Consider the following 60,948-nt stretch of genomic DNA (forward strand, 5'->3'; position numbering starts at 1 on the left):
ACCCATTAAATTTGGTAGCTCAGCTGTATTGGTCTTGAAGTCTATGTTTTCTGAGCTGCTCTCAAGCATGAAGGGGCTGCAATAAGCCTGCCATGCTGGAGCAAAGCCATCCGCCCACCCCAGAAGCTGGTTGGACATAGTTGGGGGTGGGGGACCACTGGTTAGGGGCCAGATGGCAGATGAGGCAGAGATTCAGCGGTCTGCAGCCAGGAACGACGAGAGGTGGCCAAGACAGCAAAGGGGAGAACTGACCACAGCCTCCACTTCGACCTTCCATTACGCCCATATACTGTTGTGAAAAGAAGCCTGTTCTATATGACCTTGGACAGCCCCCTTAACACTTTGGGCATCCATCTCCTTGTCTGTAAAATGAAGAGGTAGGTGGAATAACCTCCAAAGCTCCCTCCAGTCATGAAATTCTATGATTCTGCCATTAGAATTAATGTCAAACCTTTTCTCAATACATACAATTTGTAATATTAAAGTCACGGGTAAACCTGATATCTCAAGGGTTGCAACAGAGTTATGTGGCCTCATGTTTAATGAATTCCAGACATACCACCTCTAACGAAAATTCCCTCTGTTGTTATATTCAAGTAAAAGATTAAATGGAAGTAACAAAATTCTACTGTATGAATTTCAAGGTCAGATAGTAAAACTCTATGTTCCTTACTAGTCAGCAATAAAACGGAACAAACTGTTGATACATGCAAAAACATAGATGAATCTCTAAATAATTTATGCTGAGTGAAGAAAGCCAGACTCAAAGAGTATGTAGTTTGTGATTCCAATTGTTTTAATTTTTCTGTCTATAATGACAGAAGGCAAATTAGTAGTTTCTTGGGAGAGGGGTAAACAGAAAGGATTACTAAAGGGGGCATGAGGAAACTTTTGGGGTGATGGATATGCTCACTATCTTGGTTATTGGTAATAGTTTCACAAGTGTATACATATGTCAAAACTTAGGGAATCATATGCTTTAAATATGTGCAGTTTATTATATGCCATTTATACTTCAATAAATCTTTTTTTAAAAAAAATAAAGATTACATTTTGAAAAGTAAAAAAAAACTATGCATTCCTTCATTTGTCAACTTTAGTAGGAAATACATACTGAAGTAAAAATGTTGACTCTTACCTATTATGAGAAAAAACAAAACAGTAAAAAAGAGTGTGTATATACAAGTGAGGCCTCGCCCCTTAACGGTAACAACGCTGAAATCCGATTGGCTAGACTTGACTAGAACGTGGTCATCCCACAAAGTATTAAAATGTCAAATCATAAGATGCCATACATTTCTAAAGTACACATGGTTCAAGGCAAGTAAAGTTCAAGGATTTCAGTAATAATATCGTCATTTGTTTAGGTTTCGGTCAATCAGCTCTTGATACACTGTTTGCTTCCTTTTGGATGATTTGTCTGCAACTAAAGAATGCTGTCGCCAGAGAGCAGTTATGTCTCAGCTACAGTCATCAGGTATAAACAGTGGGTCTTCCACCTGAGGTGTGGTTAACTGAGAGAAAGCAGCAGAAATGAAAAAGACTAAACGAAAACTTAAAAAAAAAAATGGTATTTACCAATATTGGTTATGTTCATTTGTTTTAATTTTAAAAACAATTTTAGAAATTAATATGGAAATATAATTCGATTCTTTTCTCATGAATTCCAAATTGTTATGCCTTCTGGGTCTCTTTTTTGGAAAGCTTTTAAGAAGCAAGCAATATGACCCAGAGAGAGCTTGAGAAAAGTGTGTCAGATTAGCTAAAACAAAAGTCCCTTGTTCCAGAGAAATCTGTGGATTTGAAAAAATTAGCAGAAGACCAGCTCGATTCATGTAGAATCGAGTAAAAATTCAAAATGCTTTCTAGTTTCGGAGTACTAAACTGATGTGCAACAAGATTAAGGCCATATCCATTAGAATTTGCTTGTCTAAAGTCTAAAGTTGACTTTAGATTTGAATGTTGACTTTTCTTCTTTTATAGGCAATGAGATTTTCAAGGTTGAAGTTCAGGGCATATGGTGATTCAACTTTGTGGGGATGGGCTAACAATTCCAGTTGTTTCTCAAATTCATTGAAGGACCCCCTTCATTCCGGAGTGGTCAAAAACTTCAACTTGTCAGGTCAGCGACTCTCCATGTTCCACCATCCTGTCATTATATGAATAGCAATGGAGAAGGAGGCCAGAATACCAGCAATGGAGAATAGTCTGCTGGAATAGGGATGATGTAGAGAAAACATATGAAAACATTCTATTTGGGATGATGAAGGGGAAACTCCTGGGTTGGGGGGCAGCAGGACAAAGTGACTGCGGTGGACATTTCCTCCCCTGGTAATAGCCCCCAGGTGTTATTTCAAGGGGAGCGCCTCTCCCCCCATCATTGGTACTGTGGTTTGGGTGGGATTAATTTCAGCTCCAATTCTAGGATGGGATGAAATTGGCTTAAGCCACCCCAGGCCCCTTGGTTACCATGTTCTTTCCAAAATAGGCACATAATGCAATTGAAGACAACTAGATGCAAGGACATATTGGGACATCTAGGTGAGAGGTAACGTGACCTTCCCTTCAGTGGGATTATCATAAGAGACTCTTCCCCTGATAGGTGGTTATAAAGACTAGAGGCCTGACTTGCCCGGAATCCACTTTGTGGAGGATCAAGCCAGTATAGCAGAGCGCAAAAAAAAATTATGGAGAGAAACAAGTCCTTAGTTGAAGTCACTTGAGGCATTGGATCAAAACATACCTGAAGTCAGATACCACTGTACTTTCGGTTAAACCAATGAACTTCCTTTATTGCTTAAATGAATTTTCTATGACTGGAAACGTCAGGAGTCATAACTAATCCCTGACCATTTTACGAGGGTTGTGAGCAGTCTTAAAAAATGCCCAAGATTAAAATGGTTAAAATGGTAAAATGAATATTATGTGTATCTTATCATAATTTTTTTAAATGCAGCAACATCTGGAAAAAAAAGACACCCAAAATTATGAGTCTGGAACTTCCGAGTATCCTTCAGGTCCCTGGAGAGGTCACCCAATTGTTCAAAATCCATCTTTGCCATAGTCCTCTACAGAGGCCTTTTTTCTGCAGGTCTATATAGGCAGCCACCCTTGACAGCAGCTTTTTATTCTATTACTTCTGGACTAGGTAAAAGAATGAGAGCTAAGTCTCACCTGGGTGTTTATTCTCTACTGGCACTGTGCTGAGTAATTTATGTGAATTAGTAGCTACTACTGTTATCAGTGTGCCTATTTTCTAGATGGAAAAACTGAGGGTTAGAGCAGTTAGGAAACTTGCCCATGCTCACACAGGTAGCAAGTGACAGGGCTAGGACTTGAGCTATTTCAGGGCCATGTTGAAGGGCAAAGGCTCCCCTTAATAGTGTTAGTTATCAGTGGAAGAAGCCAAAGCGGCTGGTCCAAAGTCTCTGAGGCATAGAGAAGTTATAGCCAACATTTCCTCCTCTCCAGGCAACAAAAGCAGAAAAACAAACATTGGTTAGCAGTGCACGTACTTCCACATTAATTATATGAAACCCTAGGATCATTTATTTCTAATTAGATATTTCCCAACAAGCTCTATTTTGGGGAGGAAAAGAACTGAAATTTCTTCTGCTTTTGTTACTTTTGGGATGTCAGTGTATGTGCTAGATTGTGGTCAGTTAAGTAGAAGGGGGTGGGACAGGACAGGAGCTGGAAAGATATACTGAAGAGAAACTTGAAGAGTCCTAAATGACTTGCAGGTTCTAAGCAAGATAATGACTTGGATTATTGCCCTAAGGACAAAGGTGAGTCTGAGATATGGTATGAGTTGGGCTCCAAAAAGATAGACTGGGAATGCCTCAAATTGTAAAATGGGCAGATTCTAGAGCAGAGAATGGACAGAGATTGGTGTTCAAGTCTGGTAGAAATGCTATTAAAATGCCTAGGCTGGGACTGATGTCCAAAATGTCTAGATCAGGAAAAAGGGCAGGGGGAACTGTTGGAATTGTGGCTAAATCTAGGCACAAGGGAATGTTAACAGCACCTATCGTTTGAGTGATCATTTGGTGTCTGACTCCATGCAAACTTTACTTACATTGTCTCATTTAATCCTCATCCATGAGGTAGGTATAGGTGAGTGGTGCCGTGCTAACCTACCATTTCTAATTCCCCCCCCCTCACTTCTCTCCCCCCCCACACCCCGTCATCTCCCTAAAATACACACACCTGGTCCTTGATATAATCTCCTTAGGTAGAGCTGAGATGAGATCTCAGGACTGGAATGAGCATCTCAGCTCTTGGTCTAGGGTTAGAAGCTTGAGAATCTGCTCTGATTTTCAGCTGATCAGTTAAGTCAGACTTGGGAGGTCCTGAAAATTGCAAAAGCGGAATTGATTCTCTGAGTGACCATAACTTTCACAATTTGTTCAGAAAAAAATTGCTGAGCCATATCATAGCCAATTATCAGAAATGATAATGGATTTGGAATTTTCTATCTCTTGCATCATATGTAGACAAATTGATTAATTCGACAAACATTTACTAATGCCCTACTATGTGCTGTACACTGTTTTTGTTCAGCACAAAATTTGTCATAAATTTTTCATTTAAATTTTCTGTTTAAAAATATTTTCCATCCATTGCATCATATGTTGACAAATTGACTAAGCTGACAAACATTTACTGATGTCCTACTATGTGCTGGGCACTGACCTAATTCAGAACAGCTAAAATACTTTCAAGAACCGGAAAAAGACTTTTATTCTGATTATAAGTACAACATAATATAGAACATTTGTGAAATACATATATAGTCATGTAAGATGATACCATGGAGTAAACTGAGTGAAGGGTACATGTGACCTCTCTGTACTATTTTTGTACTTCCTATGACTCTAAAATTATTTCAAAAAAAAATTAATGTGATAGAAGCCTATCTATCTAGGTTGGTACTGCTAATTACAAAGATGTTCAATATGCCATTGCAAATGGAATTCTGCTTATACTTAATTAAAAAACAAAAATTCTAATAAAAAAGATTAAGTCTAAAATATATCTGAAATATTCCACTTCACCAGTTTGGAGTATGATGTAGGTCACATCTCATAATAGTCAAACATAAAAGACTTGGACTTCTAGGAAGACCCATCTCCTGAGGTTCACCCTCGCAGATGTCCACTCTCCGTGATGCCTGTGGGGCCTACTGCATGTTGTCACCCTGGAAATTCCTGGGCAGTTCTGGGAAATGCTGATTCACTGCTGCCATCACCACTTTCCTCAGTAATTACTTAGCTTGGTCAGGAAAGGTTCTGGAATCCACCAATTGTTTCAGCCTGATGTATTTGCTTCAAGCAAGTATACAGTTGTCACTCTTAAATTCTTCCAGATCAAAGGTAGACCACACCATGGAGATAAAGCAATCATGATAGCATAGTCCCAGTACTTCCCCCTACTCTCTGAACAGTCTAATCAGATCACTAAAATTGTAGAAAGCAATTTCTCTTCCTTTTTCTAAGTTACAGGCTGGCTAAATGCAAGCTCAATTTGCGTTACTAATCAGAACACAAAATCTCAGTCTGTAGCATCAGCATGCAGATTCAAGGTGAGCTGCATAGCTTTCTTGGAGATCAGTGGGTGAATATTTGCCTTACATATAAATAAAGGAAGAGCCCATTGTGGTAAAATTCCCCAAACCAAGGAGTCAACTCCAAAGGCAACCCCAAAACTAAAACAAATGACAGTTCCCTTGGATTAGTATCTTCACACACAATATGCACGCACACACCTACATACATTTACATATTTTATTGCTAGATTTTTTTCTTACTTTTTATATTACTTTTTGAATTCTTTTTTTCTGGTACTCCATAAGACAATAAAATAGATCATCTATAAAGACAAAATCACAAATAAAAATTAAATTTTAAGAGTATATAGTTCCACTATCCTTTTGACACATCTAAATACACACACATGCATACACATATTTCGCTCTAATGCAACCACTAAATAAGATATGTGAAAATCATGTACTAGATTACATACATAAAATGCCCCCATCTGTCAGAGTGAGGAAGGAGTACTGACAAAGAAAGGCTGATGGAAATAAGTCATAGAATGTTAGCATTAGAAGGTATGGTAGCTGGCCTCAGAAGATGGCCCCAATGAACAATTCCTCCTAGTAGCCACACCCTTCTGTAGTCCCCTCCCACAATGAGTGTGGGCTGACCCTGCTACTTGCTTTAACCAATGGAATGCAGCAGAAGTGATGTGGAGCCAGTTATGAGCCTAAGCCTTGAAAGTGTCTGCCAGTTTCTGCATTGCACATTGAGGAGCCTTGAAACACTATGAAAAGAAGTCTGGCTGTTCTGCTGGAGAGGCCACATGGTAGGGAAGAAACCCTGAGACTACCCGGAGGCAGAAACAGGACAATCCCTCCCAGCATTTCCACTGAGCTCAACCTTCCAGCCATCCTCATTAGGATGCCAGACATGGGAGTGAGCCATCTTGGACATTCTGGCTGGGTAGAGCCCCCAGATGACCGCAGTCCCAGCTGACATCACAGGAGCAGAGGAATTACCCAGCTGAGCCTGGTCAACCCACAAAATTGGGAGGGATTAAAATTTTTTGTTGTTGTTCTAAGCCATTAAATTTTGTGATTGTTTGTCATATAACAATAGCCAAAAGAGATGGTATCATAAAAATGATCTAATCAGAAAGATCATCCAACCAAGCCTTCTCATTTGACTTCTTCAAAGGCACTAATTACTCTCTGACTGGGCCAGAAACAGAATTCTGGTCTCAAGTTTTAGATGAATATTCTTTCTACTAAATCCTGAAGTATGAAGAATGGCCATTAACTGAGTTTTTAAAATTGATCAAGGTTAGTTTGCTCGCAAAGGACTATTCACAGTTACTTGGGCTTTAAATTAATATTCAATTTATTAAAATATATTAAAAACATTTTTTCTTAGGTTTTTAAGTTTAATTTATAAATCTTAATTTATTTATAAATCTAGTAATGCTCTTTGATATTTAATTTCTTAAAGTTTGACAGATTAAATTCTCCCAAATAACCAGTCTTGAATTTACAAATATACTAATTAAATCCAATTTAATATTTTAAACTGAATTTGCATAATATCCCCACCTCCCAAGCACTTCAAATAATTTACAGAAAGGACTTATAAACCTTATTTGAAAAATCTTTTTAAGTACTTCAGCAATTCCTATAAATGTAATAAATCAAACTCATTAATGCAATAAATCGGCTTCTCTTATCAAGTGTCTAATTCTGTTAAAAATCAGCTTACACCCTTCAACTTAAAATTTCAAGTCTAAAATAAAGTATGAATAAGTAATTTGTAATATCTGACTCTCTAACATGCCAGATTCCCTTAAACGGTAAGCACTGCATCAGTCAGGGTACCCTGTAGGTCCTGTTGCAGTAACAAACAATCCAACATCTCAGCAACTTAAAACAATTTGTTTCTCATTCATACTCCATGTTCACTGGGTGTTAGTGGAGGGGTCTGCTCCAGGCCTGGCTCACTCTGCTGGTGAAGGAAAAAAAAGAAAGTGGCAAATTTTATATTAGTTCTTAAAGTTCTCATACCAAAGCGATCCATGTTATTTCAAATCATTTTTTTTTTTTTTAGCTAAACAGGTAACTTGGCCACTCTTAATTCCAAAAAGGCAGGAAAGTATAATCTTAACCATACTTCTCTGCTCATAAGTGAAGAGCTAGAAATACTTCCTAAGAACAGCACTAACGACCATCACATACACTCTAAGTAGGAAATATGCATATGATCCTGATGATTAAAAACAATGCTAAGCTGATTGTTATTGGTTTACTCATTTTACCCATTGGTGTATTGGAGAAGCCAGCTTCTACCAACTTGCTAGAGTTGATTGTTAAATTTTTAGGAAATTTGCAAGCCAGTGGTTAAACAGTCATTATTAAATATTAAATTATATAAACTAAATAAATTTAATGAATTTAACAAATTAAATAGATTTTTTAAAAGGTAATAAGTACTCAAAACTCATTACATTCTAATTATTTTACTACTTTCCACTATTATCTATGTTCTTGAGGACATTTACATCTGTTGTATCCATAATGGTAGAAATAATTTTTAATGGCGTTCTACGGTGCATCTCTTCCCAACGCTGAATTCAGTGACATCTCATTGTTTGCTTATAATTGGCCATGGTGAGAGTGCTCACATGGTAGAAATCAGCAAACACAACACATTGGGGTTTGATTTGTGGTTTTTTTGATTGTCTAGATTTAAGAAAGTGATGGAGAAAATGTTAATAATACAGTTTAAACTTAAAAGAGTGTGGTGTTGGTAACCATTTCATGTGAGTAGCGTAAACAATTGAAGAAATAGTCCTTCAGTATTTAAAAATTATCTCATTCGGTAAAGAAGTCAATAGCATCATCAATAAACAAGTGAAGTTCCAACAGACATCTTCATATTTTCACTTTCATCTTACCGGTTAACGACAAGGAAACTATTAACCAACATTCACCAAACTATTAACCAACTTGTTGTTTGTTAGTTGTGACCATTGGTTGGCTGTGGATGTTAAGATTTAGGTAAAAATCAACAAAAGCATTTTGTGACAATCAATTGCTACATAGAATTTATAATAGAAAGCATTAGATAACTTATTTGTATTTTGTGTGTTACTCACCTTTTGTAGCAATAACGTAAAAGAAACACACATGTATAACATTTATACACATATATTCATGCATGCACATACTTTTCCCTCAGAGAGACAGTGGTTGAACAATCATCTCGGGCTTACCTCATCTCAGGAGTTGTAATCTTCTGGAGAAAATCAAGTCCTCAGTCCTTTTACTCTGAAATTGGAAGTTACTAAAATCTGCCAGGGTGGACTTGGGTGACCCTTGGGTGCTTGTGATAGGAAAAAAATCACTGTGATAAAACTCCCCACGAGGAAAGAAAGAACGTGGACTAGTGGGTTTGCTTCTGTGTCATGCAAAGGAAAATGAAAGTTCCTGATCTATGAAAAGGCCCTGGTTCAATCTCCTTGAGGGCAGCTTTCGAGAGAATGACAGTTTTGAGGATGCTGAGTTTGCCTGGCTTAGGGGCCTGAGGGCGATCTTGCTTAGAGCAAGATTACGTGGGGTAAAGACCACAGCTCCAGTCCTCAGCCTGACCATCCAGAGTCTCAGCAGGTAGTGAGACGGAGCCCCAGGAGACAGTGTTGAACAGAAACTTCTCTTCACACAGTATAGTTTTCAGCGGCCCGAGCAGGCAGCATCTAGGAACAGATGCAACAAACTTCAGATGCAAGCAGTTCAGTTTGACAAGCTATGGTAAAGTTTTAGTGTCAGATGAGAATCGTTTTCTAGAAAAGTAGCAGAAGCTTAATTTTAGAAAAGAAGAGGAGAAGAGGGGAGAGAAAGAGAAAGAAAAGGACAGTTTCCCTGGTCTTTAAAGACCAGTGTTAAGTTGGGTAGAAATCTAGTATCATGGCAATAGCCATGGCATTCATCCTTAAAACAGAAGTGGAAGGGGCGTGAGGGTTCTCACATAGACAAAACTAGCTATGTCCCAGCATACAGGAGAGCATGCTGCCGAAGCCAGAGGTAGGGCGATAAAGGTAGAGAATATTTCCTAAAGAAAGAAGATACTTAAAACTGTACAGTCTTTTTAAATAACTGTTTTCTTGCTCTCTAAATTTTAGGCCCAACACCAGACAAAGCCTCAGTTACTTTGACCTAAATTGTAGCTCTAGCTCTTAGCTAAACATTCTGAGTCTCTGTTCTTTCCTGTTGGTTAGATAACACCCAACTCACTGGATTGTTGTGTACATTAAATGAGAGCACAGGTGAGGTGCTTGGCACTTGGTAAAAGGTGAACGAATGGTAGCCATAATCATTTCTACTTAGTCCTTTCAATCAGAATTAGACTAGCAGTGTTTCATACTAGATTTCTTTTTAAGCCTAAGTAAGTAAGTACTCAACTTTACTTAGAGTTTATTTCTTTATTTTTTTTCTCAAAAAATAGTAATTGCTTCATTAATGATTTCTACAGAAAAGTTATTAGAACTCAACAACAACAAAAAACCAAACAATCTGATTAAAAAATGGGCAGAAGATCTAAACAGATCTTTTCCAAAGAGGAAATACAGATGCCCAATAGACGTATGAAAAGATGCTCAAGGTCACTAATTATCAGAGAAATGCAAACTAAAACCACAATGAGCTATCACCTGACACCTGTCAGAATGGCTATCATCAATAAATCAAAGAACAACAAGTGTTGGCAAGGATGCAGAAAAAAGGAACCCTCATACACTGTTGGTGGGATTGCAAATTGGTACAGCCTCTATAGAAAACAGTCCGGAGATTTCTCAAAATATTTAAAATGGATATATCTTTTGACCCAGCAATTGCACTTCTGGGTATTTATCTAAAGAAAGCCAAAACAATAATTTGTAAAGATCTATACACCCCAATATTCATGGCAGCACAATTTACAATAGCCAAGATATGGAAGCCATCTAAATGCCCATCAGCAGATGATTTTCTAGATAAAGAAGTTAAGGTTCATATATACAATGGAATATTACTCAGCCATTAAAAAAATGAAATCCTACCATTTGCAACGACATAGATGGACCTAGAGGTTATTATGCTGAGTGAAATAAGTCAGACAGAGAAAGATAAATACCATATGATTTCACGTATATGTGGAATCTAAGGAACAAGAAGAACAAACTAATCAAAAACAGACTCACAAATATAGAAGACAATTTGGTGACAGACAGAGGGGATGGGGGTTGGGGGGCTGGGAGAACGGGGTGAAGGGTTAAAGAAGTATACATCAGTAGTTGATAGATGGTCACAGGAATAGGGAGCACGGCATAGGGAATGCAGTTAGCATTAAGATATTGGCTGGGTGGAAAACCAGAGGAGAGAAGGAGCGATTAGGGGGATCATTTTATAAACTATATAAATTTCTAACCAATGTACTGTATACTTGAAACTAATAAAAAAAATTTTTTTTAAGTTATTAAGAATGTTTGATTAGGGTAGGTTACCTGGGACTTGGAAAAAACAATCCAGTTTAATATATAGTCATATATAGGTATCATCACTGATCCTTTTTATGTTACCTAGATTTCAGGCATAGTATGTAGAAAGAAACAGCCTCTAAAGGACTGTGCAGAGCAAACTTTTAAAGATATGTGTGTATTTGGGGGTGGGAGGTGGGGAAGTGCCCCTTGGTGATTCTGCTGTGTTGTCATAAATATTTATTTGAATGAATGGATTTCCAATCCCCTAAACCCCACAGTGGAGAACCTCTGGGAGCATGTTCAAATCCTGTTGCCAAGCTGTGCTCACTTGCCCTAATTTCCAGTTAACTTTAGCATGCCCAGAGGGTACATGGCACAACACTTTTAGAACTTCTAAAGACCTACCAGACAGATATGTTATGTCCTGACAGGTCCCTGATTCTGTAAGGGCTTGCCCTGCTCTCGCTCTGAGCCAGGTACACACAGGCTTTTACAGGTGGCCACACTCTGTTCCCACAGCCAATTAAAGGGAAGGACCCAAAACCATTCCAGTCTCATCTTGAGAAGTATTAGAAATGGGATTAGTTTAACTCTTTTCTTGAGGACTAATAGGCTACCTTTGGGTCATTAGCCTCTTCTGAAGACCTTGCACCCCTTTATCGTTGGTGCCAGAGGGGGTGTTCCACCTGCAGTCTCCAGAGAGTTGGCTGGGCTCTAACTAAAAATGCCACTCCTTTTTCTACTGTAGTTCCTGCATTCTGCTCAGACTGAACTTCCAGCTTTATTCTGACTCACACACTAGTGTTTCTGCCTGAAAGGATACACGTGACTTCTCCCTCTACTAGCAGGCTAGCAGCGAACGATGGCCAGGGGTGATTCATGGACATGTGTATTTTTCCCTGGGAACTTTGCAAATAGGAGAGAGGTAAATCTGAACCCATATCATCTTCAAATCTTACGTGAATACCCCAAATTTCAGTTCTCCAGCCCTTCCCAAATATTTTCAGGAAAAATGCCGGAAACGATTTGAATTCTTGCTAGTCGATTAGGTAAGGTCTTGAAGCATCAAGATTAGGAGTATTGGTGTATGGGAGGTATTGTGAGTTCATTTATATCATCCAGCTTGTGAAGTCTGAGACCTAAGAGTTATTGGCAGCTCTCCATCATTTTGTTCTGATCAAGGTGACTATGCCTGGTAGTACTTAGTTGTTTTAGGCACTATCACTACTTTTTAGTGGAACCAGGTGCCTGATTATATCACTGCTGAGACTTCACAATCCAAGCCCTAATAGTTCCACTAGAACACAGTCTTATGCCAGCCTTTAATTCCACTTGGACTTGGTATAAATATCTTTCAATTCACAAGGTAGCACTGCTCTGTGCTAGACCCCATGATAAAGATTACTGGACTCAGTGGCATCTTCTCTGGGACTAAACTGACATCATTTAAATTAAGACCAGACCCTCACACCACCTGAAGCTGAATGTACTCAGGCCCCTGGTTTTAAGCTGATACCACCTAGAGTGAATGGAACCAGACCTTCCATCCATCAGCCCAGAACCTGACATCCTCCAGGAGATTGTAGGGACTAATTCACTCTGCACTCTCATCCCTGTTTTCATGGCCACACCAGTCACTGGTCTTTCATTACACCCATGGTCTAAAAGTGTGGTCCTCAGCTCAAAGCATCCACAGCACGTGGGAACTTGTAATGCAAATTCTCAGACCCCACCCAAGATCTACTCAATCAGAAACTGTGGGAGTAGAGCCTAGCCATCTGTTTTAACAAGCCCTCCCCATAACTCTGATGCACATTAAAGTTTGAGAACATCATCTCCATAATACTCTATATTCCCTTGTTCCTAAATCAGTTCCCCACTGTTCTAATGCATCCCACCCCCACCCCCTGCTCTCCAATGTACCCTCTGGAGCAGCTTTTCTGTGATCAACAGATTTCTCCTTTATCCTCCACATCTTCCAAGAATGTTCTCCATACCTTCTTGCATTAACTGAAATCTGCTCTTTTCTATGGCAGCCCTCTATGGTGGTGAATCTGTACTCACATCTATTTACTATTTACTTACATCTGTTTAATATTTATTCCTTGTTCTCTTTTCTCTCCATCAGTATTTCTAGACCATTACTACTTCTCCACCCACTTGTAAAATCTCCTGCTCCTTTGAGGCTCACACCCTGTGGTTATACCAAACTTCCCCCTTCTCATCATTCAAATCTTTTGTACTAAGCTCATCCTGAGCTACTTCAAAGTCCATAGTGATGGCTAACACCTGAGTCTCTCAATTTCTTGACCATTTTATCTCCAACGATCTTCTCTTTTGTTTTCTACCATTGATTCCCACAGTTACATACAAAACCTGTGCCCCTTGAAACTGCTTTACCTCCAAAATCATAAATACAAGCATCCCATTCCCAGCCACAGATTCCCACAGATTCCCACAGATTCTTGCATTATAGTTTGTTTGACTAGCTGTTCTCTATTATGATCATTCTCCAACCTCTAGTTCTAAAAATTACCCTTTAACTCTCTTCATGGAGTTGTCTCCTTGGTCCCTTACCCAGCTTTGATTGGATGGTCTGTCATTTCAATCAGTCTTGCAAATATCTTCACTACTTTGTCCTTCTGACCTGTTATTACTACTCTGGCAAAACTCAATCATGGTTGACGTCGAACCGTCAATAAACATCACTTTGTGACAAATGCTTTTACGGGCACTGAAGATACAAAATGGACAAGTCAGATCATGACCTTGGCTTTGTAGAGTTTATATACTACTGCCTGGGGATGGGCGGGGTGGCAGAAAATAGGTGCATAGTTATTTAATATACGTCAGGTCATAGTAAGTGCTTTGAGGAAAAATAAGTGCCAGAAAGGGGGACCGAAAGTAATAGGGGTGGGAGGGCAGGGAGAGGAGGGCGGTGCTATTTTAGACGCAATGATCAAGGAAGGCATCACTGAGGAATTGACTTTTAAGCAGAGACCTGAATGATGTGAGAACCAAGGCATGTGAGGACACTCCAGAGAAGAGCAGGTGCAAAGATCCCGGGGTGGGTGTGTGCTTTGCCTGTCAGAGGAAGAGCAAGGTGACAGCATGACTGGAATGTAGAAAGTGGTAGAAGATGAGATTGGAAAGATATCCAGGGACCACATATGAAGGCCTTATAGACCCAAATGAGGACTTGAGACTTTGCTTCTTCCAAAGAAGCCACTGAAGAGTTTTAAGAAATTGGTTGAAATGGTCTACTTTTCTTAAAAACAAAACAACACTCTGGGTACTGTACCACTCTGGGTACTGTGTAGAAATTATACTGTGGGCAAGGCATAATGGATAGAGCTGGGAAATGGTGAGGGGAATTCTACTGTGGTCCAACTGGGAGATAGAGGTGTTCCACTAGGGAGTTAACTATACACTTTCTCTGCTTTTCTCTACAAGTGCGGTGCCTGAACCAGCGTCATCCACATCATGGAAATTCCTAATGCAAATCCCCAGGCACCAGCCCACTGATCTACATACATTTACTAAACTTCCGATCCCTTACAGCTCCCCTTATTCTCAGCAAATAACCCTCACCTCCTACTTCAGGTAAAAAAGCTCCACCATGTAAGAATTCCTTCAATTTCTGGCTGGCATGTCTATAAAATTATTTTCTTCCAGTCTATTCACACTAAAGAAGTATCCTTCCTGTGGCCTCTCCCTCTGTGATTGCCTTTCATGCATGGTCAAGCCTCTGCCAGCATGTTCAGAATAAATGATCTCCCCCACCTCTACCTCTGGCCATCATTCTGTCCCAAAGCCACACATCCTGGAAAAGCTGTCTACATCCACTCTCTCTCTATTTTCCAATCACCTTATTCTTTCCAACATACTTGAACCTGGCTTCGGCAGCCACTCTTGCACTTAAAGATCTCTCACCAGGGTCCCCAATCATCTCTTGCTGCTAAAACCATAGAATATACTGAGTAATGTCAGACAAGTATGTCTGTAATTCATGTTAAATTATTGGAATACTTTTGTACTAGTTTTATAAAGAGCTGCCCCCTCAACTCACCCAATACTTCTTCCCTTCTCACTCTTGGACCCTCCCCCTTGGCTCCCCATCATCTAGTAACTAAGGGCTTAATGCCAGGCATAATAGCGAGGTTCTCCTTACCCAACTCCCATACCAGACTCATATCCATTGTGATGGGTTTGTGCCCAACGCATATCAGTTGTTAACTATGCTTAGTATAACTCATCTCAGCTAAAATCTACGGATTTTCTAGACTCCATCTTGACTGTTTAGAATCATTTAACACAGTCAACTATTTGAAACAATCTCTTCCCTTGATTTCTGTGATGGCACACTCCCCTGGTTTTCTTCCTTCGTTTCTCAGTTTCCTGTACTGACTTTCCCAACTGACACTACCTTTAAACGCTGGTATTGTCCTGGGTCAACTTCTCTTTAATATCTCAGTAGATCTTGTTCTTACCTTGTAGCTTCAATTACTATGTATATGGGAATGAATCCCACATTAAATGCTTAACCAAGACCTCTCCTCTGAACTCCAGACCTGACTCAAGTAACTGCTTAGCAAATCATCTGGATGTCTCACAAAACATACAAATGTAACATTTATAAAATTGAATTTTCCATCTCCTAGCTCCCCATCTGGTTCTTCTGCAGAAGACGGTTCTACCATTCACTCAGAGGCACAAGTCAGAAACTCAGGAGTCATTTGTGATTCCTCCTCTTCCCTCACCACCCCCTCATATCCCATCAATTACCACATGCTATTTATTCTCCCTCTGATATATATGGAACATATATTAAGCCCATTCAATATCCCTCCATATCCCTTGCCAGCCTCTGGTTCAAGCCACCACTACAGAGAACAGTGGCCTCTTGTATTCCTGCATCCATAGTTGCCTCCCTCCAATCTATTTTCTATAAAGCAGCCAAAACGATCTTCTAAAAATGCAAATCTGATTAAACCAACATATCCTGTTTCACTCCCGCGGGGTTCAAAATGAGGTCACATTCCTCTTAATGTTCAAATCAGATGATGTGGAGCCTCTACTTGTCGCCCTTCTATGATAACTTCAGATTCCAGAGGCTCAGATTGTCTTAATGGAACTGGAAAAGCTGCTTATATTCTTTTTGATTGCTGTGGCCATCAGCAAAACACCAGACTCTACTGGTCCTCTGTCCTTGGGCATTCCTTATCTATCGCTGTATAGTTTGCAGTGACCAGGCACAACTGTCTGCCAAATAGCCCATGGAAATCCTTATTCAAAAGAAAATGTTTTCGTGATCGAGGCTCAGCTATGTTTCAGTTCGGGAAGTACGGAAAAACAACAACAACGAACTTTCCTTCCAAGGGTTATATTCAGCTCTGATGGCTCAGTGCCATGGTAGGCCTAGGACCCAAAAGTTAAAGCTCTGCCCTCGCGCAGCTCTTTCAGTTCATACACATGGATAAGGAGAGCTGGTAGGGGACAGAATCTGCTTATACTTCCCAAGCCAAAGCCTTCATGCCCTTTGGAATTAGTGCATGCAGACTGATTTTTCCCTGCCCAAGTCTACCCCGGCAGCACATAAGGCCCAAATGTAAAGGATGTCTCCAGAGGCCAGGAGCCTAAACCCCAACATGAATCAGGATATACTTAAAACCTAAGGAGTTAGGGTATAGTCTACTTTCTGAGAAAGATGTTCATTTTTAACCAAAATATCCCAGACACTGTTCCTGTCTTTGTTAGGTGGTCTGACCACTAACTCAGTTTAGAAACACAGGAGAATCCCAGAAGCTACCTTCTGCCTCAACCCTCACATCTAGTCTGCCAGCAATCCTTAGAAGTCAGCTCTGACACTTAGTTAAACCTTTATCTGTTCTTTTACCATTTTAATCAGTTCCTACAGGTCATCCTGGCTCAACTTCCAATCCATCCCCATATTGCATTCACTGATCTAAAATATAAATCTGCTCCTGCTTCTATTCTGTTTTAAGCTCTTTTAATCCCCATTGGCTATTGTAAAAATAGAATTCTTTTTCTGAGATGTATAAAGCAGGAGTCAATGGATGGGCATCAGAGAAATTGTGAATTATATGCAGAATTTTACATGTGCGTGTTTCTAATGAGATAGCCCACAATTTTAATCAGAACTTCAGGGGAATACATTTCCATAGAAAGGCTAAAACCTATAGTTCAAGCGCAAGCTGTTTAGCTGGGGTGAAAGAGATTTGCACGACCTGGTCACTGCTTACCTGGCCAGTCTTATCATCTGCATCCTCCTTCCTGCAAAGTAATATACCAACAATATAGAACTGCTTATGTTTCTTAAAACGTACCATACGTTTTATGTCTCTGTGTGCTTTTGAGCATGCTGCTCCATCTGCCTGCAAGGCCTTTCTTCTTACCTTCATCTAGTTTTGTCTGCTTGTAAAAATTATCTTTCAAAACCTAGTTCTGGTGACATCTCCAGAGAGCCTTCCCTGATTCCCTCCCATAAAGAGTTAATCATTCCCACTTATGAACCACCTCTTTTTCTTGTACAGGTTTTGGGTTTTGCCCATAAAAAACTGAAATATTTTAAAGAGACATTTTTGATGAAGTAGAAGCCTACAGAAGTGTGCAAACTATAAGCATGCAGCAGCTCAATGATCTATATAAAGTATAAATATGCTATGTAACTACTAGTCTGATCAAGAAATAGATCATTGCCAGGACCCCCAAAGTCTCTCTGGTGTTTCATCCCAGTCATTATCGAACCTCAAATGTGACTGACCATTGTTCTGATTTACTTTACCATAAATTAGTTTGTCAATTTTAAAACTCTTATTCTTTGTATCTGGCTTCTTTGATTCAATATTCTGCCTGTTAGACTTGTCCATGTTGTTAGCAGTAAAAGTGGTTTGTCAATTTTCATGGCTGTGTAGTATTCCATTGTATGGACACACTATTTATCCTTTTCTACTTTGATAGACATTTGAATTATTTCTATTTTTGGCTACTAAGAATGAGGCTGCTATGAAGATTCTTGTCCATGTCTTTCAGTTATCATACATATTCTTTTAAGAATATATCTAAAAGCAGAATTTCTGGATTATAGGGTATATAAATATTCCGCTTTAGGAGATACTGTCAGATACTGTCCTAAAGTGGTTGGGTCAATTTATTCCCCTGTCAATAGTGTATGAGAGTTCCTGTTGGTTTACATTCTTGCCATTATCTGTCCATTTCAGTTTCTAAGTTTTAGTGATTTTGGTGACTGTAGTATAGTACCTCACCGAGGTATATGACATTGAATTTTATTTCTTTATATATCTGTCTATCCTTCTCACCATTGATTTTTCTTGATACCATGGAACTATGCTTTATTCAGCACTATTTATCGACAGGTACAGTGCCTCGGGCACACACAAGGTGCTAAGGAAGTGTTTGTTGAGTGAACAGACTGCTGGAGAGGTAATAAAAAGCTAAGAAGTCTCCTTAATGCTAAAATCAAGCTTTTTAGGTAAGTGACTCTATACCTTGCCTAAGTTTAAGTCAAGTCCTAATCACCAGACATGTTCGAGTGTCTACCCACTGGTAGTATTATTTTTCTGGTACTTTCTCAAGGACTCACTAGCTAGGTATTTCACAGCATTGACTGGAAATGTAGATGCCAGGGCTGTGACAATTCTAACCATAAAGATAAAAGAGACCTTGAAATATAATTGTATTTCCCCTGCTTTCTGGCAAAATTATATCTAAGCCACCCAAAGCAGGGAAGAGGGTAACCCTTGTTTAAAAATACCCAGTGATGCAAATCAAACCCATGATGAGATACCACTTTCTCACTGAAATACGTTGACAAGAATGGCTATAATAAAAAGAGTGATAATAACAAATATTGATGAGGATGTGAAGAAATTAAATGTCTCATATATGGCTAGTAAGGGTGTAAAATGATAAAACTGCTTTGGAAAACAGTTTGACAGTTGTTCAAAAAGGGTTGTTACCACATGACCCAGAAATTCTACTCTATATACGTAAAGGATTGAAAACATATGTTTACACAGAAAAAATCTTATACATGAATGTTCACAGTAGCATTACTCATCACAACCAAAAAGTGAAACAATCCAAATACCTATCAGCTGATGAATAGAAAAACAAATTGTTGTATATCCACATACTGGAATATTATTCAGCCACAAAAAGGAATGAAATACATGCTACAATATGGATGAATCTTCAAAATATTATGTTAAGTGAAATAAACCAGATACAAAGGTCACAAATTGTATGGTTCCATCTATATAAAATGTCCAGAATAGGCAAATCCATAGAGACAGAAATTACATTAGTGGTAGCCAGGAAGGGGCTGGGAAAAGAGATAAATGGAGAGTGACAACACAATGGGTACATGTTAATTTGGGAATGATAAAATGTACTAAAATTAGACAATGGTAATGGTTGCATTACTTTGCGACTATACTAAAAACCACTGAATTGTACACTTTAAAAGGGTGAATTTTATGGTATATAAATTGTATCTCCATAAAGCTGTTTTACAACACATTGAACTGTTACATTTTATTTTTAAAAACCAATTTACTTTTTATCTGAATTATTTGCAATAATCTTATGTCACTTGCAATTTTGAAAGACAAAGGTTTTAAACATATGATTTGTATTTTTTTCCCCTCAAACCAGTCTGTGCCATCCTAAAGAACTGCCCTCTCTCTTCTTTAGGTAGACGTTAGCGCAAGATTCATGACAGAAGTGTCACTAGCTCTAACTCCAAAGAATGCCAAGGAATATGATCTTGCAGTACGATAGGGCTGCCAGAGGCATTTGGTTTAGACAAGAAGAGCCTAGGGAAAAGGTTGCTGTCTCTTTCCTCACTGTCCTTGTCCTAGCCTGTCCAATATCCTCTTCTATTTTTTCTCTTTTGGCTTCTTAAAGAGGAAAATACAAAAAGTAGCAGCATAAAACAAAGTATACTACTGTCACCTTCGATTACTTTATAAAATTTCTTCTTCCCTTAGTTTTTTCCTTGCTCCAATAGTTTCAAAAAAAAATTTTTTTTAATGCCTCTAACCTGTGCTTCTCAGGATGTGGTTCCCATACCAGCAGCATCAACATCACTGAAGGACTTGTTAGAAATGTGAATTTTCGGCTGCCCCAGATCCACACAATCTTGACACTTAGAAGGTGAAGACCAAGCAGTGGTGGTTAAACAGCCCTCCAGGAGATTCTGAAGCACGCTCAAGTTTTAGCATCACTGCTCTAATTCCTGCTCCTTTTTGTTAGCCATCAGCTTTTCAAGTATAATGTATATTAGTAGGCACAATAGACTTGCTGAGTCACCTTCCTTTCCCTTCCCCTAACCTTCTATTCACCACTCTGCTTGGATTCTTTCCTCAGCATATTTCTTTCAACATTTTGAAATCTGATTGTTCCTTCCTGAATCAGCGACTCTGTCCTTTTCCACCTATCTGGCGATTGTCAACACGTCCTACTTAAAGAGATCCTCACTTTCTGGGAAGAAAAAAAAAGGTTTCTATGAAAATAAGAATTTTTGTTTGAACATTTATGGTACTTGTTTTTGTGAAAATAAGTGCACTACTTCATGGAGCACAGAGTCACAAACTTGAATGTGCCAAAGGGATTTTGATTTTGATTAAAATGCATATTCCTAGGTCTCAGATTCTGGGATGTCAATGTAACGTCTGGGGTGGAGTATGGGAATCTTCATTCTCCCAGGTAAAGGTGGTGGGCCTTGCTCGCTTTCAGAAACACCAAAGAAAGGATGAGACACGGGTGGGGCTTCCATACCTCTCCCTTTTGCAAAGTCTACACCTACTGGAAATGTATACTACAAGAAAAATATAAGTAACCCAGGACCTACATCTTTCTGTAACATTTTTCATGTCTTTAATTTAGCGATTTGGTGCTTAGGAGACCTTTAAATCAAGTTATTAGACTCTCAAGATTTTTTTTAAAAAAATGTGAATGCCTAAAGGATGAATCATTAGAGGGAGTTGCTCTTAGATGTGAAAATTATTCTTGGAATAATACATATCCTGACCAGTTGTAGAAACAATCCTGAATAGGCTAATTACCTCTATATTTATAATCTCCTAACATGTAAGTAACTTTGAGATAAAGTTTTATTCCTTCTAAAATTTTGTGGAGTTGCATGTTTTAGTGGGAGAAATAACTTATATACTAGATATTGCCTGGAAAAGATTGTGATTATGCATCAGTTGCCAAGACACAAGATGATTATGTTTATGGTTTCGTGTTGCGTCCCTTTCATACTTCCTAAAAACTTATTTTTGCCAGTGTCATCTCAATCTTTTTACTTGTCAAGTGCTGAAACAAAAAAACTACATTTTTTAGTCTCATGAAATAGTTGCTCAACCTCAGCATTGTTGGCATTTTTACCTGGAATTCTTTGTTGTTCTGCACATTGCAAGATATTTAGAAGCATCCTTGACTTCTACTCAGTATATGTCAGTAGTACTTCCCCCCCAAATTGTGACAACTTAAAAATACCTCCAGATGTTGCCAAATGTCCTTGTGGGGTGTGAAATCTCCACAGGTTGAGAATCATTGAAATGGAAACATCAAGTCAAGAGAATGTACAATTCACATAAGTAATTATATAGAACATTTTAATGCCTGTGGTCAAACTATTTTTACTTTTGTGTTGAAAATAGTGCATAGCTTCTAAAAGCATTCAATAAGAAACAACAGTATTTTGTGAAATCTGAAAAAAACCAATACTGGATGTATTGTACCTCTACAAAATATGAAGCATATATCTAAGTATAATATTACGATTAAGAAAAGGTAGACAGAAGTGTGGAAAATAATGTTATTTCAGTCGATAACCACGGTGTAATGAGAAACAGGCAGTATAGACAAATAATATTAATCCCACACTGTTTTGTTACTATAGGCAATATTTATTGACAAAATATTTGTGCCAGGCACATTATTGCTTCTGATGATGCAGAGATGAAAATGAAACAACTGCTTTCTTTCCTTGAAAAGCTCAGGGTCTAATGGTGGCTTATGAACACATAATCATGACATTATCATAAAAAAGGCAGTACTGGAAAAATTATAGAAATGTCTACTGTTGAGTTATAAAATGACTGAAAAATGAGAGGCTTAGCTTTGTGAACAGTGTAGTTCACACCTAGGCCAGGTTTCTGCCAATCTGATGTAGAAAGGCAGTTAATGTTAGTTCAGATGAAAGCTCCCTTCTTTTGCTACCAATAAACTTGGCATTAGCTTATTGGGTGATTCAAGTGGAAGCAATTGAACTATTTTGCCAAAATGACTGAGATAAGTATTCACTTTATTTGACTATGGAGACTTCAGATTGCTGTTGTCAAATGAATTAAATGAGTGAATGTCAGCTTAGGAGATTTGTGTTATTAAAATATATTAATATTGCGCATAATTTTAATACAAAGATTTTTGGAGAAAGTGTTTTCTGTTTATAGACATATCCTGCTCTCTCACTGCTTTGCTAGGAAAACCCTTTAATTTTTCTATTTCTTCAATAATATAATGACCCTGACTACTACATGGCTTTAGGAAAAAAGGTGAAAAAAAAGACAGTAAAGCATTAAGAATTTACATAAACATAGCTTCAGCCCCCTTTTTGTCATGTAGGAAATAGACAGTTTTGGTTTACTGGGACCATGGCATCGGGCTGGGTAGGACACTGCTTTACTTTAAATTTATTGGTCTTTCTGGACTTGCTGACCTGAACGAATGACTACAGGAATGTCAAAACACCAAGGAAGTGGGATTGGGATGATGTAAGAAATGACAGCATAACAGGTATGTATGTTTAACAAATATTTGTGGTTCTGCTGCCTTCCTCCCAAGCATCAGATAATAATGGCCTCTCTCCATTTGATGGGGTCATGTGACTCTTCTTGGCCAATGAGGTGTGAGCACACATGACTCAAGTCTACATGTCTGGAGTATTTGACTATTCCAGGTTCTTTCTTCTTATGTAATCGGCAACATTTGAACTATGGTTTCTCACAAACCTGAATGTACTGACAGGCCACTATGAGCAGAGCCATAATGGATATGTATCATTTGTCTTAAGCCAGGGATTGGCAAACTTCTAGAAAGAATGAGACAGTATTTTAGGTTTTGCACATCATACTGTCAGAACTACTCAATACTGCTCTCCTGTGGCATGAAAATGGCCATAATATGTATATAAATGAATGTGGCTATGTCCCCAATAAACAGATGGAGAGCCACTTGGCCCAGGGACTAGTTTGCGAATCTCTGTTTTAACTCAGAGCTTTCAAGATTGTTACTACTGCATAACCTAGCCTATCTCGACATACTATAAACTGTGGGATGGACCCTCAGACGATATTCTTGGTTATCTGTGTTGTCATCTATCCTGCACCCTCTCAAGTCTACTTTCCTTTTCCTTGAAAAGTCCAATTTAGCAGATGATGAATCTATTCATAACTGCTACTGTGTAATGTACCAAGGAAAGGCAGAAGAGGCCTTTCCTTCTCAAACCTTACAAACTCTGTTCAACTCAAACTTGAATCATTAGAGATCTCCAAGTCATCGGTTCTCATACTTTTGCATCAGAATCATCTGGAGGACTTGTTAATGCAGATTGCTGGGCTCCACTCCCGAGTTTGATTCTGTAGGACTGGGGAGAATTTGCCTACTAGAGCAGGGGTCCTCCAGCCCCCGGATGCAGACCGGTTTGGTCCATGGCCTGTTAGGAACAGGGCCGCACAGCGCAGCTTCATCTGTATTTGCGCTAGCATCACCCTCAGCTCCACCTCAGATCATCAGGCATAGATTCTCATAGGAGCACCAGTCCCTGGTGTCAAAAAGGTTGGGGACCACTGTGCTAGAGTATTTTATGCCTGATCTTCAAAACACTTGTCAAGTTTTAAGGAATAAAGAAGTGATCCTCCCCGCCCGCCCTCCCCCGCCCAAAAAAAATTTAGCGTGCATATAAATCAACTGACGATCTTGTTAAAATGCAGATTAAGTAGGTCTGGGGTGGGGCCTGAGATTTTCATAGTGATAGAGGTTAGGTTGAGTACACTAAAAGCTAAAAGCTTCTGAACTTTCTTTTTTAGCCTCTAGGCTAGCAGTGTTTAGCACAGTGCTAAGCATAGTTCAGGTACTTAGACCTTGAATAACCTTAGGTAAACTTTAACTTCTCTCATACCTAACATACAACTGGTTAGCAAATCCTGTGGGTTCTACTATCACAATTCATAAAGCACCCAACCACTGTCACCACCTTTACTGTAACACTGTTGTTGGCCACCACTATCTCTGGGCTGTATTATTTCAACAGTCTCCAATTTGGGACCCCCTCACCTCTAATACATTTACTGTAACTTCTTTATATAGTAGCAAGAGGATTTAAAATACAGGTTGATTTAGTTACTCCTTAGCTTGAAACTATTCATACACTGATTACTTTACTCAGGAAAAGCCAAAGTCCTTACAATGTCCTATCAGGCTTTACAAGACTGGCCTTCTTTTATGTCTTTGACCTCACCTCTTACTCTGTTCTAGCCACTGTTGCGTCCTTGCTGTTCCTTGAACCCACCAAGCACTCTCATTTCAGATCCTGTCTAGCACTTGGTATTCCCCCTACCTACAAAATTCTTCCTGCAAGATAACTGCTTGGTCTTCTTCCTCATTTTCTTGTCTTAGCTCAAGCGTCACTGAGTAAGGCTTTCTCTGACCACCCTGTTTTATCTACCACTTCACTCTCTGACATGTATTTACTTATCTTCTCCCCATTTCGAATGCAAACTCCGTGAAGATGTTTTGTTTACAATCTCTAGCACTAAAGAGTTCTTAACATACAGTAAGGTGCTCAATAAATTGAATGAATGGGTAACAGACTTTGCAGCTAACGAATATCTTGAGGCTGGAAGTTGCAGTTGTTTCTCTAGGATCCCTCAGGATACACTGTTGCCAGCCAGTATTACTCATTTTACTCTCCAGAGAACAGCGGATTTGGTAGAATCCTCAATCTCTTTTTCATGGAATTTAAGTTATAAATTGGTCATTTACTGTTGTCATACAACATCACTTTGCTAAAATTTCCACCGATTATATTCCTTTTAATACATTTCCTTCCAGCTCTTGATGTTTATTTTCTGTTCACCGGCCACACCCACAACCACACCCACCCTGCCCCTAGCTTAATTACAAGGCTAGAATAATGTTCTTGTAGGGAAAAATTATTTTGTATTTCATTCAACAGTCTCTTAAAGTGTTAGGTAAATCTAAAACAGAAGAGAAGGCTAATTTGAAATACTCAGGCCTATTGGATAAACGTCATCTTAAGGTAGCTGAAGATTTTTAACGAGTCTGGAATTTTAAGACTTCTAAAAAGCCACCCATCTTGCTCATTTCTAACGTGTTCTACAGAGAACTCCTAGGTTACTGGGTGATTATTTTGCGGGGGAATTTGTCTTTTTACAAGACTTTTTAGGATGTGGAAGTTTGCTTATTCTGCATATAAGAGAAATTCTAGGAGCTGAGATTGCACCTCCCTACACCCTTTATTTGCAGAAACCTTTGCCACTACCACCCCACCCCCACCAAATAAGGGCTCTACACTGGGCAGTCGCCAGCTTCAGATCCAGCTGTTTGACACCTATTGTCCCTGTTTGGACGTCAAGCGATTTCGCCTGAAGGACCCTAGCTTCGATTTCGTTAAAATCTCAAGGCATCGTTCCTGCAGCATCCCCGGGGCCGTCTCGACCTGCGCCCAGGGGCCGCCCCCCAAGGCGGGGCTTGGGCAGGGCTGGTAGGCAGCCAAGAGGAGCCCCTGTCCGCAGGCGTTCGCGCCGGGCAGCCCGAGCAACCGCGAAGGCCCCCGTCCTCTCCTTCCCCCGCCCCCTCCGCCCCAGAGGGCTGGCTGGCTGGCTAGGTCCCTCCTGCTCCCGGCTCTCCGCCTCACTAGCAGCGGCTCTTGGTGCAGTGGGGACAAGTCGAAGCGACCTGCGCCCACGGAGCGCACGACACCGCCCGGAACGTACCACCACCGCTGTCCCCTCAGCCTCCCACTCGAGATCTCCAGCGGCTTCCGCGCGCGCACGGTGAGCGCCACCCCGGACCGAGGAGCTGAAGGGGAAGAGGGGTGCTGCCCCGAGTGTCCTTTACCTCTGGATCCGCTGGACTTTCGCGAGGGGCTTGCTCCTCAAGTCTCCCCCGCCCCCTCCCCACCCGGTCATCTCCAGTGCCCTTTTCCACCCTCTTCTGACTCTTAGCCCGGATCTGCCTTCCCTCCCTTTCTCGGAAGGCGACAGTGCTGGCATGCCCTCCCAGGTGGAGACCGTTGCACTGGCCGTTGGCCGGCGCTGCGAGGCCCCGCCCCCGGCGCGAGCCTCGGTGCCCCGGGGCGGGTAGGCTGAGCTGGCGGCCCGCGCGGGGGAGGGGTGGGGCGAGAGGCGGTGCGAGGCCGGGCCGGGCGCCCCGCTGGCGGGTCGCGCGCGCGCCGGCCGTCCCTTCCTGCCCTCGCGGCGCGCGCGGCCCCATCTCCGCCCCCACCCTCTCGCGCAGGCTCCCGCCGGCTGCGCGTTTTGTCCCGCGTCTCGCCCCGTCCGCCTCCTGACTCGCCGCTCTTGTCCTTCCTCCCGCTTTTTCTTCTCTCCCATCACGGTCTAAAGATGCCCTCGGCCACCAGCCACAGTGGTAGCGGCAGCAAGTCGTCCGGACCACCACCCCCGTCGGGTTCCACCGGGAGTGAGGCCGCGGCGGCAGGGGCCGGGGCTGCTGCGCCAGCGTCTCAGCACCCCGCAACCGGCACTGGCGCTGTCCAGACCGAGGCCATGAAGCAGATTCTCGGGGTGATCGACAAGAAACTTCGGAACCTGGAGAAGAAAAAGGTGCCAGCAGTTGGCGGGGAAGGGAGGGTGTGATGCTTCGACCCTGCCTACTGTGGCCAGCACTAGCCTTCACTCAGCCTCCGGCGCTTCCCACCCCCCCAACCCAGTGTCCCCACTAAACGGGAGCTTCGTGTTCAGAAAACGGGCTCGTAGGGGAGGTGCTTGTCACCTGACCCGGACGCAGCTTTGCCTCCCAGGCCTCTTGATTACTGTCCCCCTGCTGTGGGCTAGGCCTTTTGAGTGGGATGTGTAAGGGTGGGGACCTGACCTGTCGCCAGATTTAACTGTGTGCTCACCCTTCTCTCCGTTATCAGGCCCGAATTCTTTGACTAGGGCCAGCGGGGAGAAACAAGGTCCCGGTGTCGGAACTTAGGGCTCTACTGACTACCTCGTGGAGTTGGGGCGGCCTACGTCCTCCGGCGGTGGGGTCTGACCGCTCCGTTTCCGTGTACTTGAGGCCTGCTCAGTGTCTTCTTTTCTCCTTTGGGAGAGACGTGTATTTAGGTTCTTAAGCTAGAATCGTTTCTCCATCAAGACCCGTTCGAGTGGGTTTCGATTTGCCCTCCCCCCCCAATTTAATGGGCTCCGCTGCGTTACCTTCTTTGTTTCAATTGTCTAGGTGCCCCCCTCACGCTCATCTCGATCCCGAGATATTCTCTAGCGGCTTTTTGTCCCTTGGGGACCTTAAAGAGGGTTGGGAGGAGACTGCACCGATTGAGATTCGTTGGGTGGGGGTGGGTCTGGGTTAAATCGAGGGGTATCGCTAGGTCTCTGGGCACATGGAGAGAGCGACTAACATGGCGGCGGCTGCGGGGAGAGGGAAGCGCTTTACAGGAGCTGCATTGTGAGCACAAAGCGAAAGCAGAGGGGGAGGGCAGAGACCAGGCAGCCGCCCCGACTAGACTCCCTCGCCTTCCCTCCCACCCCCCAAATCGAGCCACACCCACAGTATTTTGGATTCAGTATTTTGCCATCGTATGTCACACCATGAGATTTATCTTCAAGTCGGCCTTTGTTTTATGCTTTCAGCCTAGGATAGTGTATCAACTCTATTTTAGAGGGACACGTGTGTGTGCGCGCGCGCGTGTGTATGTATATGTGTACATGTGGAGAAGGGGTCTCGGCCGAGTGAATAATTCAACCTTCAGTAAGACTGGAGGTGGAAAGGAAGAAACATCAGTAGTACAAAAAATGAGGTGATTACATCAATGACTATTATGCAAACTTTTGTCTTTAAAAAAAGAAAAATAATAACTCTGATAACTTCTACTTGTCTGCCACTGGTAAAACATTTATTATAACATCTTGAATTTTGAGGAAGTCATTTAAAAATGTTTATTTAGCCACCTAATAGTGTTACTGAAGATGTTGAGATAGGTATTTGGCTAAAATTTGGGCTGTGGGAAATGAAGAACAATTCAGTTATTTGAATTGTTCGTTTAATGATTCATTTTACATTCTTTTGGCGTTTTAAAAACATTTTTGGATTTGATGCTTTTCTGTCTCATCTGTATTGGGAATTTTACTTAAATTTCTTAGACTTTATTTGAAATTGAGAGATGTTCTCTAATTGTAGATTTCTACCTTTTTTCTGAGTGTTTTGATAAACAAGTGTGGTTTATTATAAATGATTGAATAGATTTGGCAGTGTCAACAAGGAAACAAAAGTATTTTAATTGTAAAGTAACTATATTCAAATATGTAATAGAATAAGCGTGACCAACACCAGTATCATCTGTCTACTCTTTTTGTTTTTGTTACTCTGTTTGAAAAAGTATCGTTTTAAAATTCTTAATGCAGTTAACCTGTCAGTCTGAATGATGCTTGAGTGGTTTAATTTTCAGAATTCCTCAAATCTCTTCTAGAGTAGGAATCAAGATAAATATTATGATGTAATAGTTTAAGTATACACATTTAAATATAGACATATTTTAATGACTGAAAAATAATTCTTCAAAGGCGTTACTATAAAGTCAGGCGTTGATGAACAGCCTGCTTAGTTGTGAGGTGACTTGGATTCTAGTGTTCAAGTGTATCTGAAAAAAAAAAAAAATCTAGTTTGTAAGTGCCATGAGGATCCTGAACCATGACAGGTCATTTGTGGATAGGTTTGTATTACTATACATTGCCTACCTCCCTCCTCCAAGTTATAGAGGATGAAAGTAATGTAATTATTACAGAGATGATAGAGTCATAAGTACTGAAAAATTCCCTTGAATGATGGAGGTTTAACAAAGTACACAAAGTAACACATGTACTTCATGTCTTTTTTTCTTAATGTTTTGGGTGCTAGATAGAGAAAAGGTCAAATTAAAGTTGAGGCTTTTTGATAACTCAACGACTGAGCTACCTACTTGATAGATGGTTAAATTGGCAGTACTGTTGTGACTTAATTACTTTTAAAAGTATAAGTTTCACTTTTTGAGAAACTCAAGGCATTTTTTTTTTTTGATATCTAGATGATTCATTGTATAGGAGGGCTTAATTTATTTTTTCAATACCTAGTGAACATTTCTAATACACCAAAAGCATTTATTTCCTAGTCAGTTTTGAATCTATTGAGAAACTGGTGTGGAATAGTAAGATACTATTTGTAACTGAATTTCTTTTTGCTTCAATCCACTTAGCAACTTACAGTTGAGCTGTATTTTCAGTCTTGACCTATTTGTAGGAGGCTTCTGGACAAAATGCCTTTTTTCATTGGTTCTAAAATCAAGTTTTCTGACACAAATTAATACTAGATATGTAGTATCACTTACATTAAGGTATAGAGAGTTGAAATAATTTCATTTCACTTCATTTTAAAAAAACAATTATTTGTTAATTTTCTAAGTCGGGTCCATTAGAGGAAAGCTAAGCATCTGTTCAGTAAAAATGCATGCATAACATTGATGAAATATGATCCTATTATGTAATGAAACTAAATGGCTTGGTAGTTTTTGAAATTTGGGCTTATAAAGACTATATGAATGTTTAGCAAAGAGGAGAAATGAAGCTATAATAAAAAAAAATCTACTGTAAAACTCCATTATAAATCTGTTAACTGATTAAAGTATAGTAATAATCGAGTGATTGCCTAGTTTTCCTCATCAGTTTGTTGGTAAAGACCTGGGCCCTAGGCTCTGCAAGATGATATTTTGAAGCCAAGTCTAAATTTTAATCGAAGAGAAAGCTCATATGAGAAGATGTAATCAGTTTTGATGTAGAATAAAGAGCGTTTTAATAGATGACATTTACAATTGTTATACTTTTTGTAAATATGATAGATTTAGACATTAGTGACTTTGGTCGATGAGAGATAAACCAGTGTTCTCTTGCAAAGACAGCCTGACAGCCTTGTAACCTATATATGACCAGATGTGTTAGCCAAAGTATACTGTTTTTCATACTACTCCCTAAAATCTTCCTGCTCTTTATATTTTTGCAGTTAATGTTATTCTGAAAAAGGATGCTGTCTTTATTAGAGAGGATAATATTTCTTTCTAGAGCACTGCAGTGTACCTCTACTTAGAATTTTTGATGCAGCTGTTATACAGAATTTCTTTGTTTTGAAATTAAAAACATTTTAAACTATTTTATAAGTCAGGTTTTTTCTTGAGGCTAACGTCTGAAGTTTTTCTTGACAGTTAAAATCTCTGATAGCTTCTCTATTGGTTGCATGAACTATTCCTCTGCAATGCAGAGGGCAAGATTACTTTGTTTTGCATTCACCTTGTCACACAGAAAAAAAAATCATTTATAATGCTTAATTTGTTTCCCTCTGCCTTCCTGGGTGGTGTGTGTGTGTGTGTGTGTGTGTGTGTGTGTGTGTGTGTGTGTGTGTGTGTGGGGAAGTATTTAAATAGGAATTTAAAAAGGAAATATAATATGGGTACTCTTATGTGATAGTACAGGTACCTTTTTTCTGGAATGAGGGCAGAGTACTAAGTATTACAATGAGAATGGATTATTTTAACCTGACTACATTGTTTTACTCTAGGATAGTTCCCATATGGTAAATATTTGTGTAGGAGTACATTTTGTGTGATTTAGAGATTAAGCATACAATTTGTCATAATTTTATGTAATTTTCTAGTTTACATTTAGAACTAGACGATTAGTACTATTTTATCTTAAAAAATAATACTTGCAAAAGGTTAAACTTAAAACAACATAGCTTTAATTTTATTACCATACTGTTATAGAATCTAAGATTTTTTAAGAGCTTAAAGCTGTCTTAGAATTTAGTCCAGTTCATTTTACAGAAGAGGAAACTAAGATGCTCATGTAAAATGACCCAGGTTGGAATAGGTGAATTCTGAGGTTTCTTGTAATGTTTTATGGGGTTAATTAGAATTTCTAATGCTCTGTAACATAAATATAATTTTTATGTTTAAGCTGATTCTGTAAAACCAAGTAAAACTTTCCATTTCAAATCCTTTAATTTTAGAGTTCTTTTGCTATAAAAGAAAAAGCCTCTCATTTCTTCTTCATGGTTAGACTTCTATTAAAGTCTCATTGTTAAATTTATGTTTGTAGGCTGTCCAGGTAATGGGGTCCTGAGACTATCAGTACAGGTAAATTAAAGCCCTATATTTTTGGGACATCCAGATTGTTGTAATGAAATGAGCCTTTAAAGGTTGAACTCGAGTTTCCCTTTATGCTTAGGTAAGCATAAATTTCCCCAAATGCACATGCTCTAGCTTGGTATGTTGTAGACTGGAAAATTTGGGAAAAGCGTTACCAGTAGAGAGGAGTAGGAATTGCATCAACCTTCTTATCTTAATTCTTGTATTCCAAATTTCTGGATAATTTTTGGCAATTGGTCCCCTTCTCTGGAGGAAATGAATGGTATCTATGTAGCAGAGAAGAATGTGGGTAGTACTTGAAGAGAAATTCAGCCAAAGTTGGAATTGTAAATCGCTTGACTTCTACGTACTTGTTTTTCCCTCCAGCTATACCAGTGCTTTTGTCGAATAGAATATGAGTGTAAAAACATAGAGGAAAGAGCCTTTATTGGAATTTCATATTTCCTCAGGAAATGGAAAGGTGTGCTACTTGACCATGCTCAACTAAAGTAATCTGTTTCCTTTAACTTCCTGTACTACCTATTGTCTGTACTCTTCCTTGACATTTTTCTAATGCTTTATGTTCTTACCTTACATGAAGTAGGTGTTAAGCTTCCCTGAGGCAGAGACTATTAATAACATACCATGCCTTCTGCATGGTATATGCTAAACATTTGCTAATTTGACTAAATGATTGCCTAGAAATATTTGTAGCTTCACCAGCAAAACCCCGTTAAAATAGATTAATCTGTGAGGGGGAAAATGCTTTTTTGTACAGAGCTGTTTACTTGCAATGTTTTTTATTAAAATGGAGTTTTTCCTGAAGGATTTTCTTTTTACTTATTTTAAGTGAGTAGAATTGATGAGTAGGCAAGTAGACCACACTTATTTTAAAAATCTAGGTAATGTAAACAAGATTTGTGAATAATCTTAGGAAGGAGGACATAGATGATTCTTGGTATTTGAACCATTGTACATTTTTAGAAATTTCATTGCATTCTCCATAATGCTGTTATTCAAACATAAAAATACTGAAATATACATTAATAATTGGGAAAAAACCCTTTTGGTCTTTACTTTAAATAAATTACAGTTCATATCCTTTTACATTGAACTCCCAACTGAATGTATCCAGTTCATCCTAATGAGTACCTTGGTTGAAGCAACTAATAAGTCAAAGACACCTGTTAAGATTATAAAATGATCATTTGTTTTTCAAATGCACAAGCTTTAGATTTTTCAAGAACAAAATTCAAAATAGATGATGCTGGAACTCTTTATGTTATACTTTTTGTTTTCCTGCTAGGGTCAGCTGCTTCCATTCATTCAGACTTACTGCATAATTATAGCCACGGATAAGGAATAAGGGTTTTTACAGGATTATCTTTTATCTTTTTTCTTTTTTTCTTTTCCATTGGACAAAAGTCTCGTCAGATTAAACTCCTGGTTACTTATCTGCTTGAAAAATTTTTATAATGAGACCTTAGGTAACATTTAATTTAGCATCCTTTTTCTTAGTGTTCAGAAATCCTGCATCCTGGATAGCTCTTCTGTGTTAATCAGTCTTTTAGGGCCAGGTAGATTGCTCATTTCTCAATGAAAATCTGTTGAAAATCTGTTTTCATTTTTGGACAAGCCCTAAGTTCTTGATGTTGGAGTTCTGCTCCCCCTATTACTATTGAATACTTTGTTTTCTGTAGCAACTCAGGCTTCTGCTACATGAGAAAGCTTCCAGCATTTGAAGATAGCTATTATGGATCATCTGTGGATTGTACTATATGTTCTCTCTACCCTCCTTTTAAAATTTGAGGAAACTTTTTTTTCTTATTTTCATTCCTGTCTATGAATTTAACTAGCAACTAATTTTCAGTTGAATTGGAGGGTGAATGGGAGGCAGTGTTAGCTGCCTACCACTATGTGAGCAGAGTCAGAACCAACGTTTCTAGGTGAAGAACAGGGAATGTAGGAATTGGGGACTTGAAACAATATCTAGAGAGGCCATTGAACATCATGGAAAGTTGAGAGGAAAAGGAATCTATATCTTTTGTCTTTGTATTTGTCTTTACAGGTTTTTTTTTTTTTTTTTTCAGTGCTGTAGAAGTAATTAAATGACCTGGAGACAAAGTAATTTAAAGTATAGCTAGGCACTCTTACTACTTTGTTATTTTAGGCTTCATTTCTTAATTGAGAACAGGAGTTACATAGTTTCATGGATAGCCAAACTATTTTTTTCAGATGTGGTCTCCTCCTAATCTTTCTTGTTGTGATTGTTTGCGGTTGTCCAATTGAAGAATTTTTGGTGTTTTGAAGTCTCTCATTTCTGCTATTTCTTTTGAATTGTATGATTAAAAAAAAGTTTTCCGAAATTATTTATGGAATTTGTTGGATATAATAGGAAGGAAAGCTTAGGAGGAGTACAGCTATTTTGGATATTCATCTTCTGGCACCCTCTGGCACTGTACTGAATTTTTAAAAAACATTTCACTAAAGTAAGGGTGACACTAGGTGCACTGCGATTCAGCAACATAATAATCCTCTGGAGAAGGAAGAGAACAATGACAGTAGGGCCAAAATGGAATGTAGTAAGGCCCGGAATCCAGAGTCGCAAAGTAAATGAGCAAAGTGTTGCAAGCAAGCACATGATTTTTCTGGGATTTATGACCTTAGGCAAGTTGCTTAATTGCACTCTTTCAGTTTCCAGTTAGGCAAAATATGATTGATAATAGTGACTTGCTGATATGGTTAGCTACTTGGTGCTTTAAATTTGAGTATCTGTCACATAGTGGATACTGTTAACTATTATAAGCAACAAAGAAACAAAAGATAGAGTGGGACTGGACAGCATTTGTTGGGGTAATTATTTCTTGGTACCACATGACTATAGTGTTTTGACATTTGCTGAGTATAGTCACGCCTCTGTCTTCATTGGTTTGGTAATCTGGGCAGTGGCCTGGTTTTTATCTTGCTCACATGTGGTGCTATAAGTGAATTTTTAATATATTCTAGATGCTCAGTGGTTGAAAAAGGAACCCTAAATTGAATTTTAAGATATATATTTCAAGATAGAATCTAAGAGGGCAGGGTTTTGTTATCAATATTGTGGTAGGCTTTCTGATATTGTCTTTTTATGCTAGGAAAATGGCTCCGTTCTCCAGAAACATACATGTTTATATTATGTGGGTGATATGAGTAGCTGACCAATTTGTGTCTAACACTACTATATGTTAGGTAATCATGTTTTAGCTTAGGGAAGGAAAACTGGAGCCCTTTACTCTTATCTTTTCCTCCTCTGTTTTTGTTGGTGTTCATGTTGGAAGAGCCAGTGTGACAAGCAGGTCCTTATTTATGTATTGATTTAGTTCAAACTGCAAATTTTAACCCCAAATAAACAATTTTTCTACTTGGATTTAATATAAGCCATTTGGCTAGGATGTGACAGTGGGATTGAGCCAGTTAATGATGGTTTCATTTGTCTTTGAGTAGTCTACTCTTTCAAAGATTAAGCAAATTGTAGCATTGGAACCATTGCAGATACCACATACTTTTCCTTATATTGAAAAGCTGCATGGGGTGAGCTGGGGTTGCAAGCTACCTTTGTTTTGAAAAGTAGAAAATTAGACCAATTGATTGTCCTAAAGACTCTCTGTTTCTAGTGCAAAATTTGGCATTCACCACTGAGTTTAATTGTACTCTAAACTTGTGGAGCTTTTGGCTCACAATGCAAGATTTAATAAAATTACTAAGGAATGGGTGGTGGTAAACCCTTCAGTGTAAAGATCACAAATGTATTTTCTCTTATTCAAATAATTACAAGGTTAAATAGATACATAAGCTGATCTAGAAAACTACCATTCAAGTTTTCAGTATTTAAAGCTGAACCATTAAGCAACCTATTTCCAAACTGAGGCTGCTATATAATGGTTTGTAGGCTCACAGCGCCTGTTTGATTCAGAATAATTTATTTCTGCGTTCTACTAGATTCACTCTTATAAGAGAATTACAATGTATTTGACTTAGGCAGGTGTTTCTCGAACTTAAGCACACAGTAGACTCAACCAGAGGGCTTAATAAAACACAGATTGCTGGGTCCCACCCCGAGTTTCTGATTCAGTAGGTCTGGGATGGTGCCTGAGAAGTTACATTTCTAACAAGTTCCTAGGTGATGGCTGAGGTTGGTGGTTTGGGGAGCACTTTGAGAATCACCTAGACCAACATAGAGCCTCTGCTATGTTGGGATATAATTATATATAATAGTGAACAGAGGACTGTTCAGTTCAGATTCCACAGTGACAAAGTTCTGTATACCTCAGCAGCCAGGGGATCCTGTATTATACTGGAAAGGAAAAAATTAGTGCCCTTTAATGTAGAACAGTTTTTTTTTTTTGTCCTTCTGTAGTCAGTTTTAGTAAGTTGTGACATTTCCTCAGATGAGGGCTATTTATTAGGAACTTTGAACTACAAGTTCTTGCTTTGCTGAAGCTTGGGCAAGGACAGAGGATAGGATATTTATAACAGTGGTGGAGAAAGTGTTAACAGCTTGGGGGAACAAATGTAAAGCCATGGTGAAAATTTTATTATGGTTAGAAAAATGTTTCACAAAAGACTTACAGTTTCCATTCATTTGATTAACTACATTTTTTTGATTGGATGCTTGTATAGATGCATTAATTCAGCTCACTGGATATAAGGAATTGATCTGCTTTTTGAAAATCTGTTGAAGATCCTTGAGATTTTTCAGTTATATCATGGCTTTTTAATACATTTCTTCCCTCAGAGTAAACTGTCATTTTGTGTGATGTTAGTAACAGTCCTTCTCTCTTTAAAAATCATGGCTCTTAAATTATTACAAAAAACTAGAGACATGTTACAGTAATAGAAAATCAAAATAAATAGATGTATGAGCTTTAATAAAACTGTAGATCTTTATTTTGGCCGCACAGAGGTCTTTTTGCATACTTTTTTTAGTGATGGCGTTAACATGAAGATTTGTGTTGAAGGTGGGTTTCACATAGCTGTTTTCCGTTTTTATTTCCTTTTAGGCTTGGTCTCAGTTATTGCTGTGTGACAGAGTACTTCAAAACTTCACATCATTTTATTATGTACACAGATTCTGCCTGTCAGGGATTCAGACAGGGCATAGAGTGGTTTTTAGTGTTTCTGCTCAGTGATGCCTGGGGCCTCAGCGGGAAGGACTAAGGCTTGTTTACTTACATGTCTGATGCCTGGATTGGGATGACTCTTAATACTAGGATTGCTGACCAGAGTTCTTACACTAGACCTCTCTTCATGGCTTGGCTTCCACATGGCATGGCAGGTGCAGGGTTATTGGACTTCTTATATGATGGTTTGGGGCTCCAAACACGAGTGTTTTTAGTGACCAGCAAACAGGGCAGAGATGCATTACTTTTATGACTCAGTCTTGAAGTCATACAGGGTCACTTTTACTGTACTTTGTTGGTGGAAGCCCAGTCACTACAGTGGCAGGGCAATTGGACTAGTTCTTAATGGAAGAGTGTCAAAGTCATATTGCAGAACAGTATGTGGGACTGCAGATGTGATAGCCATCTTCGTAAAATGAAATCTGCTGTAGACCTGGGTCGGATGAATACTCAATTTGCTATTGTGTAGAAAATTGGAGTTTTTCTAGCATAGGATAGTTTGTCCTACTATAGGTTAGTGTAGATTCATATTCAAGGACTACAGGTTAAAGTCCTGATACTATCCTGTAATGTGTCAATCTTAACATCTTTTATGTAGCATGAAATTACAATTTTTATTACACAAACTATGTTCACTGCAGAATATCTCTCTGTAAAACAAAATAAGGAGAAAAGTTCCCCCTATGATTCTAGCACTCAGGTACCATTCTTCACATTTAAAAACATCTTTTCATTTTTATTTTTTATACATATATACATACATTTTTTAAAGGAATTTGATTTAACATCCATTTTGATTAGCATAAATGTTTTACATTCTCAAGGTATTAAATGATAAAGTTAAACTAAGTACATAAAACCCTACCCTATGAGGGATATATAGTATACTTCATAGATTTAGTAACAGTTTCCTTGAAAAATGTATAACACCATAAAAATGGAAGATAATAGTGCCAAGTATAAGCCAGCAGTAGTTTTTCTTTTGCCTAGTAGCTTGTTCAGAATTTTAATTTTGTACTAGCACTAAATTCCAGGCCCCCTTCTTATTTGCATATTTTCTGTAATCCATTTATTTTGAAATAGAAGAACTCTGACTAATAATTATATCCTAAGGTGTAATTAACAGCAAATCTTAACCTGCTTAGTTTTTTATTTCTTAAAAGTAGCCAATCCTTTAAAATGGATGAACAAAGACAGTTCAAGGGTCAGAAGAGGAAATAAGTAGAAATCTAAATTAAGGGGGGAGGAATTTAAAATTATTTCTATTTAAATTGCCTCAGAGTGTTCTGAGGCAGTTGAGCTGTCTTTTGTACCTGGGATTAGGCCTACCAGATCAGTGTAAAAAACTTGATTTTTCAGCTAGTAGACGTGAATTGTATATCTGTTTAGTTGGCAGTTTGTTGATTTTGTGAAATGGTTCACATAAGGATAAAATTGGATACTTTCATCAGCTTTTAATGTTTCGATGATTATCTTGGTTTTACTTACCTCCAGTATAACTAAGGAATTGTGATAGGCTTTTTAATTTGGGGTAGAATGGTTTTGCAAGTTGACTAATGTTTCTGGTACAAAGAAAATGGATCATTTGACACAAAACAACTCATTAGCATTGTTTTAAAACTTGTTTCCCTGCCTCTGAATGCATTTTTTCAGAACCTTACTTTGTATTTTGTTTCTTGGTTAATTTTATTATTGCTGAGGGTAAGGAACTACATATGTTCATAATTTATTGTGGTTTAAAATCCCCTCCCCCCCATTTAGATTTCTACTTACTCCCTCTCCTTTGACCCATAAATAGATAACTGAATTCTTGACTATTGCATTACCTAAATATTTTTCTTTGGGGCTTATCTAATAGTAGTAGCCTGAGAAACCTCCAAAGTTTTCATCTTAGTAAAAACAAAAACGAAAAGATAACCTTAAACTAGAGGTTAATTTTCTACCCCCACTCTCCTATATTTAATTCTGTTTTTGAGAAAAATAACAAAGCTATTGACTTGCGTATTGCCATAGATGATAAGATAGCCGGAAGCATCTCATGTTGTTGAGGAGAAGTGGATGAGGCACATCAAAGACACAATATGCACAAGGGTTTATTCAGAAAAAAGTAAACAATTTTTATATCACTTATTCACGAGAATTCTTTGGCGGAGAGTGGGGTAAAACTTTAACACTTTGTATAATGTCTGATAGGCTCACTTGGGTATAAGCAGGATCCTAACCAAACTGGCCCTCACCGGAGTGGGTAGGAGAAACCCTGTGCCTGGGTCATCTGCCGCATATCTTTTTTGAGAAACCTGAAGAATAAGCATGTGTTATTGGCTTGTAATACAACATTTGGTATCATTCAGCAGTGACTGGAGTATTTAAATTCATTTTTTAACTCACTATTAAACTCTTATTTTATGTACTAACTTAAACTATAGTATAGTTAAAGAATATATTTAGGGCAAGATTTGAGACTTTAAGAGGATTATGTGGGTTTTGTTATTTTAGCATGGTTAAGATAATATATACTTTCAATATGGAATATAATTTTCTTTCACTATAGGGCAAACTTGATGATTACCAGGAACGAATGAACAAAGGGGAAAGGCTTAATCAAGATCAGCTGGTAAAGATGCTACATTTTTATTAAAGATTTTATGCTTACTATTTTTAATAAGAAAATTAATTTTGTGTTTCTTTGCATCTTCAGTAAAGTTGCGTTCTGTCTTTGTTATTTTAGGATGCCGTTTCTAAGTACCAGGAAGTCACAAATAACTTGGAGTTTGCAAAAGAATTACAGAGGAGTTTCATGGCATTAAGTCAAGATGTAAGTAAAAGGTGGTATGTATATGTTTGTGAAATATCAAAAATAAAGAAGGCAAAAAATTTTATTTCTGAGTTTTAGTCCTTGCATTACCATTGACAAGTTCTCTTCAGAGTGAGGGTATTTGGATCTAATTATATCTAAGATGCTTTATAATTCTGTAAAGTAGAACACCTGAAAGGCCTTTCAGATATGACAAACATGTATAGATGTTATCCTAAGGCTCTCATTGCTTTAAAACATATATATATAAACATGGCAGGCACTTATTTTTCATATATTCCTTTATGCTTAATGATCATCTTACAATTCCATTAACTCTCAGAAAGTGAAGAAGGTTGTTTATATAAATTGTTAACTATTCTCTTCATTAAGGCTCTTGAGGATGTGGCAGACTGTTAAATTGGTCTTGTATCTACTCTTGATCCAACAAAGTGGTGTGTTTTTCCCAAACATCTTTTGATGTGACAGAAGCCTTTGGGAAAAGGATAAAAATTAAATACAAAGCCAAATAATTTGTTCAAAGTTGAGACTAGAAAATTAATATCTTTCTGAATTAGCGTTAATTTATTTGGAGAAAGGCTAATTAATAATATTGAAATATAAAGTTGCCTCTGACTTGGTGAAATGAATAAACAGTTTTATTATGTGATGAGAGAATACAGTACAGAGAGTAGAAGGTCTGATTGTGGAACCTAGACTACCTAGTTTGAATCTGATTCTGCAACTCAGTCATACAACTATTAAGTAACTTAATTGTAAGATGATCATTAAGCATAAAGGAATATATGAAAAATAAGTGCCTGCCATGTTTATATATATATTTTAAACCAATGAGATCCTTAGGATAACATCTATACATGTTTGTCATACAACTTAATAGTTGTATGACTGAGTTGCTTAACTCTTGGTTAACTCTCTATTTCTTTACCAGTCAGGGTTTTCCAGAGAAAAGAACTAGTGGAATAGGAAGAAGGATGAGAAAAGGTGGGGGAGAGGGGAGAGGCTGTCCCACTGCTTCAGTCTTCAAATCTGTAAAATGGCGATGATAATAGTACCTACCTCATCAGAGGGTTGTGCTTAGAATGGTATTTGACACATAAATAACTAAGATATTTCATGCATTTAATGTTGTTACTTATCAAATTTGAATTAAGGTGGAAAGTAGTAATGATATCTCTTAAAAGTAAAGAGGACATTTAATTTACACGCAGGTTGGAATATGTTCTACTTGGCTTAGGTCAGAGCCTCAGGCTTGATGAATCCTGCCCAATTTATTTTCTGATGCTACACAATTTACTAAAGACTATTTCTGAAGCTAGCATTGTTATGTAAATGAAAATACTCATATCCTCCTTTGCTTCTATTTTAACACTGGTGTTTTCAGGAAGTTTTCAGCAGGCCTTTAACTTTATTGGCAGTCCTTGGGTTAACTCTGATCCTTTGTTGAACACTTTTTTTATTTGAGAATTTCTTTAACCTAGTTCCAGCCTACCTGTTCTAGTCTTCATGTTCTCCCCTACTCTTCATTTCGTCTAAAATGGCTTTATTTCTTTTGCTTTCTTGACTTATTTTCACATTCCTGCCTCTCTTCCTATGATGTTTCCTGCCTCTGGCTACTTATAAAAGACCTCTTTACCCTAAAGTCACGCCCTGCCCCCATTAAGATTCATTCATCTTTGGAGTAGATGTCACTTTTTCTCCTTGAAAGCTTTTTGACCACCCTATCTTAAAGAGATCTCATCTTTTTGTTCATATGTAATATTCACTTGCCATTTATTGCTATATCATTTAATCTACCACCCTCTCTGTTGCCATTTATAGATATGTCTTATTATTATTGCAACCTTCATCATTCCTTCCAGGTCTCCTTTATTTCTTCCTTTATTATATGTTTTATATGTCCTTATTTTGATTTTCTCTGTCTCAAATTATCCTAATGAGCCTTGAGAAAGGGGAGAAGGTGAGAAGGAAAACACTGTTGTGGCCCTTGAAAAGACTGACTTTTCTTTAAAAGATTGACTTTTCTTTGACTCCAAGCTGATACTATACATGAGATAAGAGAAATATTTGACTTTGGCTGATGTTCTACCTTCAGCCTCCCTAGGAAAGAAAAAGAGTAGTGGAAAGAAAAGAATAGTGGGAAAAGTACATTCACATTTAGTTTTTATCTCCCTTAATGCCACCTTTTTTTTCTCTGCCAGCATCCTATTATTTACAAACACAGGTCAGTTTTAGTCACTATTTTCAGTATGTCGGAATGCTTTTGTAATGCCAGCAGCGGATTGTCTGGGGTGAGGGGAAGGAGTGGTGGGTTTTGGCTTCTCTCTGTGAATCAGTAATAGGTACTTAAAATTAGAACTTTGGACCATTTTTCTATAGAAGAGATATAGATAAGATTTTTTATTGTTGCAGTGGTTAAGTTTTTTTAAATTGTCTCAGGGCCTTAATTAAAAATTTTAATTTTTATGTTTTTATTATGGAAAATTTCAAAACTAAAGTTATCCTTATGTACTCATATCTATCTTCTACACTTATCATTTCATGGGCAGTCATATTTCATGTAACCCACATCTCCCTTGTTTCCTGTTTGCTGGATTATTGTGAAGCAAATCCCAAATGTATTATTTCATTGGTAACATTTCAGTACCAATGGGGAAAGAGGTGTTCTGAATTTGTTTAAAATAGATCATGTATTGAATTCTATTTGTAAGTTGGGAATCATCCTTTTGTGTATTGGGGCCACATCTACTAGCTCATTGAGTGAGATGTTTTATTTATATTGGACCCAGAATTGATTGAGTTGAGGAAGTTCTGAAGAACTTATTTTGGTGTCTTATGTTTGTATTTTTATGCAGATTCAGAAAACAATAAAGAAAACAGCACGGCGGGAGCAGCTTATGAGAGAAGAAGCTGAACAGAAACGTTTAAAAACTGTACTTGAGCTGCAGTACGTTTTGGACAAATTGGGAGATGATGAAGTGCGAACTGACCTGAAACAAGGTTTGAATGGCGTGCCAATACTGTCTGAAGAAGAATTATCGTTGTTGGATGAATTCTACAAGTTAGCAGACCCTGAACGGGACATGAGCTTGAGGTATAGTGGTATATGATAACAGAAATTTCTAAATATTGCCTTGATAGTTGAAAGATAATTAATTAGCTATTTGTTATTACAAGGTTGAATGAGCAGTATGAACATGCCTCCATTCACCTTTGGGACTTGCTGGAAGGAAAAGAAAAATCTGTATGTGGAACAACCTGTGAGTATTATTGACAGCTTACAATTTTGTAATTAAGAATCTTTAAAAATTAGTTTCTTATGTAAGACTAATGTTAAGGGAAGAAATTTTAGAACTGTATAAAATAACATTCACCACTGTTTACTTTTTCATTTATTTCCTTATTGTATTTTCTTTTTTTGCATTTTTTTGTGCCTGTGTGTGCAAGTCAAAACACAAGCAACAAGCAACCAAAAATCTGTAAAGATGGGAGTCCTAACTTAATGTAGTTTTATTTGTAACTGCTTTGCTTGAGGTGGACAGACACCAAATTGACTTTCTAGTTTTTGGTACTAGATAGGGAATGGTTTTTCCTTATGGCTGAAATTTTTTGAAAGTCATTTATTGTACCTCATACATTGTATTCATGGCCTTAGTCTTTAATTTTTCTTAGATATCTGCTAACATTCATTTTTTTTCTGTATTTTAAAAAAGCAGGTATCTAGTCTAGTTTTTTTTATACATGAGCTTCTTAACCTGAAATATGCAATTATATGTTGATTTTTTTTTTTAAGGACTTTGAAGTTTTACTACCTCAGTAAATTAGGAATTTTAGGTTTTAATTCCTTAGTAAAAATAGATTCTTGTCTTGACTTTTTATAAAGTTGATTTAGCCAGGTAGATTTTTGAACATACAAAGTTAAAAAATATGTGTTTATACCTTGTTTTTAGTTATTTGGTTGAAAAGAAGTTAAATTGGATTATAAGTTTTAATTGGCAAAACTGTATGATATAATTTGGAGTGTATCTGCTTTAAGGAAAGAGGTAAATCATATGAGGAACCAATCCTTTTGTATCTTCATGTAAGAAGTAATTTTCTTGGTTTGTTAACTTGTGTTGTATTTTTTGTAAAAAATCTTTTTGGCTTGATTTTAGTTCTACAAATATTTACTGAATTCACCACTTGAAGTTTGGAAACTAATTGACATATGTGTATAAACTTGTTAGCTTAAAAAGGTACTTTTAGGTCAAGCCTGATCCCATTTTCATGAGCATTATTGAGAAGTGACGGGTTAAACAACTAGCATTGTAGCTTGTTTTGATGTTATTTTCCACCTAGTCCTGTTCCCCGGTCTTAGGAATGTAACGTCTTTATAGCTAATGAAAAGGTGCCGATGTACTCACATTGTTTTTATGTGCTTTCAGTTTTCAAGCTTTCAGTTTTTTAAAACAAATCGTTCTGAATCATTAACCTCCTGAAGTAGGGGAAGAAAAACTTATCAAGTGGTCAGCATTCAAAAAGTGGTTGTTAAAAATTTTATTGCTAATAGGGTTAATTTTACAATACTTTGATATAATACAGTCCCTGAAGTTTTCTTTTTCTATAGCGTATAGAGAATAGCCTTACTTTATATCTGCTGTATAAGGCCAGGAAATTGAGAATTTAATTCTTGACACACACCTTTGCCTGCTGCTCTGCCCTCTCCTTATATCCTAGTGTACCAAATTCTGACAGTTTTATTTGCCTTTTAAATATATTTTGAATCTGTTTACTTCTCTTTCCTATTTTTCTCCTCTTCTACTTTTTGCCTTTCTCTTGTCTAATGTAGTCATCTAACTGAATCCACCCCCATCCCTCTTTAAAATGTGTTAATGGCTTTATTTTAGTGACATTTTATATACATTTGTCCTTAATTTCAAGACCTTGCATGAACTGGCCTATACCATTCTCTCTGTACTCAAATTTCCTTATGTTTTTTCTTACTCCCTATGCTTCAGCCACAGTGTATACTTTCATTTTCTTGTATTTGGCACCCTTCTTTGTACAGGGCATTGTAAATGCTGTTGCCTTTGCCTTGAAACACTTTTCTCTACTACTCATCTTCCAGATCTCAGCTCTTGCAGCACTTACACCAGGAAAACCTCTCGTGGTCTCTCCCTGACTAGGTTCAACCCATTGTACTTCTGTGTAGTACTTTTCACAGATGTAATTTTACTGTTTTTGTGAGTATTTGATAACTCTTCTCTATTGGACTGTAAGCTTAGGGAGGGCAGATACCGTATCTTTGATATACCTTTTTGTAGCCCCAGTGCCACACATTGCCTAACAGGTGCTATATTGAATGAATAAATGATAATTGTCAGCTTTTTTTTTTGAACTAACTTACTTAAAATACATTAAGATAAAGTTTAATACAAAGAGGTCCTTCTAGTTCTCTATCATTCTGTAATTAAGTTCTGTTCTTGGCGGAATTTAATGTTTTTATGTTTTAGTAACAGTTGATGAGGTATTTTTTTTTTACCACAATATTTTGTAGAATGTTGAATTTCACTCAACTCAGTCATCCCCAGATAGTCCAACATTATAATTGATATTCTATTTTTAGATAAAGTTCTAAAGGAAATCGTTGAGCGTGTTTTCCAGTCAAACTACTTTGACAGCACCCACAACCACCAGAATGGGTTGTGTGAGGAAGAAGAGGCAGCCTCAGCACCTACAGTTGAAGACCAAGTAGCTGAAGCTGGTGAGTACTTAGGGGGATATGAGCTTTAGTTTAGGATCCTGGTTTTTCTTTCCTTTGCCACAAGTAAGATTTTTATGTGTGTGCTGCTTTATAATATTAACTTCTAAGAATAGAGAGAAATTTTAACGTAGCTCTTAATTGGCATCATACCTGACCCAAAATAACTACTATTGAAACTAAAGTAATTTCTTCTGGAATAAATGGTAAAAAATACTCTTTCTTAATATATTATTGTAAGTGATAAAAATGTAGAAATTTACTATAACTATAACTTTGTAAGTAAATTCAGAGATTTGATGGTAATGTTTACTTATTGGAAGTTCAAATGAATTGTTAACCTTAGAAAAGATTTACACTCTTTTGTATCATTTTTTAACCTCCTAGAACCTGAGCCAGCAGAAGAATACACTGAACAAAGTGAAGTGGAATCAACAGAGGTATGATTTTTATTTAGTGCCGGCTTTCCCTTTCTGCCTTTCAAACAGAAATCTCAAACATTTACTTTGCTTTGCAGTATGTAAATAGACAATTTATGGCCGAAACACAGTTCAGCAGTGGTGAAAAGGAGCAGGTAGATGAGTGGACAGTTGAGACAGTCGAGGTAAGAATTCTCTGTGTTACAAGGTTGATGTTTGTTTGTTTTTTTGTCTTTAAGATGTCTTTAATTAGTAATTTTTTCTCTCTTCTAATAACAAACATTATTAGTCTTTTGCATTATTAGTACATTTATTGTGATAAACTCATTATACAAGACTGATTTTTAAAAGGCGATTTTTTTTTTTAATCCCTGTGGATGGATGTTTAATAGAATCACTGATGCTGATCCAATTCCAAAAAATTATAACTATATATAACTTAGGGTTAAAGTATATGATTCACCTGTTGTTGTCAGGTTACTCTGTAAATATCTGGACTCCCACGTAGATAGCCTTCAGAAAAACCCATCTTACAGGGGATATATTGGAGTGTCATCTTAGACTTCCTTTATTCCAGTGCTGTTTGGTTAGCAGGCTGTATTATTTCAGTATTGCTTATAAAGGAAATAAGGTTATGACTTGCCTAGACTTAAAAGCCAAACAGAAGGATATAACTTTGATGTAATAAAAATGAGATTTTCCAGCAGGGCAAGGAAGTTTTGAAAACTAATCAGGAGAAATTATTAGAGCTAGGAAAAAGATAGGGAGAGAGCTTTGACTTTTGTAGCAGTATGGTTGCAGTGATAGAGTTTGATCCTTTAGTATTGGCAGAGTGCATGAAATGGTAGGAACTCAAAGCTTGATGATAATAGCTAACATTTCTTGAGTGCTGACCATATATTGAGATATATGTTTGACATAGATATATAGATTTAACATAGAAGGCTTAACTGTTTAAGTAAAATACATTATTATAGGAAGTAAATATAGTAGTCCCTCCTTGAAAGCAATTTATAAAGTAACTCTGAAATGCTACATGGTGATCCTGTGGATTTGAGAACACTTTAGAATTTTGGCATTTATCAGAATGTGGTAAATTTGGCAAAACTGTGGTCAGTCTGAGTAACTACATTAAAGTCTACTCTTCTGTTTACAGTATAGATAGCACACGTAGTTTGGGGACCTGTCATGGTGATAATGAATGGAGCTCTTTCTTTCAATCTGCTCTTGTCTCTTTCTCCCACTTTAGGTGGTAAATTCACTCCAGCAGCAACCTCAGGCTGCATCTCCTTCAGTACCAGAACCCCACTCTTTGACACCAGTAGCTCAAGCAGATCCCCTTGTGAGAAGACAGCGAGTACAGGACCTTATGGCACAAATGCAGGGGCCTTATAATTTCATACAGGTAGGTTCAGTTCAGTCATACCCTGTAACAGAAGGTTTAAGTGTTTACATTAACTTAATTCCATTCTAACTTAACTTGTAGGATTCAATGCTGGATTTTGAAAACCAGACACTTGATCCTGCCATTGTATCTGCGCAGCCTATGAATCCATCACAAAACATGGACATGCCCCAACTGGTTTGCCCTCCTGGTTAGTAATGGTACATTTTTATATGAGAAATAAATATAAGGCCAATGCTTTTAGGTTTTGTGAGGTTTGTAAAAATTTTTTCCTTTTAATGCTTGCTTAACTTTTAAATCTGCCTTTTAATTTGATAAGAAACATTCTTTTTACCTATAGTATGAATGATAATTGTGGTTCCATAATTTAATAACTTTTTATTGGCATGTAGACATAGAAAAGTATATGCAAATGTATATTTCAATGAGTTTTCACAAACAACTCACTAGAACCCAGAACTGGAACATTACCAGTACTCAGAAGCCTGTTTTTGTTCCCTTTAGGTCATTAGTTACTCTCTCCTCCAGCCCCATGGTATTACTTCCTGATTTGTAAAATTTTAAACCAGTTTTGCCTGCTTCTGTAGTTTACATAAATGAAATTTGGCTTGGCTTTTTAAATTTTGAAATTAATCTGAGAATAAAAATAATAGAGATATCTTTCTCTGAAGGATGCTTACAGCTTTAGGAGAATTTCTGAACATTTTATTACCTAAATGAAAATGAGATATTATAGTCAAATAGGTAAAGGAATGCTTGGGAGGAAAGAGGAAGAGATAGACCAAAAGATAGTTGAAGTTTCAAACACTTACTAGTCTTATACCATTATTTGAGATAGCAGCACTAAATAAAGTTGGTGCCTTGTATTAAGTTAAGTGGACCATTAGTAATTTTATTGAGTCTCGTTTTTTCCCAGAACATGTCAGCATAAAAGCACAAAAGTGAAATTATGTGGAGTAACATTTAATGTTGTATAATATTAAATGTCATAAAAGGAGTTGCCGAGTAAAGGCATGTTAATGACAGAGTTAATTTGTGTAGGTAGGATTTTTCCAAAGTAAAGGGAACTCTATCAGAGGAAGAAAATACGTAGTTTTCTTAGCTGATAAGTTGAGCCAAAGTCAAGTCAGTACATGGCAGCAGCACTGTTGTAATTCAGGTAATGCCGAGTCCATTAGAGTCTACAGTGAAAACAGGTGATTATAAATGACTAACCGTAGCTCTTCATTTTTGTTTATCCATTTAAGCATGGTTGGGAGGGGAGTGGAAAGATGGTGGGAGTTGGTAATAATATGCACACCGAATCGAATGTAGAATTTTTAAAAGTATGTTTGTATATTTCTTATTTTTCTGTGGAAACATTTGAGATTGTATTGAAAATTGATGTTAAAATATTACTATTGTCTAAGGTCTTGAGTAAGAGTAGTGCTACTTTATAATTACTGCTTTAAAAGACTTTCATGGATAACACTGGCATTCATTCTTATTTGTTCTGCTCTACATCTCTTCATTAGTACTTTCTTACTAACATCTTTACCTTTGCAAAACACAAAATGAAAGCCATTGCAAGTTGACTATTAATGACTACCAGTAAACTAAAATTCTTATTTGAGAGCTAACATTCTACTTAAATTTCCCAGTATATTTTCATGATTGCTAACAAGCTTATTTAGGATTTGGTTATAGAAATGTGCCTTTTGCTACCAAGTAAACGGTATTTATAGATATCCGAAAAAATTTGATTTTGTATAACAGTATTTTTTGGGTAAATTTTGCAGTTCATTCTGAATCTAGACTCGCTCAACCTAGTCAAGTTCCTGTACAGCCAGAAGCTACACAGGTAAGGGTGATATACATATGTTTGCAGGTTTGTTTTAAGTCAGTTCTAAAGTCAGGGTATGAATTTGATTAGTGTCTAAATCTAGTGTGGGTAGCTTTATTTCCATGTTTACATTTTTTTTTCCTTGTGATGACTTAAAATTATTTTTTTGTTAATTCTTGTATTTTATAATAAGTTGTTATAATGAAAGTAACTTTTATTTTGAACTGAGTAGAATTTGAGAAGATATATTTTAGACATCATAAGTCTAAAATTTAGTGCAGGCATTGCCATCTTAAAAGCATTTGTGGGGAACTTCATTACTGGACTAGGGTTTTCTTAATAATAAATGTATTTTTTGCAGTTAAGTTTTATAGTCAAAGTCTTTAACAAGCATATCTATTTCTTAGCCCTTTATGTATTATAGTTGCTTTGTAAAAGAAAGAAGCTTTGATTTCTTTACTTCTGTGTAGGTTCCTTTGGTTTCATCCACAAGCGAGGGGTATACAGCATCTCAACCCTTATACCAGCCGTCTCATGCTACAGAGCAACGACCACAGAAAGAACCAATTGACCAGATTCAGGCAAGTTTTGTTACCAGGTTATAAAAACTTGAACTCATGAATCGGGCCGAGGAAAATTACTGTTAATATACTGACTCTTCTTTTTGGACCAAATGCATGTACTACAGTATTTTCATTTCATGGAATAGTTCAGTTTGTTAATATGCATACAGGCAGTAGCCTTAGCTAAGTTTAGTTTATCACTAAAGCACATCTATTCACTTTGTTTAGGCAACAATCTCTTTAAATACAGACCAGACTACACCATCATCATCCCTTCCTGCTGCTTCTCAGCCCCAAGTGTTCCAGGCTGGGACAAGCAAACCTTTACATAGCAGTGGAATCAATGTAAATGCAGCTCCATTCCAGTCCATGCAAACGGTAAGCAAATTAATTCAACTAACGTTACGTATTATCGTTATGCTAGAGTTTCAACAAATAGTTTTCATTTAACTTTGTGCTTGAGTCTACCCTAACTGTAGAGTATATTTAATTGAACATTAATTCTGATTATCCTGCTTCCAAAGCAAGATTTGAGTTATGTGTTCTCATCTTCTTGTCTTTAGTTCACCCTTTTGATTTAATTAAAAATTTTAAATATGCAGAAAAGTAGACTCATATAATAACCATATATAAAAATCATTGCCTAGATATTGTTTACATCTTGGTATATTTGCTTTATCTTTTATTTTACTAAAGTGTATCGAAGTAAATGTCAGACATTATGATACTTCACCCTGCTTCTTCAGTAAGCATCTCTAAATTGCAGAATTTCTAGAAAATAATGATAATGGAAATACTGTAATTGATCGGTTACAGCTAAATCAGTGTTCACAGAGGAGTACATAGAGTTAAATACTTAAAATATTAGCTTGATTAAAATACCAATAAATAGTCTATGGCCATGCTACCCTGAATAACCCTGATCCCGTCTGATCTCGGAAGCTAAGCAGGGTTGGGGCTGGTTAATACTTGAATGGGAGATCACCTAGGAAGACCAGGTGCTGTAGGTGTAAAAAAAAGGCGGGGGGAGGATTGTAAGCTGACAAGGTCTTTGCAGTCTGTGAGGTCAACCAAGGGTTGCCTCGCCTAAAAAATAAAAAAAATCAATAAATAAAATAATGAATTAAATATTAAATTCAAAGTTCAAGTTCATAGAATTTCTGTGATAGTTTATCAGGGGTTTGCATCTTTTATAAAGAGTTCTCATTTATAATAGTGTTTCGAAGGTTGCTGATTGTGTGTCTTTTTAAAGACTTAATCTCCATTTATACTCTGCTTTAAGTGCTGTGTAGTGTATATATTTTTTTCCCACATTGAAGTGCATTAATTGAAGGGTTGTTTGTGTGTGTGTGTGTGCGCGATGTTCAAGACTTCTGTAATGCTCTTTTTTATATTTGAGGTAAAACTAGCATTGAAATCTGCCATGTTATAAGTAGGGAAATAATTAGCATAGCAGGATGAAGTAATCATTTATTTACTTACAGGTATTCAATATGAATGCCCCAGTTCCTCCTGTTAACGAACCAGAAACTTTAAAACAGCAAAATCAGTACCAGGCCAGTTATAACCAGAGCTTTTCCAGTCAGCCTCACCAAGTAGAACAAACAGAGCTTCAGCAAGAACAGCTTCAAACAGGTAGGAAAACCAGTGTCACTTCCTTGGCTACTTGGTTTCCAGTGCAGTGATTGACCATATTAGGAAAGTTTAGACTTTAGAGTGGCCATATCCAAGAGTTTTAGTTTCAGTATTAGATCTTATGAATTTTTCATTGCTAATCCTGAGTTAAATCGAGCCCATATTTGCTGTATGTGAATTACATGCAGTTTTTAGAGGCTTTATATCTGTTTTCCTATGCTTAGTGAGCTTTCAGAATATCCTTTTACATTATATGATTTTAGTGGAATTAAACTTGTTATTCAATTATGATCAACTTTGCTTTTAATTTCTAATTTATTGAAGCCTGTTGGCACGATACCTGACATACAAAGTCATACAAAGTTAAAAAGCAGTAAGGAGTTGACATGGCCGCATTTGGTAGACTAGGTTGAAACAGTCCTAGTTGGCAAGTAAGGTCATGATTTGGCCAGTTATACCTGTCACACTAATTAAGTAGATAGAGATATTTTAGATTTCTTAAATTTGTAAGACATGAAGTATCCTTTTTAGGTCTTTGGATATTTAACTCCCGGAATTTAATTGGAATCTCAACAAACTAGCAATCCTTGCTAATAAAATCATAGGAGTTAATGCTTAAATTTTATCAGGCTGACTTAAATAACTCTGACATTTTCTTATTGTCCAATTTCTTGATAGACCTGGATCAATGTTGTAGGTCTGTCAGCACTAAATTTTTACATGTCCTTGTAGTGTTCAGCATTACTAATCAGTAGGGAAGTTGAATCAGCCATATTCTGATAGAAATTTGTCAGTAACGCAGTACATGCTCAACTTCTGAATGTAACTGGGCTTCTTGCTCTCAGGCTCCTTTAATTATTTCATTGCCATGTACTCATAATTTGTGGAGCCAGATGTATATTTGGGGCCTTTGGACATTGTACTGACATGTTTGCTATTTTGCCATTTTTTTTCAGATTGATGAAATTAAAAGTAATGACTGTATATCATTTGATTTGGTTAATTTTTCCCTTTGTGCCAATTTTGAACTGTCTTGCTCTCATATTATACTTGACTTTACTAATTGACTGAAGCACTTGAGGTAGATAGATAACTTTTTGTTATCATTTCAAAATATGCATTATTTATAAAGATTAACTTCATAACATTCACAGATATTTTCAATTAAAAAAAAATCATACACACTTTGCTTATTTAAACACTTCCACACTATCACTCTAATTAGGCAGCCATTATCTCTCTTCTGAATTATTGCAGTTGTCTCCCTTGATACTCGTTTTAGCCCAGTTTTTTCTCCACACAGTAGCCAAAATGATTATTTTAAAATATCAATCAGATGTCTCGCTCTTGCTCAAAACCTTCCAGTGACTTCCCATTTTATTTAGAAAAGAAATCTAAAATCCTTACATTGGTTTACAAGCTCCTTTGTGATCCGGCCCCTGCCTTGATCCTAAGTTGTATATCCTATTTTCTTCCTTATGTACCCATACCAGCCACAAACACAGCATGTTTTCTCCTCTCAGGGCCTTTACACTTTTTTTTTGCTCACTGATGTTTGTTCCACTGATGTTTGCATGGCTTTGTTTTGTGACTTCTTTTAGGTCTGCTCCCTTCGTCACCCTGTCATATTAAATATAGCACACTAACTTAGGTCACTCATTTATCCTACTGTGGTTTATTCCTCATCACTTATTAGCTGATATAATATCGATGTTTTCACTTTATGTGTATTTTATTCACTTTATCTCCCATTATTAAAACATCCATATGGGCAAGACTTATGTGTTGGTAACTGATACATCCCTTCTGTCTAGGATGTGCTTTGCATGTTGAGGGCACTCTGATGGTTTTTGAACAAATCATTCTATAAGTTTTAATTTGAATTAGTATCTAGTCAGGAACAACATGAAAAGGATCTGGCAAGGATCTTTGGCCATTTTTTATGGACTAGAGTTTTATGCTTTATAAACACTTTAATAGGAATTTTTGTATTTTTAAATAAAGATCACACTTTAATTGTTTTGCTTTGAGTTTCTTGCAGTGAGATTTGACCAAGATTAATAAAATTGTTGATAAAAAGTGAGTCGAAAATTCAGTTCTTTTGACTACTTTCTACATGCCTACAAATGAATCTTTTTTAGATAGAAAGTGTTACTTGTTGTGATATGTGCTAGTAATATTAAATTTTGGGAACTTAGTAAAAGGTGATTTATGTGGAAAGATCGATCACATTGTGAATAATGTATTTGGGCCATTACGTAGGTGAAAAAGGACTCATGACTCCTTTCCTTTCTAGGCATTCTCTTGCTTTTTTATTGCAAAGTAGCATCCTAAAAACTAATAAGTGTATTTGGGGTTTCTTGAGGATACAAGATAGTCAGGTAAAGATTTTCAAGAGTCACACCACCTTTTTTCTCTGCCCAAGCATGGGAGATATGGGCTGGCTAGAGGCTGCTGACTGTTTTTGTTCCTGGGGTGTGTGCCTTCCTTTGATTTATACTTTCCTCACCTCCCAAAGGTACTGTTAGCACCCCATTTTTTGGTCTCCCATGAATTATGAACATTAGGGTAATATCAGATATGTACCTCAGTATTGAATTTTCGAAAGTTTCTAGATTCCAGACTTCTCCCCATTGTAGAAGAGATGGGAGTGGGGTGCCAAAGTAGTGTGGGCCTTCTAGAACCCTTTTTTCACTTCAAGTTGCATGCCAGTGTGAGTACCATTCAACTGTCTTCTATATTAGCTTTGCTTAAAAGTACTTGAAATGGAATCAGTCATTAAGGGGGGTATAAGTCGAAGGCCTCTGATGGATTATCTTTGTAAACGACTGAATATTCTCCATACAGCTACTTAGCTATGAGTGAGCATGGTTTAGTATGTTTTCACTAAGTATCGAGGGAAATTTAAAAGAATAAGAAAGCTTCAACTACTAAGGAGCTTTATAATGGCGGGGCGAGGGGGGGACCTAAATGGTACAAAATGGTAATTGTATCGTTTCAATGTGTAAGATCTTTTGAATTATTTTGGGTCTCTTGTGCTAATAATAGTCAGATTCCTCTCAGAAGATGTTTAATAATGTAGCTTTCAAGTCATTTGAAATGATAGAATTGTGTGCTGTCATGCAGTTGTATGCTTTGAAAGGTTTGGAATTATTGTTGGAGAATTTTATTCCACTTAGCTTAATATATGGGCAGGAGAAATAATGTGTAGTTTTCCCTTTTGTTAATAAGAAAATTTATTTAAAGACAGAATTAAACTTTGAGGACTCTGTATAAGACACTTCTTAAACCAGAAAGCATGTGAGAGAACAAGTTGTAATGAGCTGTGTGTAAGTAAATATATGTGTGTATATACATATATACATACATGCATACATGCATACATGCATACATTCATTCATTCATTCATTCATTTATTTTTATGTAGTGGTGGGCACTTACCATGGTTCCCAGGACCAGCCCCATCAAGTGACTGGTAACCACCAGCAGCCTCCCCAGCAGAACACTGGATTTCCTCGTAGCAGTCAGCCCTATTACAATAGTCGTGGTGTGTCTCGTGGAGGCTCCCGTGGTGCTAGAGGCTTGATGAATGGATACAGGGGTCCCGCCAATGGCTTCAGAGGTAAAAACAAACAAAAACAGCAAGTTCAAGTTCTTTTCAGATTTGTGAACTATTCAAAATCATGCCATGGTTTTTGAGAAAGATACTTTTCTCTTTTCATTAGCCTCTTAAGTACAATTTAAACATTTCTAGTATGTTTTGATACAGTCATTTAAATTGACGATGAGTTTTCGTAAATGTCAAATTTATGTTTACCACTGTCCTTTAAGAGATAATTCCTTTCTATACATTATCAGACCTTATGAGGATTTTTTTTTTTTTTTTTTTTTTGGTTATCTTTTTGTGTATGTGCATGGATGAGTGAAAATTTCATCTTTCAAGGCAGTTAATGCTCATAGAAATAAACAGATTGGATCAGGATAGAAAATTAGAAATTACTTTGAATAACTAGCATGGTTTATAGTTTTTCAGTTCTTTCCTTGGTTAATGGTAAGGAAGTAAAAATTTTTTGTGAAGATAATTATTCTCTTGTCCTAAATTTTAGGAGGATATGATGGTTACCGCCCTTCATTCTCTAACACTCCAAACAGTGGTTATACACAGTCTCAGTTCAGTGCTCCCCGGGACTACTCTGGCTATCAGCGGGTAGGTAAAGTTTTAAGATATAAACCTGACCAGAATGAAAGGGACTGATGTAGTTTCTTGATGGACTTAAGTAACTAAGTAATTTGGGGCTAATTTTTATACCTTTGTACAAGATACTTCATTACGGGGAATGATGACTTTTGCTTTTCTTAGTGCTCAGTATAGGTACTCTTTTAATAGAGTCCATTAAAAACAATGATATTTGAGAGCAGAAAAATAAATCTTATTGAATGTTCTTGAGAATAATAGAAGTACAATTACAGAACAACTTTTAGCTATGATATATTGAAATGTCTAAAAGAATATGGAAGAATTCTGTATTCTGCAAGTGTTAAGACCTTAAGAACATAGATGGGTAAGCATTAAAAAATTACCTTTTCTTTTCAGTACTAACTAGCCTGTCTTTTAGGATGGATATCAGCAGAATTTCAAGCGAGGCTCTGGGCAGAGTGGACCACGGGGAGCCCCACGAGGTAATATTTTGTGGTGGTGATCCTAGCTCCTAAGTGGAGCTTCTGTTCTGGCCTTGGAAGAGCTGTTCATAATCTGCATGTAGGTTACATGTTAGGAATACATTGATCACTTCCAGACTTGTTGCTAGGGATTAAATGAAATGCTGTTTCTAAAATTTATCTTAAACCCAAATTTAATTTTTTGAATGACTTTCCCTGTTACTTTATAAACTGTCTTGACAACTAGAACATTTCTCCTCCTCAGAAAAAAAATGTTTTTCCAACTGCAAATTATTTTTCAGGTCCTAACACCTGCTAAATGTTTTTAGGAAGTACTTAACTGAAACATTTTTGTAAGACATTTTTGGAATGAGATTGAACATTTATATAAATTTATTATTCTTTTATTTTTGAAACATGCATATTATATTTTGGGGCCAGAGACCCTTTAATGGCCAGATAAGCCATAGTTACATGTAGAGAACCATTTAGAAGTCATAGAACTTTGAAGTTTCACTGCTTTTTAGACCACACTATTAGTTATATAAATATCAAATGATTTCTTTTAAACAAAACCTCCAAATCCGTAACTAATTGAATTATACTTAAAAAATTACAGGTTTTCAGAGTTTTTGGTTTTATCCATTACCATAGGAAAACTGCTTCCTATTTGGGGAGGAAGTCAACTTATGTAATAATTAGGGGTAGCATTTCATGATCTGAAGTTCTAAATGGTTCTCTGATTTGAGGGAAGTAAATTGAATAGGTTTCCTCTAGATATTGGCCATAACATGTATAAAATGTATATTGAGGAATTACAAAGTACTTTAATTTCAATGCTAGTAGAAACTGGCCAGCAAAAAGGTGCATTAAAAAAAAATTAATGGATCACCGGGGAATTACTGACTTGAAGTATCAAAGGATATTTGCATGCGAATGTAGGTTATTGTTCTTTTTCACCTTGTAGCATATTCTATGAAAGTTGAGTTGACTGGTAGCTGAAAATCTGTTTTAACAGCATGTAAAAAGTTATTTTACCTGTTACAAGTCATTATACAATTTTCAATGTTATGTAGCTTTTTTTTTAACAGTTTAGGTAATAAGGTCTGTTTTTCATTCTGGTGCTTTTATTAATTTTGATAGTATGATGTTACTACTGAAAATGTAAGCTAGAGTGTACACTAGAATGTAAGCTCCATGAGAGCAGGTACTTTGTCTGTCTTCACTGCTGTATCTATTTCCAACGCCTGATGACTGCCTGGCACATAGTAGGCACTCAATAAATACTTGTTGAATGAATGAATGAATGAGTACTGGTGGAATACTCCATTAGCTCTACTCTTCTTTTAGCTAGAGAACATGAGCAACTTCCAGGACAGGTGAAACTTGAACACTGAAGAATTGACCTCTTAAACCTAATAATGTGATGACAAGCTGCCCACATGCTTCTTGACTTCAGATGAAAATCTGCTTGAAGGCAAAACAAATAGTATTTGAAAGAAAAACCAAATGCCATTTTTGTCTTCTAGGTCGTGGAGGGCCCCCAAGACCCAACAGAGGGATGCCGCAAATGAACACTCAGCAAGTGAATTAATCTGATTCACAGGATTATGTTTAATCGCCAAAAACACACTGGCCAGTGTACCATAATATGTTACCAGAAGAGTTATTATCTATTTGTTCTCCCTTTCAGGAAACTTATTGTAAAGGGACTGTTTTCATCCCATAAAGACAGGACTACAATTGTCAGCTTTCTATTACCTGGATATGGAAGGAAACTATTTTTACTCTGCATGTTCTGTCCTAAGCGTCATCTTGAGCCTTGCACATGATACTCAGATTCCTCACCCTTGCTTAGGAGTAAAACACAATATACTTTACAGGGTGATACTATCTCCATAGTTAATTGAAGTGGCTTGGAAAAAGCAAGACTGACTTTTGACATTGGATAAAATCTACAAATCAGCCCTAGCATTATTCAGTGGTAATTGACAAAAATATTTCCTTTGAAAAGAAGGTGGAAGGAGGAGTGTGGTTTAGCAGAACAACTGCATTTCACAGCTTTTCCAGTTAAATTGGAGCACTGAACATTTAGATGCATACCAAATTATGCATGGGCCCTTAATCATACATATAAGGCTGGCTACCAACTTTGACACAGCACTGTTCATCCTCTGGCCAAACGACTGTGGTTAAAAACACATGTAAATTGCTTCTTAATAGCTGATACTCTATGAGACAAAGCCAAAATGCAGAATAAGGCTTCGATTGGCACTTTTTGAAAAATATGCAACGAAAATGGGATGAAATCTGGATGGCCGCTTCTGTACTTAATGTGAAGTATTTAGATACCTTTCGAACACATAACAGTTTCTCTGACAATGACTTTTGTAAGGACTGGTACTATATATCATTCCTTATGACGTACATTGTCTGTCACTAATCTTTGGATTCTTGATGTATTGTCACCTAAATTGGTACAGGTACTGATGAAAATCTATAATGGATAATCATAACACTCTTGGTCACATGTTTTTCTTGCAGCCTGAAGGTTTTTAAAAGATCAAAGATCTCAAATGCCTGCTGCTACCACCCTTTTAAATTGCTATCTTTTGAAAAGCACCAGTATGTGTTTTAGATTGATTTCCCTATTTTAGGGAAATGACAGTCAGTTTCAGCTCTGATGGTATAATCAAAACAAATAAAACATGTTTCTAAAAGTTGTATCTTGAAACACTGGTGTTCAGCAGCTAGCAGCTTATGTGGTTTACCCTATGCATTTTTAGTGTTACAAATTTTATGGTTATCTCCAGCAGCTATTTCTATAGTACTTGCACTTATCTTTTATCTAACCCTAATTGAATTATCCTTTTCTCATGAGGTATTTATATTCAAAGTGTTGATTCTTTCTCTTAGATGCATAGGGAGGGTCATAAATTTGATGGAGATGGACAGTTTAGTAATTTATATACTATATTGGAATATGTGCTAGCAATCTGAGCACTAGTTCTGTGTGCCTGTGAACTTAATGCTGCTTGTCATATTCCACTTTGACTTCTTGGAGAACTAATCCCACCTATTAAGCAAAGGCTACTAAGTTAATGGTATTTTTCTGTGCAGAAATTGAATTTTGTTTTCAGCCTTTAGCTGAAGAATTTTTCCAGTAAGTGCTCAGCTACTTTAAAACAAAACTGTTTTCAAACATTCATTAGACAGCTGGAGTTTTCGCTGGTTTTATAAACTTACTAAAATGGATAGGCTGTTGAACATTCCACATTCAGAAGTTTTGTAGGGTGATGGGGGTCTTGAGGGGTGGGGGGGGGTGGAATCTTCAATGTTTATTTTAAAATAAAATAAGTTCTCAACTTTTCTCATGTGTGGTTGTGGTACATCATATTGGAAGGGTTCTGTTTACTTTTGCAAATGAGTATTTCTTTTGCTAGCACCTCCACTTGTGTGCTTTAAATGACATCTGCCTGGGATGTACCACAACCATATGTTAGCTGTATTTTAGAGGGATTAGATAAAATGTTTGTGGTTTCTGGGGGTAATCCCTAGATGATGTATGCTTATAATCCTACATATAAAACTAAATTTGCTCTCTGTGTAGAAAATAATTTCATGACATTTACAATCAAAATTGAAGGAAATAAGTTCTTTCTACAGTGATCTCTATGAATCAGTTCAGAGATAGGATTGGGGAGAAATGCTTTCCAGATTTCAAACTTCGATGCATTAGTGCAGGTGTTGTGAATGTGTAAAGGTGTTAGTAGTTTGAATATTTCTATGTATGTTTTTAAAGGAATTGTTTCTTTTTGAAATACTATATATTTTTTTTCCTTTGGCACTCTACCATTGCAGTCTAAATGTAAAGCTTTTATGCCTCAATTCAGACTATATTTTTTAAAGGAGTGCCTCTTATGGGGCAGAGAACTTTTTTAAAAGTCCCATTAAGATCTGAGTCTTGGTACTAAGTGTTCTGTATAATATGTGAATACTTGTCCTACCTATCAGAAGGCCTTGGTTTGGTCAAATGCATATTTTAGTGGAGTTGCAAGGAAATGATTGTCATACATGTCATTGTAGCTTCTTGGTATAAAAAGACTCCACATATATAAAGAACTTCTGTAAATGCACAATATCAATCATCTGGTGTGGATAATGAGACTTCTATTTTAAAGCTTTAAGGTAGAATGTCGTTAATTAAGGGCAGTTTTATTTCCAGATCCTAATATCCCTGAAGAATATGGAAGAGTTTTTCTGATCATTGTATCTTGATGCTAAAACAAATATCCTTAAAATATTTTTAATCAGTTAGCGTCTATAGTTCTTTTGTCTCCTATACATGCAACTCTGTTTCATGGGAGACTTTTCCACTTATAGATGTGAGAATGTGTGTTTATTCTCAGAAGGCTTATTAACTGAGGTGCTCTGTTGACAACCAGTTCTTAAAATGTAGAAGGTAATTGAGTAGTCAGACTTCTAAGTGTCTTAGGAAATTTGTATTCTTTATATTTTCAATAATATATCTAATTAGGTGGAATGGGATACAGGTAAGCACTGAGTTCAAACCCTCCATTTAATCTTTAAGCTCCTGAATCCCCAACTCACTGGAGTTCTTATTAAGCACTCTAACTTTTGCTGAGTTCTATTTAAAAGGATTGGTATTGCCCTAGAGCTTACTCCTTCTAAAGAGTTAATGGGGAAGAAAAACCCTCAGGAAAATGAAAGTAAATTGTTAAGGCTCATCTCTATACCTTTTCCAATTTTGAATTCTACAGAAATACTGGAAAAGACTAGTGAATGTTTTAAATTACAGTAGATTAAATCATATTAAAACCTGATTCCTATTGTCCTTGAGTAAAGTCTGCTTTAGTTGTATATACCAACCAGCAAAGCTCTAAAAAAGATATGCTACTTGTGAGAAGAAAAAAACCTAAAGAAATGTCTTTGGTAGCCTCGTCTCCTAAGAAGGCTGGACTACTACGTTCTCTCAATCAAGATTTTAAAAATTTTAACAGCTGTTCTAAAGCCTAATCCAGTCCCATGCAGAAGACTGGCTCTTTCAGTTTAGGTGGTGAAAAACCACTTAATCTAGTAAAGCCAGTATTTAATGTTGTATTCTTATTTGTAACTGCTAGTTCTTTAAGTACTGTTTATATTAGGGAGCCACTGTAATAAGGCACTGCACTAAAATCTTCATTCAGAAAATTCGGGTATA

The 60,948-nt window shown here is 37.2% G+C and overlaps 1 protein-coding gene and 1 pseudogene across 2 annotated transcripts; both read left to right on the forward strand.

Moving 5' to 3' along the window:
- The first annotated feature begins 25,933 nt into the window (after nt 1-25,933).
- CAPRIN1 (cell cycle associated protein 1) lies at nt 25,934-60,571 on the forward strand. Of its 2 annotated transcripts, XM_039866714.1 has the most exons (19): nt 25,934-26,174; nt 26,745-26,963; nt 39,221-39,283; nt 39,398-39,484; nt 42,340-42,578; nt 42,662-42,744; nt 45,090-45,227; nt 45,612-45,664; nt 45,742-45,828; nt 46,893-47,048; nt 47,130-47,238; nt 48,827-48,888; nt 49,341-49,451; nt 49,662-49,811; nt 50,918-51,068; nt 54,496-54,690; nt 55,175-55,275; nt 55,685-55,748; nt 57,257-60,571. In XM_039866714.1, exons 2-19 carry the CDS (start codon nt 26,745-26,747, stop codon nt 57,319-57,321), a joined length of 2,133 nt encoding a protein of 710 aa, XP_039722648.1. In that variant the 5' UTR covers nt 25,934-26,174; the 3' UTR covers nt 57,322-60,571. The 2 variants fall into 2 exon arrangements, with proteins under 2 accessions (XP_039722648.1, XP_039722658.1); XM_039866724.1 differs by lacking the exon at nt 26,745-26,963 and having other exon boundaries at nt 25,990-26,174.
- LOC120610073 (uncharacterized) lies at nt 50,325-50,443 on the forward strand (annotated as a pseudogene).
- Nucleotides 60,572-60,948: the final 377 nt, after the last annotated feature.

This window comes from Pteropus medius, unplaced genomic scaffold (assembly GCF_902729225.1).
Source record: "Pteropus medius unplaced genomic scaffold, Ma_sr-lr_union100, whole genome shotgun sequence".
Classification (NCBI taxonomy): domain Eukaryota; kingdom Metazoa; phylum Chordata; class Mammalia; order Chiroptera; family Pteropodidae; genus Pteropus; species Pteropus medius.

Excerpts from the sequence above, each read along its gene's own strand:
- CAPRIN1 (XM_039866714.1), top strand. The coding sequence starts at position 26,745 with ATGCCCTCGGCCACCAGCCACAGTGGTAGCGGCAGCAAGTCGTCCGGA. Across the intron at positions 49,452-49,661 it reads AACCAATTGACCAGATTCAG|GCAACAATCTCTTTAAATAC; the intron begins GCAAGTTTTGTT and ends CACTTTGTTTAG. Across the intron at positions 55,276-55,684 it reads ACTACTCTGGCTATCAGCGG|GATGGATATCAGCAGAATTT; the intron begins GTAGGTAAAGTT and ends CCTGTCTTTTAG.